At 44.7% G+C, this 72,089-nt stretch overlaps 1 protein-coding gene and 1 pseudogene across 1 annotated transcript; one reads left to right on the top strand and one right to left on the bottom strand.

Annotated features, from left to right (window-relative positions):
* The first annotated feature begins 7,318 nt into the window (after positions 1 to 7,318).
* On the top strand, positions 7,319 to 8,643 carry Pou4f3 (POU class 4 homeobox 3). Its single transcript, XM_004664722.2, has 2 exons — positions 7,319 to 7,438; positions 7,747 to 8,643. Exons 1-2 carry the CDS (start codon positions 7,319 to 7,321, stop codon positions 8,641 to 8,643), a joined length of 1,017 nt encoding a protein of 338 aa, XP_004664779.1.
* Positions 8,644 to 26,153: 17,510 nt separating this feature from the next.
* LOC101610552 lies at positions 26,154 to 34,628 on the bottom strand (annotated as a pseudogene).
* Between the last annotated feature and the right edge of the window lie 37,461 nt (positions 34,629 to 72,089).

The raw sequence follows: 72,089 nt of genomic DNA, 5'->3' as shown, positions 1-72,089 counted from the left end.
CAACTGACCAGTTAGGCAAGATGTGCCAACTGGTGCAACTGCCTCTTATGGGGTAACCAACTGCATTTTGACTGGGTGTGAGGCTTGCTCCACAGTAAGGAATTCACACCTGGTACTGTAAAACCTAATCAAAAAGTTTATGACTATAGCTAGGCGTGGTGGTGTATGCCTTTAATCTCAGCACTCGAGAAGCAGAGGTAGGAGGAATGCCATGAGTTCAAGGCTACCCTGAGACTACATAGTGAATTCCAGGTCAGCCTGGGCTACAGCAAGATCCTACCTCAAAAACAAAACAAACAAACAAACAAAAAGTTTATGACTAGAAAGGTAGCTCCTAGGTGGGAAGCTACTATTGCTATTTGGTTAAATGGATATGTTGTGCCCATAAAATTGACTAAATATTTCTGTTTATGCCATAGATTAGTTCTGCTCTCACTCTGGTCAGAGAAGCTTGTTTTTGCAATTAGAAGTAACTCTTGGTTAGACTCAAAACTCACCAAAGAACTGAGAATAAGTAACTGTTGAGTGTTCAGAGCTAAATGAGGCATCTGAACCATACCCTTCAAGGCTCAGGGACCACTACAAAAGAGGAATTTAAAAAATTGTAAGAGGGCTGGAGAGATGGCTTAGTGGTTAAGATGCTTTCCTGTGAAGCCTAAGGATTCATGTTTGACTCTCCAGTTCCCATGTAAGCCAGATGCACAGCGACACAAGCATGCAAGGTCACACATGTGCACAGCGAGGCACATGAATCTGAAGGATTTGGCATGCCATTTCTCTCTCTCTGCCACACACACGCACACACACACACACACACACACACACACGCACACATGGGGGGGGGGGAGACGTAAGAGCCAGAGAATGGGAAGAAGTGCTTTGGAACACTGTCTTCCTGAGATGAAATAATCATTGCATTCATGACCTTAAAACTACTGTCATTATATGCACAAGACTTGTACAATATTGGGCCCATGAACATTCCATAATGGATGTTAGAAGAGGGCAAAAAACAAAAAAAACAAAACAAAAAAAAAACCTGACAACAAAAATCAGAATCAAAACCAAAGAAGGAAGGTGCTCAGTTGAGGGTACATGGGGAGGGAGGACAAGAGAAGGTCTCTGGAGGGGTTTATGTTCAAAATACAATATGTACAGGTATGAAAACTGTCAATTTAAAAGGGGTCCGGGGAAATGGTTGAGCAGTTAAAGGCACTTGCTTGCAAAGCCTACAGGCCCAGATTCAATTCCGCAGCCATCCACATAAAGCCAGATAGGCATTTGATTGGAATGACAAGATACCCTGTTGCACCCATACACACTTACATGTACATACAAATAAGTAACTATTTTTTAAACAATATGATTTTTATAAAAACTGGGTGTGGTGTTGCATACCTCTAATGCCAGCACTCAGGAGGCAGAGGTAGGAGGATTGCTATGAGTTCAAGGTTGAGGTCAGCCGAGGCTGGAGTGAGACCCTGCCTCAAAAAAAGAAAAAGTTTAAAAAGGTAAGAGGGGTGGAAGCTTGGGACATAATTCTGTGAGGTAATGCACTTACCTAGCAGGAACAGGCCACAGATTCAATATACAGCCCCACCAAAAGAGTGCCTTACTAGTACATTCATACATAAAAATACTCAAGTAGGCTAACACTGCAAAGGTCATTTAACTAAGTAAACATATGGTCAACATAACTAATGTTAAAACTTTGTGGAGGGCTGGAGAGATGGCTTAGCGGTTAAGCGCTTGCCTGTGAAGCCTAAGGACCCTGGTTCGAGGCTCAGTTCCCCAGGTCCCACGTTAGCCAGATGCACAAGGGGGCGCACGCGTCTGGAGTTGGTTTGCAGAGGCTGGAAGCCCTGGCGCGCCCATTCTCTCTCTCTCCCTCTACCTGTCTTTCTCTCTGTGTCTGTCACTCTCAGATAAATAAATAAAAAAATGAACAAAAAAAAATATTAAAAAAAAAACTTTGTGGAGTGTCTGTTATGGGGGAAACCAACTGCTCTCTAACTGGTCTGGAGGCCTGCTCCACATGAGGGGATACATGCCTGATACTGAAAATCCATGACAGAAATCATGAGCCCTAGGGGTGTAACGTCTGCTTGTGTCTGGCTAAATGTATACACTATGCTCACCAAACTGCCTAGTAAGTACTTCTCTTAATGTTCACACCCATATGTTCGTGATACTCTTATTTTTGGTTAGAGAAACTTCTCTTTTCAGACGGCAGTGACCTTGGGATGACTCAGAAGGCACCATGGTACTGAGAAGAAGTGACGGAAGAGTGCTCAATGCTGAAACATCTCTATCACACCTTCCAAAGCTCATGCAGAAAGAATGTAAGAGCCAAAAGAAGGGTAGGACTGCTTACAGTGCATGCCTCCAGACACAAAATGGCCTGGATGTCCATGACCTCACAGTGCCTGGCACTACCTACATAAGATCCTCATAATGGGAGTAAATGATGATGACATCAAAATAAAAAACTGAGAGGTACATTGAGGGAGGGTATATGATGGAGAGTAGAGTTGTGAAGTGGAAAGGGAGGAACCACCATGGTTTATTGTCTATAATTATGGAAATGGTCCAATAAAAAAGAAAAAAAACTTTACATGTGTTTTTGTATTTTATTTTAGTTTTTAAAATTGTTTATTTATTTATTTGAGAGAGAAAGAGGCAGAGAGAGAGACAGAGAGAGAGAATGGGCGTGCCAGGGCTTCCAGTCACTGCAAACGAACTCCAGATGCGTGCGCCCCCTTGTGCATCTGGCCAACGTGGGTCCTGGGGAATAGAGCCTCGAACCTGGGTCCTTAGGCTTCACAGGCAAGATCTTAACCGCTAAGCCATCTCTGCAGCCCGTGTTTCTGTATTTTATTATTGCCTTCATTACTATCTCCATGTTTCAATAGAATTACAAGTTGTTTTTTTTTTTCCAAGATAGGGTCTCACTCTAGCCCAAGGCTGACCTGGAATTCACTATGTAATCTCAAGGTGGCCTCAAACTCACGGTGATCCTCTTACCTCTGCCTCCCGAGTGTGCCACCATGCCCAGCAGAATTATAAGTTTTCATCTAAGAATCACCTCAGTAGTCTAATAGAAGAGAATTACCTTTTTAAAGATGTTTTCTTTCTTTATTTATTTGAGAGAGAATGGGTGCACCAGGGTCCCCAGCCACTGCAAATGAACTCCACGTGCATGTGTCAGCTTGTGCATCAGGCTTACGTGGGTCCTGGGGACTCAAACCTGAGTCATTTGACTTTGCAGACAATTGCCTTCACCACTAAGCAATTTCTCCAGCCCTTTTTGTTTGTTTTTACTTTTGGAGACAGACTCCCATGTATCCCAGATTAGCCTTGGACTCCTGATTCCCCTGTCTCCACTTCCCAAGTGCTGGGTGACAGGTGTATACAGGCAAGCTCAACTCTGAATTGCATTTACATTTCTTATACATAAATTTTCTTCCTTTCTCTCACTGTCTCTTCATTTTTTTTCTTTCTCTGTTTTTCTTCATTTTGTGTGTGTGTGTATTTTGAAATAAGGTCTCATGTAGCTCAGGCTAGTCTTGAACATCCTATTATAGCTGAGGCTGGTCTTGAGGTGCTGGTCTTCCTGACTTTATCTCACAAATGCTGGGATCACTAACATGCACCATCCCACTCATTGTATAGATTAACAATAATTTAAGTTTCTTCCTGATAACAGATTAAAGAAAGATGCATTTCTATCAGTTTATGGAAAACATTTTGTTCTCTTTTCTTTCACATTTCTTCCTTCCATATTAATTTGATACTTGAGCTCCAACTATGTTAATCACAGCACTATGTAAAGGGTTAATATCAAGATGACACAAATATTTGAAAGGACACATGCTTTTAATTTTATAAGGCAGCTGGATGTATACCTTTAATCCCAGGCTAAGATGGAGAATCCAGGTGAGTTTGAGGCCAGCCTGGACTACAGTGAAATCTGCCTGAAACACACACACACACACACTAAATAAAAAATAAAAAAAAACCCTGCTGCTCCTAGGCCTTCTGGGAAGAAAGAATGGGGTAATGTTTTCTGATTTGTGATAAATTATACTAGGTACTGGTGAGGTAAGTCAGCTTTGGAGATGAAGTGGACTGATACTATGTTTCCCCAGTCTCTGCTCCCTTACCTTCAGCCTGGTCAGCATCTCCCCACCTCAGAGGGGACAGACCAGAGAAAGGACAACTGTTGATGGGCTTTTGGCTTAGTACCCAGCTTCCCAGACAACTGGCATACTACTGAGTGACAGCGTGCCACAGGCCCCCATGGGGTGGGAGAGATATATACATTAAGGGCCACTCCCTCCTTTCCATTTTTCCTTTGGACTTCCAGGATTGGGCAGGAAACTAGTTTAAGTAGGTCTAAATGCTAGTGAGAAATAAAATAATGCTGCCTTTGGCTTTGGAGGACTTTAGGGGTCCTGGCATGCTCAAAATGTGTTACAAGTGAACTAGAATGGTAATCTTTTCTTTTTCTTTCTTTCTTTTCTTCTTCTTTTTTTTTTTGGTTTTTCGAGGTAGGGTCTCACTCTAGTCCAGGCTGATCTGGAACTCACTATGTAGTCTCAGGGTGGCCTCGAACTCATGGGGATCCACCTACCTCTGCTTCCCAAGTGCTGGGATTAAAGGCGTGCATCACCATGCCCGGTTTAAGGTAATCTTTTCTTAAAGTTGGAGCCACTGAGCAATCAGCTGGTTCACTGTCTCCTTTTGGGTAAATTGAGACCAAGCCAGGATCACACTGACCCAGTGTCCAAATGCAACCCCAGCCTCAGCCCCAGCCCTCCAGAGGGTGGTCCATCATTCTGATGTGTATTCTACTTTCCTGACATCACCAAGGCTTCTGCATGATCTGCATCCTCCTTGCCACTTTGCCAGGCTCACCATCAGTTACTGCTGTCAGTGCAGACTGGTGACTTCTTGGAAGCAGGGATGGAGTCCCCTTCACATCCAGGCCCTCCCTGTTGTGGCACAAAGAAGCAGCTGAACAGCACAGAGGAAGGAGTCACAGTGTCATAGTTCAAAGGAGGGAAACTATTTTCAGGGAGGGGCCCCAGTTACAACCATTCTCTTTTAAAAATATTGTTATTTATTAATTTGCAAGCAGAGAGAGATAGAAGAAAGACAGACAAATAGAATGGGTACACCAGGGTCTCCAGTCACTGCAAAGGAATTCCAGATGCATGTGCCATTTGTGCATCTGGCCTTACTCGGGTACTGAGAAATCAAGCCAGGGTCCTGAGGCTTTGCAAGCAAGTGCCTTAGCCACTGAGCAATATTTCCAGCCCCCTGCAACCACGTTCTAATGCTGTCTATGTAGGTTGATGGAAAAGAGAGGAACGAGAGTGTGCCAAGTACTTTCCGTGGAGTATTTCTCAGGACAATCATGGGTGAGGGAGAAGCCACTGTGGCTATGGTACAGCCGTGAATACTGCTGAACAGAGGGATGAGTTGTCTCCTCACATCTCAGCCTCTCAACTCCCTGAGGAGCAGAGGTATGATCTGGTCTGAGGACAGCTCGCACTGAGCTTTGCAAAAGTTTCCTGAGCATTAGTTTAGGTGCTCAACCCTTTCTCTACCATTGTCACTTAAAATATCTTCAGAACTCAATAAAAACTATTGGCTTGTTGGAGCGGAGAAAGCCTAGTCTCTGAGAAGCTTAGCCAAAGGACCTGCTTGTACACATCTCACCTTGGTTGAGTCCTTTGTATCTTTCTGCAGCCCAAAGCACCAAAGAATAAGTGGAGAGGAGAGGTCAAGCATGGAGTTAGCGGGATTCCCAGGACTTTTTCCTAGGCCAAGGCAGCCCGTGCTAAGCTCTGGGGAAAGGAGTCGTGCTGCCAGTGGAGTGATGCTGGGAGTGGAGTCGCAGCGGGTGGACTATGCCTCCAAAGCCCGCTGACCCACCAACTGGGAGCCCAGGTCTCTCCTCAGAGGCAGCGTCCCAGTCGACCTCAGTCCCAGGATTCCCCATGCATTATTGACGATGTTTACTGGCTCCTGGGAAAGGAGAGGAAAGAAAGGGGAAGGAAGGGAGAAGGGAGGATAGGGGACTCCGGGGGTGGGGCAGAACTCACCTCAGGACCCTTAAGTCAGGGACGTGGGGAGGGAAGAGAAGGAGACTAAGTGGAATGGAGCACAAAGTCTGACACTCAGGGGGCGGTCAGTCAAGCTTTGTGGGATGAGTAACAATGGGCTCTTGGACTAACTCCCTAATTCCCCTGACTCGGGTTTTCTCCACCCCCACATAGGATAGCAGTGTCTACTATGAAATTGCTGGGAGAGTCCCATAAACTAACTCTGGCATTAGCTCAAAAGTACTCGCTGCTGTCACCGGAATTGGGGCTGGTAAGCCTTGGTGGCTCTTGCAGAAGTGCTTGGGCAGGTGGGCCACCCTCAACTGTTGCTCTTGTAAAGACTCCACATTGCAAGGCTAGGGAAAAGGAGAGTGGGACATGTTATCTTTTCCAAATGAAATCAATGAAGAGAAAGGGTCTAGGAAGCTTCAGGCCAGTGGGCCAGGAAGGCGGTGACTACCTCTGCTGGGACCTGGGCTGGAAGGTCGGGAAGATGGGATCACCCGAAGCTAATTCAGGTGTTTCCAGGCGCCTGATCACTGGGCTGTGGTGCTGGATTCCGGTGAATGGCTCCCGCTTGGAGCCGGGAGCGCCCTGGAAATGGCCCCTTTGGCGGCAGCAGGCCGGCCGACCTCGTGGTGTGTGTGTGTGTGTGTGTGTGTGTGTGTGTGTGTGTGTGTTTTGGAGGGTCAGAGGGTCAGGGTAAGGTCCCTGTCTCTGCTCAGTAGACTGTTCTTCCATCCAAGCAGTTCTTGTTGGGACAGGACCCCGAGGACAGAGGGTTTGGGCCTGTGAGGGCGTTGGGGGGAGTCCAGAAGGAGGAAGAAGAAAGAATCTGTAAAGTCTGGCGGCTGGAGCCAGGCGGGCGGGGCGGGGCCGACGGGAAGAGGCCCGGGCAGGCCGGGGTATAAAGGCTGTGGAGGGGCGGCCGCGCCAGGCTCCGAGAGGCGCGCGGCGAGCTGCGCTCTCGCCTTGCTTCGCGGGCCGCCCCAGCGAGTCCCGGGCGCGTGTGCACGCCTGCGCGTGCCCGGGCCTTTCCTGGCAGGCTGCTTGTAAGATGAGTGAAGGAGCAGGTGGGGGAGAGGGGAGGCAGCCTGAGAGAGAGCGAGGGGAGCGCGAGCGCTGAGCGGCGCTCACTTGGAGCTCGGAGAGCCGGAGAGACAGCCCGGTTCCATGCCCCCCGCTGCCTCCCTGCCAGACTCGCGAAGATGATGGCCATGAACGCCAAGCAGCCTTTCGGGATGCACCCGGTGCTGCAAGAACCCAAATTCTCCAGCCTGCACTCCAGCTCTGAGGCCATGCGCCGAGTTTGTCTCCCGGCCCCGCAGGTACGTAGCGGAGCATAATTACCGCTCTAAGGCACATTTTTTGACAGGCACTGGCTTCATGTTTTTTTCATGCAGCCCAGAACAATCGCCGCTCTCTGAACCCCTCTCCCTGTCTCCCCCGCGCTCTCTCGCGGCGCGCTCTCTCATTCATGTCTCTGATCCACACGTCTGTTCCAGCAGAGCTGCCTCCGTATTAATTTTTATGACCTGGGCTTTGAGGAGAGGCATCTCAGTTGCTTGAAAATGTGTTTTAATCCTGAGTTGACAGTATTCCCCACTGACCGTGCTGTGTGTCTTCTCGCTTGCAGCTGCAGGGTAATATATTTGGAAGCTTTGATGAGAGCCTGCTGGCACGCGCCGAAGCTCTGGCGGCGGTGGACATCGTCTCTCACGGCAAGAACCACCCGTTCAAGCCCGACGCCACCTACCATACCATGAGCAGCGTGCCCTGCACGTCCACTTCGTCCACCGTGCCCATCTCCCACCCGGCGGCGCTCACCTCGCACCCTCACCACGCCGTGCACCAAGGCCTCGAAGGCGATCTCCTGGAACACATCTCGCCCACGTTGAGCGTGAGCGGCCTGGGAGCGCCCGAGCACTCGGTGATGCCCGCACAGATCCACCCGCACCACCTAGGTGCCATGGGCCACTTGCACCAGGCCATGGGCATGAGCCACCCGCACGCCGTAGCACCCCACGGTGCCATGCCCGCGTGCCTCAGCGACGTGGAGTCCGACCCTCGGGAGCTGGAGGCCTTCGCGGAGCGCTTCAAGCAGCGGCGCATCAAGTTGGGGGTGACCCAGGCGGACGTAGGCGCAGCTCTGGCCAACCTCAAGATCCCTGGCGTGGGCTCGCTCAGCCAGAGCACCATCTGCAGGTTCGAGTCCCTCACCCTCTCGCACAACAACATGATCGCGCTCAAGCCGGTGTTGCAGGCCTGGCTGGAGGAGGCGGAGGCCGCCTACCGGGAGAAGAACAGCAAGCCCGAGCTCTTCAACGGCAGCGAGCGGAAGCGCAAACGCACGTCCATCGCCGCGCCGGAGAAGCGCTCGCTCGAGGCCTATTTCGCCATCCAGCCGCGCCCTTCATCCGAGAAGATCGCGGCCATCGCCGAGAAACTGGACCTTAAAAAAAACGTGGTGAGGGTCTGGTTCTGTAACCAGAGACAGAAACAGAAACGAATGAAGTACTCCGCTGTCCACTGACTGCGGCGGGGTGCAGCGTCGGGAGCGAGGAGAGCCCAGGGCGCTTGGCCCCTTCGGATGGGAGGGATGGTTATGGGAAACTCCAAGGTGTTTCCTGGCAGGTCAGGCTCTCTCCCCCAAGTCACAGACTTTCCCCTTTATCCCGCCTAATTGCCTCCAGGCCTTCTCTTCCTTGTTTTTCTCTATTCCCACCACAAAAGTTTTGGAGTTAGGAAAGAAATCAAGGGCCGTCCTGAGTCGACTTGCCCTGTCCGCGGTGCTGAAACTTGCTCTCGCGGGAGGGACAGGGCAGAGCCCCAAAGCCGAGGGTAGGGAATTAGACTGGTGAAAGCGACACTAGGCAAGGGTAAAGGTAAGGAAAGGAAGTGATAAGAGTATGAATCTAGGATATCTAAGTGGAACACAAACATGAAAATTTATTAGACTATTTAAAATACAGTATGTTTCCAAAGGATAGCCTTATACTTCCTTGCTCCTACACCCTATCCATCTTATCCCTTGATTTACAGTCAGTTCTCATTCAGTAGCATGGATTAGGTCCAGGGAATCGTGTGCGGGGGCGATAGGACTTCTCGCCTGTTTGTTATAAGTAGGACTCCATGCAAAGTGGGCTCAGTCCAACGACTAAAAATGCTGGCATCCTTTAGCAGTTCACAGAGGCCGGCATCAGCTCTGTCCATCTTTTTGCTGGAGTTTAAGTGGGGAGGGGGCGTAATTTCCTCCTGGTGGAGAGGCAGCTGGGTGGTGTTCTGAACCAGATGGAAGGGACTGAGGACTCCGCCTCAGCGTGCTGCTCTGGCCCCACTGCCAGACCAGGCCTCCAAAGTGACTGTAACTTCTCCAGTCATATATGCAAGTCCTTCCAACACATCTAACCTCATTGCACTTTTGTTATTTATTTAACTCCACTTTCCCCATTTCCTATATGAGTGTCCCTCAGTGGAGGTTCACTTATAGTTTTGAGCGGGAAAAGGAACAGGGCCACGGAACTAGTGAATCCTCGCCCCAGCCACTCTGGCCCTCTCATATTTTATTTTTCGTTGCTTCATGTAGTTTGTGTGTTGCTGTGTGGTCTTTGGTTTCATTCTCAGAATAGATAAAAATAAAACATTACGTTTTCTTCTCTCAACCCCTTGGATTAACTTCTAAAATAAATGCTTTATTTTTCAACCTGAATTGCAGTGGTTTTCCTTTTGGGTGGTAAAGGGTACTTCTCTAGGGAAAGATTTACAAGTGAACACCCTTAGGGGCTGTGCTGTCAGTGTCTGCTCACCAGCTCCCAGCTGTCTTCTCACACCCCCCCCCCCCACATTTCTCCAGAAGTCTTACCCCTATCACAAAATCTGGCTGCTGCTTTTTAGATGTCAAGTGTTTTGAAAGACACTTTTCTCCATTCTTCCTGGTGCCAATCTATCAGACTTTTTTCTCAACTTGATTCAGTTCTAATTCTTAGAAGCCTGATTCTTCATGGGAGTTCAAGAACCCCCCCCCTTCCCATGCCATCACTCAGTGACCAAATTACCCCGAGACTAGTTCCCTAACTTCCCTAACACTTCCTAGGTAAATTGATTGTTCTATGAATGAAGATCTAATGAAGGTCTAATCTCACATGTTTTGTTTTTTTTTACTTTTGGTCAATACTAGGTAAGATTGTTTATTTAAGGCATCATCTGGTACGTGGTTGCTTGACACTTAATAGGGAACAAGATATTTTAAAAGATTCGAATGGCTGAAAAGATGAAGGGGTAGAGGCAAGAAAAGGGAGAAAAAAGTAACCGTTGGGAAAGAGCGTTGCTTCTTCTTTGGGGTCTCTTCAAAAATTCATTTGAAATTGTTGTCCAGGAGATTATCCGCTAGTTGGTGCATCTTGGTTTTCTGTAGAGAGACTGAGTTCTCCGCTGCAAAGCGCCTATGATAGGACCCTGCACATAGGCGCCCAACGAACACGCCAGCAACCTTCCCTGTTTCCATCCTTCCGTATGAGCGGAAGGAAACGTGTTTTTTTTTTTTATTTATTTGTGAGCCACAGAAACACCTTCATGGTTTAAAAATAAATGCTCCAAGACCAGGAGCGGTCTGCACATTTCCCGGATGTGTTCGCAAAGGGTCCTTTGACTGGGGCTACAAATTCAGAGCCTAGTAGGTTTCCGTTCCGGCAGTGCGACCCCCTCCGCTGCCGCATCTCTCCGCCCCCCACCTCGCTGTAAAAGCTAACTTGTGGGCAGCCCCCGGCTCCCAGGCCTCAGCTCCTCGCACTCGCCGTGCGCAACAGCCCCAGTGATTCCTCCACCTCCCCTCCATCGGGTGTCCTTTAATAATAAATGCCCTTATGCCATTACATTATATTGTGGGTTTTGAAAATTTAAAATACGGCTGATGCAATATTAATTGCCTATAGTGGTATAAAACACAGGGCCGGAGCCCAGGCGGGCTGCAGAGGCGGCGGCCGTGAACGTCCCGCACCAAAGGGAAGAACTCCTGAAGGATGGCGGCTGACTTTCCTGCAGGTAAGAGCCTTCGGATTTTTTCAGGCCAGGGGAAATAACACTTCCATCACTTTTTCGAAAAGTTCTTTGCTGTTATTTAACTTTTAAAATGTTAACAATAGCAGAACTTTGGAAACTTTTGGAGAGGCCAAGAGTAGCTCCTTGGTTGCAGTGCCCTGGGCTAGCGTTCGAACCACCGGCTCCTCTGGTCCAGGCGCGGGACCCGTGGCGCGCACAATATTTTGACCAATTTCTACCTGCAGGAGGGAGCTGCGGCCCTGTCCGCGGAGCGCTCCACCCTCCCGCCGAGGGCGCCCAGCTGGCGCCGCCACCTCTCTCCTAGCTCAGGAAGCCAGGGGAGATGTGGTTTTCCCAGAACCGTACAGTCGCCTCTGACAGTGGTCCAGAGAACACAGACCTTTTTGCGGGGAGAGGGTATCAGCAGGTTTTAGGTTCTCATACGCCTAGATTGCATCCTTAGTGGGCCTTTTCCTAACCATGTGACTGTGAACAAGTCACATCACCTCTCTAAGCCTCTGCTGGCAGAGGTAAAGCTAAAAAAGATTGAAGAGTACTTGTGTACTTGTGTGTTCGTCTGAAGAACATACAGACCAGTTTTTTTTTTCTATTTCAAATCTCACCAACTTTCAACATTCACCATTCAAGACCCAGAGAAATGGTTTTGACCTGTATCAAGAGGAAGTGAGACAAAAGTGCTGAATGACTTTATGAAAAGCTGCTTTGGGCTTCTGCTGTTGGGGCTTTGAGAAACTTTTGGGTACTAAGCCAAAAGGCCTCTAGGCACTTGGCAGGCTTGAAAAGGGCAAACACTTCAACCAAGGCTGAAACTCTGCCTGGCAGAACTCAGAAACAAGAGCCTTAGACTCTGAGCTGTGTGATATCTGGCTAGTAGCTTTCTCTCTGTTTCTAAGAGTGTGCTTTATTCAGTATTTTATGTCCAGAGCCCAAAGTAGTAGACAACAGATATCTGTCAAATGAATGAGTGAATGAAGTCTTGCCTTTGTAAAATCAAAGAGCCCCTGCCAATCACCTGTGCATTCTAGGCCCTGTGGGGGAGAGGTTCTGGGGCTAGGAGTGGAGGTCAGCACCAAGGCAGTGACACTCTTCATCTGTACACACTCCTTTCAAAGGTGGCCAGTTTCCCTCCTGCTGAGATGGGACAGACATGCCTCACTCCGTGGTGATCCTGAGTTTAGAGTGGTGCTTCCATAACAGGGTCAAGGACAAGGACCAACCAGGGAGCGAGCTTTGCCTTACCCTTGGCCTTCTTGTGAGCTGGGGATCTTTTGTTCCTGTGGAGATGGAAAAGGCATGGTTCTGGAGTGACTGATCAGGGACCGAATAACTACTGCTTCAGCTTTTATGAACGTGACTTCCCTGCTCCAATGCTCTGTGCCATAGTCTGGAAAACTCAAAGAAAGATTAAAGGGAAGAAAAGCAAAGAGAACATTTCTCAGGATTGTTCAGGGTTAAATGAGGTCCTATCATACGTGACCAAGTTAGGCATTCAAAACATTCTTCCAACTCAGAAAAGTGAGACAATGTTTGTGTGTGTGTGTGTGTGTGTGTGTGTGTGTGTGTGTGTGGTGGGGGGGGGGTGCAGGCTCAACATTTCCCTTTCAAGAACCACCGAGACATGTATCAAAGGAAGGTAACGGTGTCTTTGAGCTCCCTGTGCACAAAGAACCTGCTTAGCACATGGTGGGAATCCCAGCTGTGGAGAGAAGACATTCCCTCTCTAGGGAAATCTCCAGTCTGTATTTAATTCCCACTAAGAAGCTTGGCCCATGTCTCCCTGAACCCGGACTTCGACTTCTTCTCTAGAGCCATCCCGCACCTATAGTTAGGACTTGTGAAGCAGTGTTCCATGCCCAGTAAAGGACTGGGCATGGGGATGTGTCCCAGGGCCTTTGCCAGAACCCACTGTGACCTCATCCCTGGGCCTGCAGCCCTCATTATTAACTGGTGGCACATTGTTTATTTACTAATCTGTGGGAGAGCGAGACTGTCCGCCTCACTCCTAATTGTCTGAACACAAGACCTTGCACACCGAGAGCGTTCCACAGATGTTTGTTGGATCCTTGAAGAATGATGTCTAAAAGCTATGGAGGGAACTAACTCCTGTGCCCCTGGTACTGTTCTAAGCACCTTGTCAGAGTTGATTGATCAATTCCTATACACTATGAGTAGGTGCTTTATTTTATTTTTGTGGTGCTGAGGCTTACTAGGCAAGTGCCCTCCCCGCCCCCCATCCTCCTCCCCCTCCCCCCCTTCCTCTTTTAAGGCAAGGGAATCACTGTATAGGCCAGGATGGCCTGAAAATTCCTATGTAGACTAGGCTGGCTCTGAACTCACTTTCACCCTCTGCAGCCTCCCAATTATAAGAAATATAAGCGTGCACCATCAGCACAATTTTAAATCCCATTTTACAGATGAGGTCATGGAGGTACAGGGTGGCCAGGACAAGAAATGAATACAATGATTTAGCAGAGCAATTTGGCAAAACTTCTCCTTTTCAGGCCTGGGGTGCAGGCGGATCAGGCGCGTCGGTGTGGCGGCGAGGACCGGGCCTTGCTGGTCCACGGTCTCTTCTCTCCGGGGTCGTGCCGCTTTCGCCCAGCTTCGCCCAGGTCCGCACCGCCTTCGCCCAGCTTGGCTAAGCTTCGCCCAGGCCCGCAGGCGCGGACCTGCGACGCGCCCAGGCAGCATCTGGGTGGACACACGGTCCCCCAGCGGCCGACTAATGCGACTCCCTCCCCTTCCATCGATCTTTCCCGATCAGGTCAGGTTTCCCGCTGGCACGCCTGCCCCTCCGGAGGGGCTTCCCCTTGGCCGCGGGCGGGGACCCCATCCTTCAGCAGAACTGTCTCCGCTGGCCCTGGGCTCTGTCTGCTGGCTCTCCATTCCGCCCCGCCCAGCCCTGCCCGCTCTCTGACGGTGTCCCCCTCCCACATTATTTAATATGTAAAAGATTTTGATTTTCAGGATTTCATACGCAAGAATTCCATCTGTTCATCCGGGGTGGGGGGATACCCAGAACTTTGTTGAATTTCTTTAGGGGTTGGTGTTGTTTTACCTTGACACTCAGGGGGAGTAAGCCCTGAGCCACCACAATTTCACTCGCTGGTGGAATCCCACCCAGCAGCCAACTTTCTCCCCCATTCCGCTTTCCTCCCTCCTTACACTAGCCTCACATCAGCCCTGATCCAAATCACATCTGCCCGAGACCAAGCCCCCAGGGCCCGAGGCTGTGTTCTGCAGCTCACCTCTTGGCAGATATAGTTAATGTCCAGCCCTCATAAATCAAGACCATAAAAAGCTTACTTTCATATGCACTCAATTTCTACCAAACCTAAACTAATTGCATAAATTCCTTTAGGCCACTCAGAGCTGCTCTCTGGGTTGGGATCTGATCAATTAATCATTAGGCACTCCATTAGCTGGGGTTTAAGCTGCCTCATATAAATGTCTCCTGTCAATTTGCTTGTAATTGAATGAATTAAAAAAGGGCACAATTATTATCACAGAAGATCAGAGTGAGGAAAGTTAATTTTATTTAAATATACTAAGAATGTCTTTACCTCATAATAATAACAACAACAACAACAACAATAATAATTAGAAGGCATTTAGACATCAGTCACTCCAAGAGTCCCTGTCCTTTAAGGAGGTCTCTGGATGCAGACACAGTAAGCAACCTGAGTGTTCATCTTGGCAGCAGCACCTTGGCAGTCTATACTCTCCCACCATGCTCCAGGACCTAGTTCCTTTACCTGCAAATGAGTTAGTTGGAAGTGATTTTCTCTTCATTCTTTGTTCTTTCTTTCCTTCCTTCCTTCCTTTCTTCTTTCTTTCTTTAAAAAACTTACTTTAATCTTTTGTCAAAGTAATTAATTCGTGCACATACCTTAAAAGTTGAATAATTCAGACAGGTATCTTAGCCAACATTCACCTTCCACTTATCTGCTAATTTTGGTAGATAATTACATACCTATATATTTTGTTTTGAGTAAAGGTCTCAAGTAATCAAGGCAGGCCTTGAACTTTCTTGGTGGTGAGGGCTGACCTTTAATTTTTTTTAAAAATATTTTTTATTTTATGTATTTTCAAGGATAGATGATGGATACATCAGGGCCTCTAGCTACTGCACATGAACTCCAGATGCATGCACCACTTCGTGTACCTGGCTCTGTGTGGGTACTTGAGAATTGAACCTAGGCTGTGAGGTTTTGCAGGCAAGCACCTTAATCGCTGAGCTGTTTCTCCAGTCCCTTGGATTGTTCTTTAATTTTTTTGAGGGGGGGCGGGGCGGGTGTTTTCCAGGTAGGGTTTCACTCTAGCTCATGTTGACCTGGAATTCACTATGTAGTCTCAGGGTGGCCTCGAACTCAGGGCGATACTCTTACCTCTGCCTCCTGAGTGCTGGGATTAAAGGCGTGCACCACCACGCCCAACTGTTCTTAATTTTTATTTATTTATTACTTATTTGTATGTGGGGTTGGGTGGGTAGCTGTGCCAGGATCTCTAGCTGATGTAAATGATGCTCGTCCTACTTTTTACGGGGTGGCTTGAAAATAGAACCCCAGCCTACAGGTATTGCAAGCAAATGCCTTTAACAACTGAGCCATCTTCTCAGCACCCAGCCTTGAACTGTTGATCTTCCTGCCTCTGCCTTCCAAGTGACAATTACAGGCATGTACCAATACACCTGACAGAAATAAATTTTATTGAGTTTCCTTAAAAATACATTTTCACTCTTTTTGTCTCGTCCAAATGAACCCATTTCTCCTGTAAGATGGGTTTTTCAAAGCTATCCACAGCTATGATGGGACAGGGAAAGCTGCTACTGATATCACTGAATAACATACACAGGGATGGGAGTTGGGCACCCAGTTGCAGAAACTTCAGCTGAGCACCATGCATGAAGGTGTGGAGCTCTTCCAGATGGTGGTCCTAACTTTTGCTGGAAGATATTTAGAGTTCTAGTCTACTTTTTCACTGCTGTGACAAATATTGGGGGAAACCAACTTCAAGAAGGAAAGATTTATTGTAGCTCAGTGTTTGTTCCATGGTTTCTTGGTTTCCTTGCAGTGAGCCTGTGGCATGGAAAAGCATGATGGGGGCTGGAGAGATGGTTTTAGTGGTTAAGTGCTTGCCTGTGAAGCCGAAGGACCCCGGTTCGAGGCTTGACTCCCCAGGACCCACATTAGCCAAATGCACAAGGGGGCGCACAAGTCTGGAGTTCGTTTGCAGTGGCTGGAGGCCCTGGCACGCCCATTCTCTCCGCCCACCGACTCTCTCTCTGCCTCTTTCTCTCTGTCTGTCGCTCTCAAATAAATAATTAAAAAATGAACAAAAAAATTATTTTAAAAAATCAATCAACCAATCAAAGCAAATTTAAAAAAAAAAAGAAGAAAAAGCATGGTGGTGGGGAAGGTGTCACCAAGCAGAGTGAGGTCACCTCTTGGTCTCCAGGATGTCAAGGGAGCCAGGACTAGATATATTCCTACTAGGTCCCACTTCCTAATTTCCATTCCCTCACAATTATGCCAAAAAATTATGAATCCAGCAGTGGATTAATCTATTGATGAGAGCATAGCCTTAACCATCCAGCCACTTTCCCAAATCCTATCAGCTGGGAATCAAGTTTTTAATTCACAAGACTTGGGGGACATTTAGACTCAAACTATAAATGTGCCATTGTTCTTGAGTTTGAATTGGTTTGTACCAAACCCTTTACACTCCATCGATAAATTCCTCTTGGTGTGAAAAGTGGGGGCTGGAAGAAAGTTGGCTAAGAGAAATGCATGTACCGCTAAACAGATCTCATAATATAGTGAGGAAGAGCCTGGGATACGCAGAACGGAAATGTGAGTCCCAAGAGTATACTCTTTCTAACCTGAAAAAGGCTATTCACTCATCAGTACTTCAGTTTCCCCAGCCCTAATTTGAGGAAATTGAACTAGATAGTATTTAATTTTGGTGAAAGTTCATGAGATTCCTTGGGAATTTGAGGAAAACTCTCACCCCAAAGAAAAATGCACCTCTGTGAACTCAGATATTTCCCAGAATTTTGAACTTCAAACCCAGAACCCCTGGACTCATCCCAGGAGCACATTTACCCCAAGTTAGAACTCCCAGAGTGTAGGTGAGCTAGGTCTGTCCTTATATGACTATCCATATTTATGACAAGTACCCTTAATCATGAAAAGCAAATTAGCAAGCTTCACTGACAGCAAAAATGAAGCATCAATTGGACAATGAATGAGCAGCCAATAGAGACTCCAGACAGCAAAATTATTTCTTAGGTCAGTCTCCCAAAACAGCATGGTGGACTGAAGGAAGTACTATCTTGGGGGTGACAACATGGGTTTGCCAACAACTAGAGTTGAGAATTTTTAATGGGGACTTCCTCTGCATTGGCCCCCTCTTTCCTTATTAGGAAAATGAGAGAGTGTGCTGGAGGATCTCTGAAGGAGCCAGTGGTGACATTATGTGAGCTATATAGAGATTGACTTGTCTTGCTTTTCACCTGTATTTTGGTTTATTTTTCTATGCACTGCTTTTTGACATAGGGTTTCTCCTCAATTAGGTAAGACTGGCTGGCCAGCAAGCTCTAAGGATCTGCTCTCAGCTCTTCTTCTGAGTTCTGGGGTTTCAAGTTCACACCACCATGCACAATATTTTTATGTGGATACTAAAGATCAAACCCAGGCCCTCATTCTTATGAGGCAAGCAATTTACCCACCGAGCTATCTTTACAGCTCAAGGAATGTATTTTTAAGTCTTTAAAAAAATGGAGGGCTGGAGAGATGTCTCAGCAGTTAAGGTGTTTGTCTGCAAAGCCAAAGGACCCAGGTTCGATTCCCCAGGATCCACATAAGCCAGATGCACAAGGTGGTGCATGTGTCTGGAGTTCATTTGCAGTGGTTGGAGGCCCTGGCACACCCATTCACTCTCTCTCTCTTTCTCTGTCAAACAAATAAATAGTAAAAATATTTTTAAAAGGGTTGGATAGATGGATTCGTGGCTAAGGGACTTGTTGGCAAAGCCTAAGGACCCAGGTTCAACTCCTCAGAACCCATGTAAGCCAGACACACAAGGTGACACATATGCACAAGCTTGCATACGTGCACAAGATGGTGCACTCATCTGGAGTTCGACTGCAGTGGTTAGAGGCCTTGGTGCAGCAATTCTCTCTCTCTTTCTCTCTCATAAATAAAATAAATATATATATTTTAAAAAGTGGTGGATAGCATTCCTGAGGATGACATTTGAGGTTGTCCTCTGGCTTCCATACACATGTATATACATGCGTGTATATGCACAAACACAAAATCATGCACAAAAAGCAAAACACTGAGCTAGCTGACTGAGCATGAAGGCAGAGCACTTTTGAAGCACCTGAGATAAGAACATACCATAAACGAGCTGGGCATGGTGGCGTACACCTTTAATCGCAGCACTCAGGAGGCAGATGTGGGAGGATCTCCATGAGTTCAAGGCCACCTTGAGACTACATGGTGAATTCCAGGTCAGCCTGAGGTCGAGACCCTACCTCATAAAACCACACACACACACACAAAAGAACAAGAACATACCATAAATTAAAACATAAAAATAGCTGGGCATGGTGGCGCATGCCTTTGGAGATTATTCTCTGTCTCTTTAGCTTCTGACTTTTCTCTCTGATAGTACACCCTCCATGAATTACTGTCACCCCATATGCCCCAAATGGACAAGAGCAAGTGACTAGACTGAAACTATGAACTAAAATGAACTGTCCCTCTGAAAAAAAATTAATTAGCCAAACATGGTGGGGCACACCTTTAATCCCAGCACTTGGGAGGCTGAGGTAGGAGGATTGTTATGAGTTTGAGACCAGCCTGAGACTACATAGTTAATTCCAGGTCAGCCTGGGCTAGAGAAAGACCCTACCTCAAAAAAAAAGGAAAAATTAAATTAAAGTAATAAATGCACAGCTTAGAGTATTCATGATCACTTATTTAATGTTGAGTCAAATGTAGATGTTCAGAAGTCTTAAGTACTAAGTGCCTTATAATAACCTTTCTCCTACTTTTTAATTTTAAAATGCAAAAGCACTACTGTATAAAATACATGAGAGGATTCCAAATTAACTTAGTGTATGACCACTGGGATACTTTATTATTATTATTATTATTTTGGTTTTTCAAGGTAGGGTCTCACTCTAGGCCAGGCTGACCTGGAATTCACTATGGAGCCTCAGGGTGGCCTCGAACTAATGGCGCTCCTCCTACCTCTGCCTCCCAATGCTGGGATTAAAGGCATGCGCCACCATGCTTGGCTAATTAATTTTTTTTAAGAGGGACAGTTTATTTTGGTTCATGGTTTCAGTCTAGTCGCTTGCTCTTGTCCATTTGGGGCATATGGGGTGACAGTAATTCATGGAGGTTGTGCTATCAGAGAGAAAAGTCAGAAGCTAAGGAGACAGAGGATAATCTCCAAAGGCATGTGATTTATCTTAACAGGGGATGGCACTAAGCTATGGAACTTGACTGACCCTTTAAAACATTTTTTTTACTTTATTTGACAGGGAAAGAGAGAAAGAGAGAGAGAGAAAGAATCGGTGCACGTAGGTCTCCAGCCACTGAAAATGAACTCCAGACACATGTGCTGTATCTGGCTAACATGGGTCCTGGAGAATTGAATCTGGGTCCTTTGGCTTTGCAGACAAATGCTCCTCAAACTGTTTTTTTTTTTTGTTTGTTTGTTTTTGTTTTTGTTTTTCGAGGTAGGGTCTCACTCTGGTCCAGGCTGACCTGGAATTAACTCTGTCATCTCAGGGTGGCCTTGAACTCATGGCAGTCCTCCTACCTCTGCCTCCTGAGTGCTGGGATTAAAGGCGTGCGCCACCACGCCCGGCTTCAAACATTTTTTAAATGCATGATTTTTTACTAACAACTACTATATTTACAGACAATAAACCATGATAATTCCCTCCCCTCCTCCACTTTCTCCTTCACAACTCCACTCACCTTCATATCTCCTCTCTGTTAGCTTCTCTTTTATTTTGATGTCATCATCTTTTCCTCCTATTATGAGGGTCTTGGGAAGCTAGACACTGCAAGGTTGTGGATATTGAGGCCAATTTCTGTCTGGACAGTTGCATTATAAGGAGTTGTACCCTTTCTTTGGCTCTTACATTCTTTCTGCCACCTCTTCCACAATGGACCCTGAGCCTTGGAGGGTGTGATAGAAATGTTTCAGTGCTGAATGCTCCTCTGTCATTTCTTCTCAGGATTGTGGTGCCTTTTGGGTCATCCCAGTGGTCACTAGTGGCCATCTGAAAACAGAAGCTTCTCTAACTAAAAGTGAGAGTAACATTAATGTATGAATATGAACATTAAGTGTAGTGCTTAAGGGCAGTTTGGTGAGGAAAATATATGTATTTAGCCAGATAAGAGCAGGCCCAACACCCCTCAGGCTCATGACCCTCCCCACCACAGGCTTTTGATTAGGTTTTCAGTGCCAGGCATGCATTCCCTCCCATACAGTGAGCCTCCAGTACAATTAGAGAACAGTTGGTTTTCCCTAGAACAGACATGACACTATTGCACCCGTTCAGTCATTTGGCTTATATGGCCAAATTTGGGGCTTTCAGTGTCCACTGTTTTCACTGCTTATGACTTCTGTCTCTTGTAGGGCTGCATGCAGTGCAGCTTTTTCCAGCTTTCAGTCATCTGATCTACAGGAAGAAGGTTTTCAGCTCAGCCCCAGCTTGATTTCTCAATGACCTTGCAGCCCAGGCTTGTGGAGTGTTCAGCATTAGGGTCTTACCATCTGTTTCTGGTTGGAAACAGAGGGTCTTGGCAATAGCTTGTAATGTTTTGGGGACTTCCCTGGCCAACAACTCAATGGAAGGCATTGAAAATTTTCTAGTAACAATCTATGGTTTTGGTATGCCATTATCCAAAAGAAGCAGGCTTTCATGTGTCTTATTCACAATATCTTGAATTTTGATTGACCCTCCCCATCCTTCTCTTACCCAATCTCTTCCCTTGGCCTCTCTTAGGCTAGTCCACTCCCTGTAATCTGTTCTTCTACTTACATATATATAATACTATCCCCCTAAATTCTTCCTTTTCCTCCTTCCCTTATAGCCTTTTTTTTTTTTTAAACTTATTGACCTTAGCTTCTGATTTTTGATTCCAGCTGACATACAAGTCTAAACATTTGTAAGTAGGATCCACATGTGAGAGAGAATATGTGATGTTTGGCTTTCTGGTCCTGGCTTACCTCACTTAGTATAATACTTACCAGATCTGTCCATTTCCCTGCAAATTTGATAATTTCATTTTTCTTTACCACTGAATAGAATTCCATTGTGTAAATGTACCACATTGTTATTATCCATTCATCTGTTGAGGGACATCTAGGTTGGTTCCATTTCTTAGGTATTATGCATAGAGCAGCAGTAAACATGTTTGTGCAAGTATCTCTAAGGTAGTGAGAAGAGTCATTAGGATATATGCCCAGGAGTGCTATAGCTGGATCATATGGTAAATCTATTTTTAGCTGTCTCAAGAACCTCCACACTGATTTCTACAATGGCTGTATATCAGATTACATTCCCACCACCAGTGTAGATGGGTTCCCTTTTTTCTCATCTTTGCCTACATTTATTGTCATTTGTTTTCTTGATGATAGCCAGTCTGATAGGAGTGAGATGGAATGTTGCAGTAGTTTTAATTTGCATTTCCCTGATGGCTAGGGATGTAGAACACTTTCTTAGATGTTTGTATGCCATCTGTATTTCTTCTTTTGAAAACTCTCTATTTAGTTCCATAGCCCATTTTCAAATTGGGTTGTTTGATTTTTTTTTGTTTGTTTGTTTAGTCTTTTTAGTTCTTTGGATATTCTGGATGTTAATCCTCTGTCAAATGTATAGCTGGCAAAGATTTTCTCCCATTCTGTAGGTTGTCTCTTTGCCCTATTCACAGTGTCCTTTGCTGTAAAAACAATAACAACAACAACAACAAAACCTTTTTAATTTCATGAGGCCCCAGTGGTTGATTAGTGGTTTTATTTCCTGATTAATTTGGGTTATATTCAGATAGTCATTGCCTATGCTAATATGTTGAAGGGTTTCCCTACTTTTTCCTCCAGCAGTTTCAGAGTTCAGGTCTTATATTAAGGTTACTGATCCATTTGGATTTGCATGGAGAGAGACAAGGATCTATTTTCATCCTTCTACATATCCACTAGATATCCACTTTTCCCAGAACCATGAGTTGAAGAGGCCATCTTTTCTCCAATGAATATTTTTGGCATTTTTGTTGAAAATTAGATGGCTGTAGCTGCCTGGATTAATATTTGGATCCTCTTTTCTGTTCCATTGATCTGCATGTCTGTCTTTGTGCCAGTACCATGCTGTTTTGTTAATGTGGCTTTGTTATATAGCTTAAAATTGGGTGTGGTCTTACCACCAGCCTTATTTTTGTTGCTCAAAATTGTTTTGGATATTCAAGATTTTTTGTCCTTCCATATGAATTTTAGGATTGTTTTTTCTATTTCTGTGAAGATTGCCATTGGAATTTTGATGGGGATTTCATTAAATGTGTGGATTGCTTTTGGTAAGATTGACATTTGCACAATATTGATTCTTCCGATCCAGGAACAAGGGATGTTTTTCCATTTCCTAGTGTCTTTTGCAATTTCTCACTTGAGTGTTTTTAAAGCTTTCATTGTAGAAATCCTTCTCTTCCTTGGTTAGGTTTTTTCCAAGGTACTTTATTTATTTATTTATTTTTTGAGGCAATTGCAAATGGGAGAGATTCCCTGATTTCATTCTTTGCATGTTTGTTATTAATATGTAGGAAAGCTATTGGTTTCTGTGTGTTTATTTTGTAACCTGCTACATTGATAAAAGTGTTTATCAGCTCTAACAGTTTGCTGGTAGAGTCTTTAGGGTCCTTCATGTATAGAATCATATCATCTGCAAATAATGATAATTTTATTTCTTCCTTTTCAATCTGTATCCCTTTTATGAGTGTCTCTTGCCTTATTGCTATGGCTAAGACTTCCAGTACTATATTAAATAAAAGTGGGGACAGTGGAAACCCTTGTCTTGTTCCTGAATTCAGTGGAAAAGCTTCAAGTTTTCCCTCATTTAGTATTATGTTTGCTGTAGGCTTGTCATAAATAGCTTTTATTATGTTGAGAGATGTTCTTTCTATTACCAGTTTCTGTAATACTTTTACCATGAAAGGATGTTGGATTTTGTTGAATGCCTTTTCTGCATCTATTGAGATGATCACGTGATTTTTGTCCTTCAGTCTATGTATATAGTGTATTACATTTATCAATTTGCGTATGTTGAACCATCCCTACATGCTACATCTCCATAAAGCCTACTTGGTTGGGGTGAATGATCTTTCTGATATATTCTTGTATTCTGTTTGCTAATATTTTGTTGAGAATTTTTGCATCCATGTTCATGAGGGATATTGGCCTATAATTTTCTTTCTTTGTGTTGTCTTTGCCTGGTTTTGATATCAGGGTGATGCTGGCTACTTCAAAGGAGTTCGGTAGGATTCCTTCCTTTTCTATTTTATGGAAAAGTTTGAGAAACATTGGTATTAGTTCTTCCATAAGGTCTGTGACTCCATCTGTGCCTGGACTTTTTTTTTTTTTCCCCCATTGGGGGATTTCTTAAAGCATAACTTTTTTTTAAAAAATTATTTATTTATTTATTTGAGAGCGACAGACACAGAGAGAAAGACAGATAGAGGGAGAGAGAGAGAGAATGGGCACGCCAGGGCTTCCAGCCTCTGCAAACGAACTCCAGACACGTGCGCCCCCCTTGTGCATCTGGCTAACGTGGGACCTGGGGAACCGAGCCTCGAACCGGGGTCCTTAGGCTTCACAGGCAAGCGCTTAACCGCTAAGCCATCTCTCCAGCCCCCATTGGGGGATTTCTTATAACTGCCTGGATCTCTGTATTTGTTATAGGTCTATTTAAATCGTAGGTCATATAAATCTGGAAATAATCCATATCTATCAGATTTTCTAACTTAGTAGAGTTATATACTTTTTTGAGTATATATTCTTAAAGCATTTTTGAATTTCTTTTGTATGTGTTGTTGTGGTGCCTTTTTCATCTCTAATTTTATTAATTTGTGTCTCTTTTTTCTTTCTTTTCATCAGGTTTGCCAAGGGTTTGTCAACCTTGTTTACCCTTTCAATGAACCAGCTCTTTGTTTCATTGGTTCTTTGGATTTTTTTTTTTTTTTGGTTAATATTTCATTAATTTCTTCCCTAATCTTTATTATTTCTTTCTGTCTACTGATTTTTGGTTTGCCTTGCTTTTATTTTTCCAAGGATTTTAGGTGAAGCATTAAGTTGTTTACTTGTGACCTTTCTAATTTTTTTAACATAGGCACTTAAAGCTATAAATTTCCCTCTTAGGACTGCCTTCATTGTGTCTCAAAAGTTTTGGTATGTTGTGTTCTCATTATCATTTGATGTTATGAATTTCTTGATTTTCTTTTTGATTTCTTCAATGATGATCATTCAGCAGTGTACTGTTTAGTCTCCATGATTTTGTATATATTCTGTAGCTTTTCCTTGTTGCTGATTTGTAGTTTAATCCCATTGTAATCAGATAAAGTACAAGGAATTATTTTAGTTTCCCTGTGTTTGTTAAGATGTGCTTTGTGTCCAATTATATGGTCTATTTTAGAGAATGTTCCATGTGCTGCTGAGAAAAATATGTATTCTGTAGCATTTGGATGGAATGTTCTGTAGATATCTTTATGTCCATTTGTTCTATGACATCATTTAACCAGATGTCTCTCTGTTTATTTATTTATTTATTTTTGGTCTTTTGAGGTAGGGTCTCACTCTAGCCCAGGCTGACCTGGATTTTACTACAAAGCCTCAGGGTGGCCTCGAACTCACACTGATCATCCTACTTCTGCCTCCCAAGAGCTGTGATTAAAGGCATACACCACCATGCCCGGCTCTCTGTTTATTTTTGTCAGGATGAACTGTTAGTAGATGAGAGTGGGGTATTGATGTCACCCACTACAGTCGTACTTAGTGTTACATGTGACGTTAAGTCTAATAGTGTTTGTTTGATGAAGTTTGTTTGATGCACCCATGTTAGGTGCATATATGTTTAGAATTGCAATGTTTTCCTTTTGAATTTTTCCTTAATGAATATAATGTGACCTTCTTTATCTTTTCTCACTAATGTTGGTTTGAAGTCTATCCTGTCAGATATTAGTTTATGTTTGTTCTTTTTCTTTTTTCAAGGTAGGGTTTCACTCTAGTCCAGCTGACCTGGCATTCACTATGAAGTCTCAGGGTGGCCTTGAACTCACAGTGATCCTCCTTCCTCTGCCTCCCAAGGGCTGGGATTAAAGGCAAATGTTACCACACCCGGCACCTGTCAGATATTAGGATAGCAATACCTGCTTGGTTCCTAGACCCATTTTCTTGGAATACTGTTTTCCATCCTTTCACCTTAAGATAGTGTCTGTTTTTTATGGAGAGATAAGGATTTTGGAGGCAACAAACAAAAGAATCCTGCCTTTTTTTTTTTAAATTTAATTTATTAGTTTTCTTTTCAGTAAATACAGGCAGTTTGGTACCATTATTTAGGCTCATCTGTGATCTACCCCTTCCCATTAGACCCTCCTTGTTAATGAAAATGGGTCGTGCATTGTGGAGTTAGCCCCCAGTTATTGGTATGATAAATGTCTCTGCAAATCATGACCCAACATGTGACTCTGACATTCTTTCCGCCCCCTCTTCCGCAAGATTTTCCTGAGCCATGTTGGGTTCATTTTTGGTCTGCTTCAGTGCTGAGATGTTGGGGGCAGAATCCTGCCTTTTAACCCAATCTGTAAGCCTATGTTTTTTGGTTGGGGCCTTTTACTCATTTTATAGAGAATTTTAGCATATTAAAATACTGATAATTTAATTATATTTCAACCTAATACTTTGGCCCCCACTCCTCTACCCATATTCTGCTGAGTACCCTCCTCTTTCCAAGAAGGCTTTCTTCTGTTTGGATGTCTTGTTGTTGTTGTCTGTGTTAAAGTGTTGACGGACTCCGTGTTGCGCAGGTCTGGGGCAGGAGTAGCGGTGGGACGACGGCCACTGTGCGATGGCGGATGCACTGGTCAGCTCGCGTCCAGGGGACAGCGGCCCAGTGTGCTTCCCACCCTGTGGCTCTCACATGTTCTCAACCTCCTCTTCTGTGATGGTCCCTACCCCTTGCAGAGTGTGATGGAGATGTCTCGTTTAGGGTTGAACTCTCAACAGCCTCTAATTTCAGCTTTGATAAGTTATAAGTCTCCTCAGTGTCTACCACTATCTCCACAGAGAAGCTTTTCTGGCTGGCACTGAGAGCAGCACTCATATTGTTTATTTATTTATTTATTTGACAGCAAAAGAGGGAGGGAAAGCGAGAGAGAGGGAGGGAAGGAGGGAGAGAGAGAGAGAGAGAGAATGGGTGCACTAGGACCTCTAGCCACTGCAAACAAACTCTAGATATGTGTGCCCCCTTGTGCATCTGGCTAACTTTCCATTGGGGGATTTCTTATAACTGCCAGGATCTCTGTATTTGTTATAGGAAATTGAACCTGGGTTCTTTGGTTTTGCAGGCAAATGCCCTAACAGCTAAGCCATCCCTCCAGCCCTCATATGTATGTATGTATGTGTATGTGTGCGTATGTATGTATGTATGTATGTATATATATATATATACATATATATGTGTATATATATACATATATATATAGTGTGTATATATATATGTATATATATATATATATATATATATATATATATATATATATATGAATAATTGACAACTTCCCTAATTGTAAACAATATCCCATGGTAATTCCCTCCCTTCCCCCACTTTCCCCTTTGAAACTCCACTCTCTATCATATCCCCTCCCCCTCTCAATCAGTCTCTCTCTCTTTTTTTTTAAAGTAATGGCATTCTTTTATTTATTTATTTGAGAGCGACAGACACAGAGAGAAAGACAGATAGAGGGAGAGAGAGACAATGGGTGCACCAGGGCTTCCAGCCTCTGCAAACAAACTCCATATGCATGCACCCCCTTGTGCATCTGGCTAATGTGGGACCTGGGGAACCGAGCCTCAAACCGGGGTCCTTAGGCTTCACAGGCAAGCGCTTAACCACTAAGCCATCTCTCCAGCCCTCTCTCTCTTTTTTTAATGTTTTATTTTATTTATTTAATTTAATTTGAGAGAGCAAGAGGCAGAGAGAGAGAAAGAGAATAGGCATGCCATGGCCTCCAGCTACTGCAAATGAACTCAAGACGCATGCATCACTTTGTGCATCTGGCTTACATAGGTCTTGGGAAATTGAACTGAGGTCCTTTGGCTTTGCCAGCAAATGCCTTAACTGCTAAGCCATCTCTCCAGCCCTCAGTCTCTCTTTTATTTTGATGTCATGATCTTTTTCTCCTATTATGATTGTCTTGTGTAGGTAGTGTCAGGCACTGTGAGGTTATGGATATCCAGGCCATTTGGTGTCTGGAGGAGCAAGTTATAAGGAGTCCTACCCTTCCTTTGGTTCTTACATTCTTTCTGCCTGAGCTTTGGAAGGTGCGATAGAGATGTTTCAGTACTGAGCACTCTTCTGTCACTTCTTCTCAGCACCATGGTGCCTTCGTAGTCATCCCAAGGTCACTGCCATCTGAAAAGAGAATCTTCTCTAACCAAAAGTGACAGTAGCATTAATATATTGGTGTGAACATTAAGAGAAGTGCTTCCCGGGCACTCATATTCTTTCTGCCAATTTCTCTGCAATGTTCTCTGAACCCTGGCAGGTGTGGCAGAGATAACTCATCCAGTGTCAAGCACTGGGCTTTCTCTTCTTATCTTGACTTTGATGAGTCTTGGGTTTCACCAATATTCACTGGCATGTGGAAAAAGAAGCTTATCTAAACAAAGGCATAAACATATACAATAGGCATAAACATATACATTTAAAAACCAATTTGAAAGGCTCAACATACTCAGGTAAAGAAGAGTGTTAGCTTCCCTCTAGGGCTTATGTCCTCCCAAGCCATAAGATTTTGACTTGGTTTTCAGTACCAGATGTGAATTTCCTCCCACTAACAGGGCCTCAATCCAATTATAGAGCAGTTTTGACTGATTTTTAAAGAAACAACTGGTGGAAGCTAGCAGTCAACTGACAAGAAAGTTTTGTGGTCCTAGCAACCAAACTATCCCAGTGTATTCATGGCACCTCTTGACTGTTACCCTTGGCACCAGCTGCGTGGATGAAGCCTTCACATGGTCTTCCTTGTGGTGCGAGTGTGAAGACAGGCACGTCTCCTCTGCAGCAGGTCCTTGGCTGGCCTGTAGGTAGCTGGACTCTGCAGAGGTGGGAGTCCAAGAACAGCTGCATTTTCTCAAAGACTGTGGGTTCCATCGCAGGGGGAGAATTTCCACAGCTGTGTTGTAGGATTGTTACTTTCTTGTTGCTGTGAATAAATACCCAACTAGAAGGGGCTCAAGGAAGAGGGGAGGGTTTATTTTCAGCTTAGACTTTTACTTCATGGCGTGACAGGACACTTCATGGCAGGGAGGCAGCATGGCAGCAGCAGGCTGAAGCCGAGCTGAAGACCAGGCTATGAACCTGGCAGCCTCTGAACCGCCGTAAGCTTCCTGGACCTGCCGACTGCCATTTTTACCTTTGTAGGAAACTTGCCTGACCTATGTGAAAGCTTCTGGGATATATTATTTTTGTTTATTCTGCTGAGCAATTTTCAGTGTTGAAACTCACAACCTTGAAGCTGCTAACTTTTCTTGCATGATTTGTTTGTGGTTTTCTGGTTTTTTTTATATAGCTTTATAGTTCTTAAATGCCTGTTACTTTGATGGTAGATCAACTGGATTAATTCATAATTTCCCCGCCCCCCCCCCTCTGTTTTTCGAGGTAGGGTCTCACTCTAGCTCAGGCTGACCTGAAATTCACCACATAGTCCCAGGGTGGCCTTGAACTCACAGTGATCCTCCTACCTCTGCCTCCCGAGTGCTGGGATTAAAGGTGTATACCGCCATGTCTGGCTTCTCCCTTTTTTCAAAATTGAGAATGACCACAACTAATACACCATGACCATAATCTCCTCATGTTACCTGACCTTTTTCCCCTGCCAAATCCTCCTTGCACACAATCCCTTCTTTCTAGTTTCCCTACTATTTTGATGCATCATGTTTTCCTCCTGTTATGCAGTTCTTATTTAGTTAGTGTCAGCCACTGTGAGGTCATGACTATCAAGGCCACTTAGTGTCTGGAAGATAGTATTTTAATCATGCCTTGTCCTCTTTTGGCTCTTACATTCTTTCTGCCACCTGTTAGGCAATGATCCCTGAGCCTTGGAAGGTGTGATAGGCATGTTTCACTTAGTGCTAAACACTCTACTGTTCCTTCTTCTCAGCACTTTGGTGAGTTTTGGGTTACCCCAGTCAGCTTTTCTCGATAATTCCCGACCTTTTTCTTCTTTTTTGTGATATTTTCCTCCATTTTATCTTCCTTCCCCTTTCTTGAGTTTTTGTTGTTGTTTGAGGCAGGGTCTCATTCTTAGCCCAGGCTGACCTGTAACTCACTCTGTTGCCCCAGGTAGGCTTTGAATTCATGGTGATCCTTCTGCTTCAGCCTCCCACGTGCTAAGACTAAAAGCATGTACCACCATGTCTGGCTTTCATTGAGTTTTATTGTTAGTATTCAATTAAAAAAAAATTTAATCATATATATAATTACTACATATGCAAGTATATTACACACACATATATGTATGTATATATATGTACATATATATGTATGTATATATATGTGTATATATATATATATATATATATATATATATATATATATATATATGTATGTCCCCTCACTCCTGCTCTCATTACCCTGGGGGCCCTCCTTAGCAGGGTTATGGTATTCACTATGGGGTCATGAAGGCCTCAGTCAGTCCCTGTGGGGTAGCAGGTGGAGGGAGTGGGGACCATGCCTCAGAGTATTCCTACCCACTCTGTGGCTCTTACAATCTTTCCACCCCCTCTTCTGCCATGTTCCCTAGGCTATGGCAGGCCTATTGGCAGTCTGATTTAGTGTTGAGTTCTCAGTAGCCTCTGGATTTCTGCTTTGATGGGTTTTGATTAATCACAGTGTCTGCCACCATTACCCTAGGCTAGGTCTAACCCTGTTAGGCTAGCAGTGAGAGCAGTAGTATTCATGTCACTACTTCTTCTGCAATTTCTCCTGGGCCCTTGTAGATGTGGTAGAGGTGGCATGTCTCGTGGTGGGTAGTCAGCTATTTTCTTGTCATGTTAGTGGATCTTAGTTCTCCATTTTCTCTGCTATCTGTAAAATAAAACAGATTCTCCAACCAAGAGTGAGAGCAGCTTGGGTTAAAGGAAATATGCAGTTATTTGAGAGACTAAAAAAAAAAAAAAAAAGAAAAGAAAAAAAAAAAAGAAAAACTCCAACAGATGCTTTTGCTCTTTATATTAAGGAAAGAAATTGGCTGGACAAAAAATTAAGTGAAAATAATGAGAAATAGAGAGAGAATGGGTATGCCAGGGCTCTCATCCACTTCAAACAAACTCCAGATGTGTGTGCCACCTTATGTATCTGGCTTACGTGGGTCCTGGGGAATTGAACCTGGGTCCTTTGGCTTTGCAGGCATCTCCTCAGCCCCCCCAGATGTTTTAAATTCAATATGTCTACTTTGGTCTGCTTCTTATATTAGATACCATTTGACTATCTGCTATTATTAGATAAAAATGGTTTTTTTGTGGGCGGGGGGAACTAGGTATAGTGCTTACCAATCAGAGACAGAGGTAAGAGAATTGCAAGTTTGAAGCTGGCCCAAACTCCATAGTGAGACCTTATCAAAGAAAAATAAAGGAAGCTCTGCATACACAAGTTTTTTCTTTTTCTTTTTCTTACTTATGGTGTCTAGTTGTGCCCTTTCCTTGGTGGTTCCCTAAGGAGGTATTTATTTATGTGTTTATTTTTTATTTTTTGGACTGGCTAGATTCCCAGAGAGAATTCAGTTTCCTGCTTGGAGGATCTATGTCTGGCTGCTCACATTCAAGTTGCTGAATGGCAGATGAGGAATGGAATCTTCAATATTTGCAGTGCACAATCTTATTTAAGCCCTTTGTTGTCAAGATGGTTTCCTACCCTTAGCAATAGTTGGTGTTGCAACCATTCAGTTTTGAGTGAATACATTACTAGAATTCTTCCAGTTTGGAGAAAGGTGGTTACCCACTGTACCAAGTGGAGATGGTATACTTGACAAGGGTGGTACCCTAACTCCTTTAAAAGTCTCTGTCTTTTCAGGGCTGAGGAGCAAAGCACTTGCCGTGCAAGCATGAGGATCTGAGTTGACTCCTCAGAACCCATACAAAGCCAGACATGGTGGCACATGTCTATAATTCCAAGGCTCCTGATGGGAAGTGGAGTCAATGGAACCCCTGGATGCTTGTAGGTCAGAGAGCCCAGCACAGGCAGTGGTGAAAATCAGGAGACCCTATCTCAAACACAGCAGAAGGTGAGGACCAACACTCAAAGTTATCTTCTGACATGTGGTGCATGTGCACCTGCATACATGCATACATAGACTCATTATTTTTTTCAAATGAATGAAATAATCAAAAAAGTCCCTCAGGCCTGCAGAGATTTCTCAGCGGTTGAGCCTGCAAAGCCTAACCACCCAACTTCGATTCCCCAGTACCCATGTAAAGCCAGATGCACAATGTGGCACATGCATCTGGAGTTCATTTGCAGTGGCTAGGGGCCCTGGTTCACCTATTCTCTCTCTCCTATCTGCTCACAAATAAATAAATAAAAATTATTTTTAAAAATTTCTCTCAAAAAATCTCAAACAGTTCCTCATTTGCAGCCTTATTTCTGTCTACTACTTCCAGAGGTATATGTCTGCATCACTTCACAAGACTATGAGGGGCTCTGCTGTGCATTTCAGGTTTACTTGTCACCTACAGGACAGAGAGAATAAGAATCATAGGTTTACTCACTCTTTATTGCTTACTTTAAAGTGAGGTTTTAGGAGAGAATGGAGTTGACATATGTGCCTGTGATGGTTTAAATGTAAAATGTATCTGAACTCCGTTTTTATTAGAGACAGAGGACAGAGAGAGGGAGAGAAAAAGAGAGAGAAGGAGAGAGAGAGAGAGGGAGGGAGGAAGGGTGGGTGCACCAGAGCCTCTAGCCACTGCAAAGGAACTCCAGATGCATGTGCCCTTGTGCATCTGTCTTACATGGGATCTGGAGAATTGAACCTGGGTCCTTTAGCTTCACAGAAAAGTACTTTGCTGCTAAGCCATCTCTTCAGCACATAATTAAATTCTTTTTTATTTTTTAATTTCAAGATACTTGTTTTCAAAATGGGTCACAACACTAAGCTTCGGGTCCATTCTGCTGTTGTACCAGCTGCAAACGCTTGCTCAGCAGCTGAGGGGCACACTTTAGTATGCTTGAAAAGTGAACAAAAATCCATATAAAAAATATCCAAATAGTTTTCATAAAGCCAGGCATGGTGGCACACGCCTTTAATCCCAGCACTTGTGAGGCAGAGGTAGGAGGATTGCCATGAGTTTGAGGACACCCTGAGACTAGAGTGAATTCCAGGTCATCCTGGGCTAGAGTGAGACCCTACCTCAAAAAACAAAAACCAAACCAAAACAAAACAAAATCAAAAAAGACAACAAATAGTTTCCATAGGAACACAGGTAAGTGTGACCCCAGTGCCTAGCCCTCCATCCTGCTGCATCTGCGCCAGCCCTGCTCTTACAGAGACATTTCAACACTAGCAGTCTTTAAGTTAAATGGACCCCAAATCCCTTAATTCAAGCTACACTCGCAGTGAAGAGCTACAAGAATGGTACCGGCACGCTGATACTAGGGGAAGCACAGGCTGCTGGGTGACGGTCCATCCCGCTCTCCTGGGCGAAGGCATGAGCAGAGGGCTGACGTCCTGCTCCTCCACTTCACGTGGGAAGCCATGCTTCTGAACTTGCCTCATGAGTTGCCACATTGGTCGTGACATCACATAATAGGCAGTAGGCCTCTGGAATCCCAAGCAGCTGCCACAGTGTATGCGCCCATGTTTTCAAAGAGCATCCAATCACACACATGCATTTCAGGCAGGTTATAGCACTCAGCGATCTGATCCAGGCCATCACATGTTGGTCCCCCAATGCTGGAGGAGTCACACTGTTCATCTGGCTTGGGTCTCTTCTGCAGCAGCGGCTTTGCATGTGCATGATCATAAGGGATGCAACTGAATGATCTATGTACACCATCACTCACATAATACATACAGGTTTGCTCATTCAATTCATCTTCGGAGCCAGTCTGCTCCTTCACCACATTCTTTTTGGCAATGATATTGACTGCAAGTGTGAAAGCTGATGCAATGTTGCATCAGCCTGGCTCAGCTATGATTCTCACTCCATGGTTTGATGGAAAGTACTTGTCCAGTGCTGGGTTGATCACACTGGTGAGCTCTTCGAATTTAAACTTCACATCCTTAGATCCAGGAAAGCCACCACCAATGTTTAGCAGATACATGCTGAAACCAGTCTCAGCTCCTATGTCGTAGACACAGCGGGCTTCAGACACTGCTTGCAGGAAGGTCTCAGGATCCGTACAGCCACTCCCTCTCTACATGGAAGCTGACACCAGTGACATCAATATTTAGCTCTTTTGCCCATCCCAAGAGAAGTCTGCTGGTTTTGAGTGTGGCACCAAATTTAACGCTGAGGTAACAGACTGCTTTGGAATCATCAGTGGTAATTCTCAAAACCAGCTTTACCTTTGGGTGCACTCTGTCGACTTTCATCGACTCAATTTCACTATCAAAAGTCATCATCTTGCTGGGTATGATGGTGCATGCCTTTAATCCCAGCACTCAGGAAGCAGAAGCAGGCGGATCACCATGAGTTCGAGGCCACCCTAAGACTACATAGTGAATTCCAGGTGAGCCTAGGCTAGAGTGAGACCCTGCCTCAAAAAGCCAAAAAAAAAAAAAAAAAAAAAAAAAAAAAAGTCACCATCTGGACTCCACTACTGGCAGCAAACTTAATTTGAGACATTTGTTTACAGGGATTTGCATAGATAATCCTCCCTGGAGGTACCCCAAAACTCTGCACCAACTGTCTTTCAGTCTTGCTTGCATAGTCGAATCCTGTTCTGATGGCAGCTAGATCATTACATTTGACTGCATAAAAGGGAGTAACATGAGGAAGAGCGCTTAGCCACCTTAGATGGTTCTTTAGAATGTCTTCAAGGTCCATAACATAAAAAGCACCCTTATCATCATCAGAAGAAACTGTATTAATTTTTTGTTCCAGAATGTCCTTGGTAGTAAAGCCTTCAAGGACATGGCAGTCATTCTCTTCCTTATTAAAGTTGTTCATGGTTTCTCAATGTGCCTATGGAACTAGGAGATGGAAATAAAGAAATTATCTCTACCTTCTCAAAGGCAATTACCAAGGAATTTCAAATTGTGTGTCCTTGGAGCAGCAGTGGAACCCTTCTCACAGGCCCCGTTCTGCAGGGTGGCCTCGTTGACACACCACCTCTGCTGGAGCCCCAGCAGAGCTGGTACCGGAGCCAGAGCCCGAGCCGGAGCAGTGCTACGCCACTGCCTGCCAGCAGCCTTGCTCCTGGCTGCTGCGCACTGTGGCCTGCCTGACGGCAGCTGGCTGAGTGGCTGAGAGCGGTGGTGATGGTAGTGATGGACCCCATATTTAAATTCTTAATCCCCAGCTGGTGAGACTCTTTGGGAAGGTTGTAGAACCCTTAGGAGACAGAGTCTTGCTAAAGGAAGTGTGTCACTGGGGCAGACCTTGAGGTTTTACAGCTTAGCTCTGCTTACTCTCACTACTACCTCCATGCTGATGTGAAGATGTGTTCCCGGATGGCTGTTCCTGCCATGTCTTCTTCACCATGATCAAATCTGTAAACCAGAGGGTGGAGAGATGGCTTAGTGGTTAAGGTGTTTGCCTGCAAAGCATAAGGACCCAGATTTGATTCTCCAGTACTCATGTAAGCCAGAAACACATGATGGCACATGTGTCTGGAGTTTGTTTGTAGTGGTTAGAGGTCCTGGTGTGCCCATTCTCTCCCTCCCTTTCTCTCTCTCTTTCATCAATAAATAAATAAAATATTTTTAAAAACCTATAAGCCAGAATAAACCCTTTCCTCCTTAAGCTGTTTCTGATTAGGTATTTTGTTCTAGCAATGAGAAGGTCACTGATAGGTGTCTAATCTTGAACTGCAGCTGAAGTGTCCAGAGCAGGGACTTTGACCAAAAGTCTGAGGACTCCTGGAAAAGTCAGCAATGAGGGTTTCTGTACCTTCTATACTGCAGGCAAAATCATGTTTCTATGTGTATTCTCACTTAGACCAAGTCTACAGCTTGTATCAGATTCCCAGGGGTCTCTTCCACAACTAAGTACCATTTCCCCAGAGGCCACATCGGCTGCTGCACTATTTCTAGCATGCTCAAGGATGATGGCCCTGGTAACAGGGCCCACATAACCCTTGAAAACCAGGTCCTAATCATGCTCTCCACACCACTGATGGCTCAGTCAGTACATTTCTATATGTAAGATAAGGCTGTGAAACTTGCAAGGAAGTTTCATTATTGTTGCTAATGGTTTTGAGAGCAGAAGTTTCAGTATTTTATAAATTAGAATGAAAGAAGAATATAGAATGGAGCAATCCTCAAACATGCTTAAGCAAAGCACGGCCCCTTCTCCCCTTTCTCTTAATGGCCACCACCATTTTGAGGAGTCTGTTTTTTCTCAGAACCCAGTTTGGGAAACAATGTGACAAAACTTTCTTTTCTGAGCCAAGTAGTAACTATTTGAGGCTTTTTGGCGTAGCATCTGGTACAGCTATGTGTCTGTCCATCACAGTGCAGAAGTAGCCAGAAACAGCAGCAAACAAGCAGCAGGAAGCTGGTCTGATCGACAGGGGCCCACGGGCCTCTGTGGATCCTGCATTTGGCTGTCTCCCAGGGTTCCTCCACATCCTTTCTGGGTCTATTTTATTTCCAATCTCTTCCCAGCTTACATGGCTGTGGTGGTTTGATTCATGTGTCCTCCATAAACTTAGGTGTTCTGAATGCTAGGTTCCCCAGCTGATTGCAATTGGAAATTAAAGCCTTCTGGAGGTGGTATATTGTTGGGGGCAGGCTTATGGGTGTTATAGCCAGCTTCCCCATGCCAGTGTTTGGCACACTCTCCTGTTGCTATTGTCCACCTTATGTTGGCCAGGGGGTGATGTCCACCCTCTGCTCATGCCGTCATTTTCCCCTGCCATCGTGGAGCTTACTGTTGAGCCTGTAAGCCAAAATAAACCTCTTTTCCCAGAAGCTGCTCTTGGTTGGGTGATTTCTACCAGCAACGCAAACCTGATTGCAACAATGGCCCACAGCTTTTCTGGGGCTTTGCCCATTGCTTTTTGAGTTATGTATGCATGTGGGTGACTGTTGTAGTTGTCGTCTCATTCCGGGGTAAAACACGCAACCAGACACAGTTTATGAGAAGGAAGGGTTTATTTCAGGCTTACTGATTCCAGGGGTAGCTTCATCATGGCTCACTTCATCCATAATAGAGAGAGCAAGAGAACAGCCAGTGTTCAAGCTTAGGACTAGACTCAGTATCTGTCCTCAGTGACACAGTCCAGCAAAGCTCTGTCTGATTTAAGTTGGAAGGTTAATCTAAGCAAAAAAAAAATTCATTCAAATATCATTATGTTCTTATATATGAGGAGTGGGACAGAATACTCTGGGTGACTGAGAAATCCCATTTGTAGCCCAGTCTATCTTTTGGAAAACTGCAGAACTGTGTTAAACTTCGCAGAAGTCCATTCTATCAGACTTAGCCTGGAGCAGAGCAGAGCTGGAACCTCCCTGTCACTCCTGGCAGTTCTCCTTAACAACAAGGTGCTCCACTGGAGCTGTCCGGAGCCGGGTAGGGAAAGTAGTAGGGGCTCTGGGCGGCTTCTGGGCCTGGAAGGTGGAGGAGTCCATTCTCTCCAGGATTGATGACTGGGTGAGAAGCACCTGTGAGAGGCAGGCCCGCCCTCAGCTGCCATGGAGCGCTCACCATGAGGAGACTAGGACTAGAAAGGGCCTGGAGAGAGCACGGCACAGTCCCAGTGTTCACAGCCCTCACTCTGGCTTTGACCTCATGTCAATATCAAACTGAGAAGAGAGGGGAAATCGGCTTTGGTGTCAGGAGACATGGTCCACCTGCTAAGTGAAGTGCCCTGGCCTCACTGCCCCTCTCTGGAAAATGAGAATGGTGGAGACATAAATCATAGTTACTGAGGGTCCCCAGTCGTCCATGTGTGTGTGCTGAGCTAGGATTCAGAAACAGACCCCCCAAGGTACCACAGCTCTTACCAGGCAGTAAGCACAAGGAGTGTAGTGAAACAGACAGAAGGAAGAAGTGGAGGATGGATGAGAGAAAGCAAACACAATAGTCGGAAGAGCTCACTTTGTTAGAGAAAAGGGGACCAGCTGTGGAAATGACATTTCAGCTGAGGCATGAAGGAATAAAGAAGCCACGTAGCCTTTACTAAGTTCTTATCATGGGCTAGTCACCTAGTCTTAAATGTAGGACCTTAGTTGAGGTAAGCACTAACGTGGCAAAGCCCAGGCTGGCAGGTTAAATAGCCTATTCAGGGTTACACAGCTTGGGAGGGGCCAAATAGGGACTTCAGTCAGAACTTTCTTTTTAAAAAAGCTTTCTTTTTCCAACTTACATTTTTTATTCTTAAAAATATTTTATTTATTTATTGGCAAGCAGAGAGACAGAGGGAGAAAGAGAGACAGAGAGAGGGAAGGAGGGAGAATGGCATGCTGGGGCCTCTAGCCACTGCAAATGAACTCCAGATGCATGCGCCACCTTGTACATCTGACTTTATGTGGGTACTCGAACCTGGGCCATTAGGCTTTGTAGGCAATTACCTTAACCACTGAGCAATCTCTCCAATCCTTTTAAAACCTTTTTTTATTGACAGCTTTCATAAATATAAACAATATACTAGGATCATAAATCCCCTCCTACCAATCTCCCTTTCCCCTCTCATATCTTCCCTCCATTGAATCTCTTCTTTCCAACTAGTCTCTTCTATGTCATTTTTTCTTTCTTACTAAGCAGGTCTTGTGTAGGTAGCATCAGCCACTGTGAGGGCAAGAATATCAATTGCCAGGACTTTCTGATACCAAATCCCTCGTACTTTGTTTATGATGGTGCAACTTACCTCCCAACTTGTATAGTTGTGCAAGTAAGAATACATGCAGGGCTGGAGAGATGGCTTAGCGGTTAAGCGCTTGCCTGTGAAGCCTAAGGACCCCGGTTTGAGGCTCGGTTCTCCAGGTCCCACGTTAGCCAGATGCACAAGGGGGCGCACGCGTCTGGAGTTCGTTTGCAGAGGCTGGAAGCCCTGGCGCGCCCATTCTCTCTCTCCCTCTATCTGTCTTTCTCTCTGTGTCTATCGCTCTCAAATAAAAAAACAACAACAACAACAACAAAAACATGTTCTCTCTGAGATGCGGGTCTTAGGGTGTAGCATTTATAGGTATGTATATATAGGGAGGCAAATGGGAATTAGACCTGTAAAGATAGACAAGTAACTAAAAGTGAATATAAAAGTACGACGGAAGAGGAGGGGGCGGAGGGCAAGCGGACACACGTGATACAGGGGAGGGGACTTGTGGGGAAGTAAGAGGTAGAGGAGGGTAGAAGAGGTAGAGGAAGGTAGAAGAGGGAAAGGGAATAAAAAATTGTACTTGAGAATGCCAGAATGAATGATAACGCAATTTGTATGCTAATTGAAATAACAATAATAATGTGAGTTGCTGAGGGTCAGAAGCTTATATAGAGTAGGCTGTTAGCCCCGCCCTTAGTTCTCCGCCCCCATAGGTGACCCTTCAGGAGGACTCCCTAGGCCCCAGAGAGCCTTGCCTTCGGGCCTGAGGCCTGGAGAAGTGCGTGTGCATGGAACGGGGCCCTCCCGCGGGGACTCCTCCTCGCAGCCGGCGAGTGGGCGGGGACGCCGGGGCGCGGACGTTGGCTGCTCGGGACCCGAGCGTCTCGGCCTTCCAGGCAGCAAGCAAAGCTGCCGGGACCAAACGTCACCCCACTGGAGAAGTCTCTGGGGGAAGTGTTTGAGCCCGTAGACGCCTTCCCTTCTCTCCCCGCCCCTTCCCCTTCTGGCGTACTTCCTAGGATCCTGCCCCGATTCTCCCCAAGAACCCGGAGCCTTGGAGATGAAAGCTAAGAAAACGCAACAAGCCACCGGCGGCGCTCACTCGATTGATTTTTACACAAAATTTGCCTTCATGCACGAAGGATGGAAAAATGATCCCATAAATAATGGATAACAAAAACAAATGCAGGGAAGAAATCGATAGTCACGCACTTGATCCTGCAGGGAGAGGGGAGTGTGTGTGGGGAGGGGGACACGGAGCCTGTTCCAGCCAAATGGCACCCTAGGGAACCCCTTCTAGCACTTCCTGCTGGGGAGGGAGCGGCTCCGCCGGCCCAGCGGGCTCAGGAGCCGGCGAGGAGCGAGCTCCAGGGCAGGGGCTGGGCTCCGGGAGCGCCGGGCTTCGGGGCGCTGGGAGGGCTCGTCTGCAGGCCTTCCCGGCTCCAGTCCCTCACGGTCAGCGCCACCTGCAGGGGCGCTCGGATTCCCAGGCAGCGGGCTTCCTTTGGGTTGTCTCTGGCCCCAGGAGCTCCCAGGTTTTCCAGAGCTGCCAAAATCCTCCACGCTTTCTCTCTACTGAATCTTAGCAAATCGCCCCAGAAGTCCACCACTCGGGTTCCACGACAGCTCTTAATTTGGCGTGGGCTATGGGCCTGAACCCGGTTCTGTCGCCTGCCCTGCCTGTGCACTTCACCTCGCTGAGCTTAGCTTGCTTCATCTGTAAAACACAAGCTCTTACGTGGATGGGAAGGATTAAAACATTCAACGTCTGAAAAAATGCTGGCCATATCATACACTAGAGGCTCAAAATTCAATGGGGAACCCCCCCCAATAACTGATACCGGAAATGAGTGTCCTTCCTCTGAGGTTTCTTGCAGATTCAGGCACCACCACCGATGACTAGATCCAAGCAGGAGCCTTGGAATGAGTCCCGTCATCTCTTGTCACCTTCCTCAGGCTTCTTACCTATCACATTTAATATATCCTGGTGCTTGTTCCTAGTTAAGGAATGTTTGTTTTTACAGCTGTCTTGCATTCCATGAATGCACTACTACAAACGTACCACAACTTAATTAACCCGTCAGTGTTGCGGAGATTTTTCCTAGCCTTTTGTGCAAGACGCTGCGATATGTAACCTCACATACATGCGCGTGCGCGTGCCCACACACACACGCGCGCACACACATGTAAAATAAATTCCTAAATGTGTAAATGCCAGGGCAAAAGAGATGTGCATTTTCCCTCATTTTGTGTGTGTATGTATATTCATGTATATGAGTGTCTATCCACACGTGTGCATGTGCGTTGGAGGCCAGAGGTTAATGTTCCAGTGTCTTCTGCAGTCAGTCACTCTCCACGTTACTTTTTAGGCAGGGTCTTGCACTGAGCCTAGAGCTCACTGACATATGTCACCTCCTTGCCAGTGCTGGGATTACAGGTGTGCACCACCACACCCAGCTTTTATGTGGGCGCTGGTGGTGTGAACTCAGGTCCTCAAGCTTGTGCAACAAACACTGTATTCACTGAGTCGGCCCCCCAACCCCAGGACATGTGCATTTTTATGTATGTTTTTGTTTTTTGAAGGTCTCACTCTAGCCCAGACTGGCCTTGAACTTAAAGTGATCTTCCTACCTCAGCCTCTTCAGTGCTGCGATTAAAAGCATAACCCATCCACACCTGGTCCCGACATTTTTACTTTTGATAGATGTCACTGATTAGTGTTCCTCAGAAGTTGTGCCTTGAATGTCCCCACCCATAGCATGGAAGAGTACCCACGCCTCTTCCCCCTTGCCATGGTCCCAGGAAGGCGTCAGCATGCCATTTCCCTGTTGTGTCAGCCCCACTCTACTGCATTTGGCAGGAGTGCTCTGCTCACAATATTCCTAAGCATCGCCACTTCCCTGTTTCACCAGTCTCTGCTGTTGGAACTCATGTTCTGTTCCTCTGCCTGGCAGAGCTCAAGGCCACTCTTGAGTTCAAGGGCCACCTCTGAAGCACTTCCTGTCTAGGCTGAGCTGTCTGTAGCTCCCCCTTCCGCTCCCCCTCAGCTCTGAATACCGGCTGCTCATTGCGCCTACCTCACTTGTGGTACTGTACTCATGCTCACGCCTGCCGTCTGCATCCTCAGAGAGAAGTGCAGACACCAAACCTATCAGATGGATGTGCAAGGTACAGTGCTAAACCCACAGGGGGAGTAATGTTGAAAGAGGCAAGATTCTTGTGCTTAAGGAACTTGTGGGGCTTTTAGAGCTCTTTCGCTGTGGAAGGGAAGAAAACTGCTCATTTTAATAATTTCTGTAGCTTTCGCATAAACCCTGGTATAAACTGTGCACAGTAGTGAGAGAATACCTATGCACACTAGAAACAAAAGATTGCACACAAAACCTATTCTCTCCTTAAATAAGTTTCTTTCTTCTTTTGTGGAGCTGGGGACCGAACCTTGGGCCTTAGGCATACTAAGCAAGTACTTTACCATACATGCCATACATGCCCAGCCTCTTCTTGTCCTTCCCTCCCTTCCTTTTTTCCTTCTCTCTTGGAACAAGTATGGCAGAAAGACTTTGCCAAAGTAAATAGGGGACATGGACATATGAAGTACATAAAAAACTCATCCCATTCTGTTCCCCTGCTCAGGGAATATATTTCCTTATAAGGCTGAATGACGATCAGAGGTCAAGATGTGATGGCAAGTGTAGTTCACAGTTTGAGACCACCCAGGTATAAGAAGGAGAAACAGGGCTGGAGAGATGGCTTAGTGGTTAAGCGCTTTCCTGTGAAGCCTAAGGACCCCGGTTCGAGGCTCGGTTCCCCAGGTCCCACGTTAGCCAGATGCACAAGGGACGCACGCGTCTGGAGTTCGTTTGCAGAGGCTGGAAGCCCTGGCGCGCCCATTCTCTCTCTCTCCCTCTCTCTGTCCTTCTCTCTGTGTCTGTCGCTCTCAAATAAATAAATAAAAATTTAAAAAAAAAAAAAGAAGGAGAAACAGATGAAATGAGAAAGCAGCACGTGCACACCAGGACCAGTCCCTTAAGTGAACGGGAAGTGAGTGTCAGTTTCCCATCCTCTAGACTACCCGATTTGAAACCCCAAACCCAACTGAGGAGCTTGATCCTTAATGTGGATTATTGTTTTATAAATTATTAAGAAGAGCAATATCTCTCCATTTACTGAATGTCATAACAAAAGAGATAGGAGGGAAACCAAGACATTGTCTACCCAAAGAGCCCAGCATTTGGACAGTGTAAAGTCACTAAATAATTCAGCAGCTATTTGAAAGTATAGTGTTTTGTAATTTCAATAGAACCATCTTAGTCTGGCTCTCTGTAGTGCAGAATTTTAAAAAGGTGCTTGCCTTCGTGGAGATCTATTTCTAGGAGAAATGGGATTGAGCAGCAACACTGGTCAGAGGAAGAGGGTTGACTAATTAGAGAGTCTTGTGTTTACTGTAATTTAAAATTTTCATGAGACTGCTGTGGCCTAAACATTTTTGAGTGATATCCTTTATTTCTTTCTCTTTGCCCACATGTCTATGATCTGACTGTACTTATCCATGCCCTTCCTTTTCTGTTCCATTTTTTTCTTGTATGTTGGTGGAAGGGAAATCAAAGTGCACAAGGTGATTCTCACATACTGGCAGACAGGATGAGAAAACAAATGTAGCCCCCAGTGGTGGTAAGGAGACAGGCTGGTCATGTCCAGCTCTGGTTTACTCTGAGCAATCAGATACACTAGCTCCAAATTACCTTAGAGATGGGGAATCTAACCCAGCTGGGGTGACTCAGGACAGAGGGAAGGCCTGACCCGAAAGGAAGCCCCCATTTGTCACTTTTGGCTTCCTTATTTCTATCTCATCTTACTACTGAGATTTCATGTAGTGTACCATAGTATGATAAACAAAACAGAACACTGAGTGTGACTGAAAGTCAATAGAGCATTTGAAGCGAGATGCCCTGGTTTGATACCTGGACTCTATCCTTCTCTGCTGCATGAACTTGGGCAGGTAACTTCATCTGTATGATCAGTTTCCTGCTCCTTAACATGTGGATAATAATTATGCTTCCCTCCCTGGGTCATTGCAAGGATCACACCAAAAAATAATGTAAAATACCCCATATATTGTAAAGTGTTTAGTCTGTGTGGACAATTATTATTTACTTACCCTCAGCTCCTCTGACTCCTAAACTTAGGGTAGGTAGGTAGGTAGCTAATTACAGAAAACAGAACTCTGCGTTTAATGTGGCTCCTGAGTGAGAGCCTTCTGCGACTACTTATTGGCAAGACAGACTCCAGAGAATGAGTTATGTAAGCAGCATCCCAGTGGTCCCAGCATGGATGCAAAGCAATTAAGTTAAGCACTTACCGCAATCACAAGTACAGCTCATAGGTTTAAAAGTGGGAAGAGAGTACATGTGAACTTGGCTTGGTCATACTTTGCTGTGTCAAGTGTATTAGAGATATAGCCTATGAATTCTTCACTCTAGTTCTTCTAAATCCTAGAGCACTTTTTGTTTAACAAAGCATACAATTGCAGATCTACCTTACTCAAAGTGCAACCTCTATTTATGTCCCTTAAGAATCTTATATCCTCATTTATTTAAAAAAAAAAATGGTTCTGTGCTGAAACAGAAATCACCTAGGAATCTTATAGTGCAAAGGGATTAGGTCCTTTATAAAAGTGTTGGAAGGGTTGAGGCATGGACTATCTGTTGGCCATGAAGGAATAATTCCTGTAGCAACTACCTTTGACACAGATGAGGTATTGGCAATTTGTTTTTGAAGCAACTGATCTGTGTGTGTGTGTATAACATTGTTGTTGTTTGTTTTTCAAGGTAGAGTCTCACTCTAATCCAGGCTGTCCTTGAACACACAGCAACCTCTGCTGTGAGTGCTGTGATTAAAGGTGTGCACTACCATGCCTGGCTTGTTCCAATACATATCTTGAAGATGTCACCATGACACTGGCCTACTGAGACCAGAAGCCACTTCCAGTTATAGCTGCTTCTGGAAGCTGCAGATGTGACATTAGTCTCTCAACACTTATTCATAGCAGATGAAACTAGCTTTCCACTCATTTCTGCCTTCTAAACCTTGGCATGCTATTTTTACTTCATGGAATCTATCTCTTTCATGTACTATGTATGCAAGGGAGTGTTGGAATCAATTGGCTTTCCTCCTTCAGGAAAACAGGAAGGTTTCTCTAAGAAGGAAAGATAAGGGCCAATTGATCATATTCATTCCAGAAAACAATAACTGTAATTACCTTACAGAGTTATCATGTGGTTAAGTAAAATAAAAGTGGGCAATCCATGACTTCATTATCTTTACCATCGCAACTGCATTGCAATTCAATGTTTTAGCTTCTAAAGTCACTCACAGAGAGTAATTCTTCAGCTGATTATCTGACTTTGCTTCAAGAGTTGGAGAATTCCACTATGTAGACTCAGGGTGGCCTCGAACTCACGGTGATCCACCTACCTCTGCCTCCCGTGTGATGGGATTAAAGGCATGTGCCACCACACCAAGCTCAACACTGCTTTTAAAAAGGTGAATGTTAAGCCAGGCGTGGTGACGAACACCTCTAATCTCAGCACTTGGAAGTCTGAGGTCAGCCTGGGATTACAGAGAGTTCCAGGTGAGTCTGGGCTAGAGTAAGACTCTACCTCAACAACAACAACCAAAACAACAATAACCAAAACAAAAAAGCAGTGTTGAGCTTGGTGTGATGCCACATGCTTGTAGTCTCAGCACCCAGGAGGCTGAGGCAGGAACATTGCCATGGGTTCAAGAGTAGTCAGGGTTAAAGCAAGTTCCTGTCTCAAATTACATAAGTAAGTAAATAAATAAAAAATAAGGCTGGAGGGATGGCTTAATGGTTAAGGTGTTTGCCTGCAAAGTCAAAGGACCCAGATGCGATTCCCCAGGACCCACGTTAGCCAGATGCACAAGGTGGTACATGCGTTGAGTTGGTTTGCAGCAGCAGGAAGCCCTGGCATGCCCATTCTCTCTGTTTCTCCCAAATAAATAAAATAAAATAAAATAAAAAGAGCTGGAGAATTCTTTGCTTGCCTCATTGTCCCCATGGGCTCAGGGGCTCCTCTCCCATCTAAGAAATGGACCTGTAAAAGCCCTCTATGTACCAGTGCCTTGGGGACATTTCTAGGCCATGTTTCTGTCCTCCACACAAAACTTCCAGCTTCTCGAGTTCTCATCCTGTTGCTTTAGGCTGAATGTCTCACTCTGTATGTGTCCTGTTCGTAGTGATACTTGAGTGGAATGAATTGCTTTGACTCGATTCCCGTTTCATCTCTGTTCTATTTCCACCTCATACCCAGCCCAGGCCGTATGGTCCTTTACTGAAAGTGGAGGCTAAGATTCCTAGTAGAGGAATTTAACAAGGAAACTAAAATTCATTAGCTAGAGGATAGAGGAGAGGATCAGGAACTCCAAGAGAAATCTCTAACAAAGCATGTTGTTCTGAGACAAATACAACTAATCATGGTCGTCTCCCTCATCTTCAGTTAGTTGTTGTCATTGTTGTATTTCATATTTATATCTTGAACTTTTGATCTGGGAACCATAATAGAAATTCACAACCAAACTTACTTATTCTACACATCACTCTTCAGGATCTCACAAAGTGGCCAGTTCAGATTCTCAAGGTTGCATGGGCCTCAGCTCAGCTTAGCTCAACTGAATCAGCATCTCAAGGGCACACGTGAGGTCCAGGCAGCAATACTTGAAGAAGCTGTTCAGGAATAATAATCATGATGTGAGATGCACAGGGAAGGACTGACCTGAGAGCATAACTAGGGTTGACATGTCTATGGGAGCCGATGCCTTAAGGTACTGTCCAACTAGGGTGGTCATGGCTCGATTTTATGAGTACTATGTACAGTATATGTATAGACAATATATAACTCAAAAAGTGGATGCGTGATGGCATGTATTTCCAGGTACCAAGTTAGTATAAAGTAATGGGTAAAGGTTTAAAGTCAGGGAAATATTTTAATATCCTTTGGGTTATAACAAGCAGGTGACTTTTCCACTTATACAGAGATCCAATTCTAGAAATTGATATTTAATTCTTAGTAAAAATATTCTATAAAATGAACTTGTAGCATGTTCTCTATTCTACGTAATTCTGGGCAAATTACTTAAGCTCTTTTAGTTCATACTTTATTTGTTTATTAGAGATACAGATAAAAAAGAAAGAAGGAGACAGGGAGGGAGAACGGGTCCTCCAGTGCCGCTAGTCACTGCAGACGTGCTCCAGACGCATGCACCACCTTGTGCATCGGGCTTTTGTAGGTTCTGGGGAATCAGCCTAGGTCCTTAGGTTTCGCAGACAAATGTCTTAACCAATAAGCCATCTCTCCAGCCCGAGTTCCCACTTTGATTTTTATTTATTTATTTGAGAGAGAGGAACAGGGGGAAAAAGAGAGAATGGGCACGCCAGGGCCTTCAGCTGCTGCAAATGAACTTCAGACACATGCTTTGTGCATCTGGCTTATGTGGGTCCTGGGGAATCTGACCTGGGTTCTTTGGCTTTGCAGGCAAGTGCCTTAACTGCTAAGCCATCTATCCAGCTCCTAGTTCCCACTTTTAATTTAATGGGAAAATAATAGTAGACACCTTGGAGAATTATATTATGAAAATGATATGTAAATTTTTTGCATATTAGAAGTAAATAAATTTGCTATCGAATTATCATGTACTCATTAGCACGATATTTAGGAGCCAGTTGGAGTGTGGGGGAGGTGGCTCAGAGTATAAGGTGCTTACTGTGCAAGCATGAGGCCTGAATTCAGATCCCTGGCACTCAGCAGAACGTGGACATTCATGCCAGTAACTTCAGAACTGGGGAAGAAGAGATAGAAGAATTTGTGAAGTTTTCTGTTTGGTTAGTCTAGCCAAATTGGTGAGCTATAGATTCAGTGTGATGCCCTGTCTCAAAAATTAAGATGGAGGTCTGGAGAGATGGCTTGGCAGTGAAGGTGCTTACTTGTTTGCTTGTTTGCATGACATAAGGACCCAGGTCAAATTCCCCAGTATCAATATAAGCCAGGTGCACAAGGTGACACATTCATCTGGAGTTTGATTGCAGTAGCTAGAGGCCCTGGTGTGTCCATTCTCTCTCTCTCTCTCTCTCTCAAGTAAATAAATGAAAATTAGAAAAATATTTAAAAATGAGATGGAGAGTGATTGAATACTTCTGGACCCCACACACATGCAAACACATACAAGCATACATAAACACATGCATGCACAGTACAAACACATACACATGCAAAATCAAATAACAAGGAAAGTATAGAAGCCAGGTAGAAACTAGGTGATGCCAGTAAGTAAATAAATGACACATTCTTGGGTATGTGATCTGTGGGAGGAAGGAAAGTGTGTTCCCTCGGAAACCCCTGCAGCGCTACTCAGCATGGAATAACCGTGAAGGAAGCTGCCAGCTTGTAAATTGCCCAGTGAATGGAATAGGTAACATGTTCTGAGTCACTTGCCCTACCAATTTTCACTGGTACTAGATGGCCAAGGTTTGTTCCATGAATGAGACAAACATAGATGAAGCAAGAAGGGTGTAGGGAAGCCTAAGATGTCTTAGGTAACCCGAAGTTCATCACAGTATAAATAACGATCTTGTAAACAGGTCACTTGTAAGCACACAAAAATGCCAAATAAGGGACTAGGGAAATGGCTCAGTGGTTAAAGGCACTTGTTTGAAAGTCTGTCAGTCCAAGTTCAACTTCCCAGCACCCATGTAAAGCTGCACATGCATCTGTGATCCCAGTGTACCCATGGCAATGGGAGGCAGAGCCAGAAGAATCTGGAAAGCCATTTGGATTGGCATATACCAAGCAGAAGAAAACAAAATAACAAAGGAGACCCTGTTGTCTCAAGCAGGATGGAGGGAGAGAACAAGCACCCAGAGGTTGTCCCCAGACCTCCACACACATGCTGCGGCATGCACATGCCTATGTATACACATATCACACACACACACACACACACACACACACACACACAAGTTTTAAAATGCTAAAGTAATGGGTGTTTTTGCTCATTAGTTACTGTGCCCAAATGAGCCTGTGTTAATATGTGCTAGGCACTGTGCTGGCGCTACAAGGAAAGAGGTAAAAAGGACCCCTAGGGAGACTAACAGAGAAACATAATAAAATGCCATTGAAAGTGATGGCTTTTGTTTTATAACATTGAAAATTAAGGAGATATTGAATTCAAATGTAGGCTGTAGAGTGGTATGCAGTATAATTCTTTTGACATTGAAATAGAAGAAAAACTGAAAATACAAAAATGCTAGCTAGTAATTTAATTAAAGTGGTAGGATTATAATTAGTTCTCTATTTTTAAAGCTTTTCTTATTTTTTCTAAGGGAGAATTTAAGCATGAAATATTTGAAAAAACCTTTTTTTTTTAATTTTTTTTATTTATTTAATTGAGAGCGACAGACACAGAGAGAAAGACAGATAGAGGGAGAGAGAGAGAATGGGCGCGCCAGGGCTTCCAGCCTCTGCAAACGAACTCCAGACGCATGCGCCCCCTTGTGCATCTGGCTAACGTGGGACCTGGGGAACCAAGCCTCAAACCGGGGTCCTTAGGCTTCACAGGCAAGCGCTTAACCGCTAAGCCATCTCTCCAGCCCTGAAAAAACCTTTTATTGACAATTTCCATACATGTACATCATGTACTTTGATCATAATCCCCTCCCACTATCTTTTAGAAAAACATTTAGTTACTTACTTACTTGAGAAAGAAAAAGAGAGAGGGGAGTGCCCAGGACCTCTTGCCACTGCAAACAAACTCCAGACACATGTGCCACTTTGTGCATCTGGCTTTACATGGCAACTGGGGAATTGAACCCTGGTCATCAGGCTTTGCAACCCAGAGCCTTTAGCTGCTGAGCCATCTCTCCAGCACCTCACTACCTTCTTTTGTCCTCCTTCCACTGAACCCTCTTGCCTTTCTAACTTGTCCTTCTTTTACTTTTACTTTTTTGCCCTTCTCCATCATCCATAATAGAATGTTGATGGGCCCAATATTATGCAGGTCTTGTGCCAGTAATAACAGGTGCTATGGGGTCATGGATGCCAGAAAACAGCATTCCAAAGCACTCCTCTGGTTCTTACAATCTTTCTGCCTGCCCTTTTACGATGTTTGTCAATTTGACTGGATTTAGAATCACCATGGAAATAAATCTCTTGATTTATCTATTAGGAATGGTTTGGATTAGATTGAGTGTGTGGCACTCACCTGACTGTAGAGTGGTACCATTCCCTGTTCTGGGGTTCCTGGACTGTGTAGAAAGGAGAAAGCTAGCTCAGCACCAGCATTTATCAGTCTCTCACCACTTCCCTCCTGTGAATGTGATGCCAACTTCCTGTTCCTGCCTTGCTCTCACATCGTGGTGGACTTCTCCTTAGAACTGTAAGCTAAAACAAACTCTTTCCTTCTTCTTCTTCTTCTTCTTTTTTTTTTTTTCTGATTGGGTGTTTTGTTCCAGCAAAGAAAAAATAATTGATACACCCCTCTTCCACAATGTTCTCTGAGCCTTTGAGTGCATGATAAGATATTTCATTTAGCACTAGCGCTAAACAGTCTCCTATCCTCCACACTTGGATGAGTTTTGAGTCTCCCCAGTATCATACCCAACTGCAGAGAGCTTCTCTAGCCAAAATTGAGAGTGACACTAATCTATGGGCATTAATATAAATATGTAGAGGGCAATTTGATGGGCAGAACATATTTATTTGGCCAAACAACAGTAATAGCTTTTCCTCATAGGGTCTAAAGCATGAAATATTTTTGAAAGGAGTGCTCATTTCTAAAGATGCCCTGCTGTCAAATCTGAAGTTATCCTCCTCTTGTCTCTGCTACCTGAAGCTTTGTATCCACTTCAGTTTAAGTTTCCTGGCAGCAAAGACTGAGACATTAATATGGGTGTGTAGGCATTTTCCTTAGCAGTTGCCTGGGAAGCCTGATTGAAAGACTCAGGAAGGCGAGATGCAGCAAGGAGGAGCTGTGAGCATGGGGATTATCCTTGAGCAGCCATGCCTGGCACTGCTGGTGCCCAGCCTCCCCGAGGACTCTCTGGGGAACATGGAAAGTGTACCTCAGCTGAATTTGCCCTCAGGAAGCTGGGCATTTATCCACTGACTGCTGTGCCTCATGTGCTCATGATTGCTCTTGGCAGCATTACCTCTCCCCGCTTTCCCAGTCTGTGCTATGCCCACAGAGAAAGCTAAGAGCAGACACCAGAGGGGCACTCGGGTGGAAGGCTGATGCTGTACACAGCGCGATCCATGTGCTGAAGTCAGGTTGGACAGGAGACATGAGCAGAGCATGCAAAGTCCTAGCTATATCCAGACATATCTCAATTCAAGGGCTCTGTCCCCATTTCTCCTGGTTGGTGTTTATTGATAACCTTGGAAACTTGGAAGGCAGGATTCTCACACTGGGAGCAGCGTAGAATTGGGAGTGAGAACAAATTTGGTGAGCTCCAAGTTCTGAAAAATCTCAAGAGGTTGGAAAGATTAACAGACTCATGGAGTGAACTTTAAATAGGGAAGGATGCACATATTTCCAAACAATTGCGAAGGTAAAAAAAAGATCAGAGAACATGGCTTGTCAAAAAAAAAAAGTGCTGGGCAAGGTGGCGCACGCCTTTAATCCCAGCACTCGGGAGGCAGAGGTGGGAGGATCTCCGTGAGTTCGAGGCCACCCTGAGACTCCATAGTGAATTCCAGGTCAGCCTGACCTAGAAAAACAAACAAACAAACAAAATGCAGCAATTGGCTTTGAGTTTCTGTTTCCAACAGAAATTTTAGTCCATCTCACATTGCAATCTCTTCACTGAATGAAGAGATTAAAACTCATATAATCAGTGCTCAATTTTTTTTTTTTTTTTTTTTTATCAAGGTAGGGTCTCACTCTAGTCCAGACTGAACTGGAATTCACTCTGTATTCTCAGGGTGGCCTCAAACTCACTGCGATCCTCCTACCTCTACCTCCTGAGTGCTGGGATTAAAGGCGTGTGCCACCATGCCCGTCTTTTGACTATAATTTTTTATCTAAGACAAGAAGACAGTGATCTGAGTTTAATCATTAAAATCCAAAATTGACAGACTGCCTTGGAAGAACAAGGTCTGCACCAAGGGCCAGTCAGAGTGAGCCTCTGACTTTGTTGGTAAAGATGGTCCAAGAGTTCTTCAGTCTTCTACAACTCTGCTGTCCCCAGCCCAGAGTCACAAGGGGTGAGGTTTCTATGGGAACTAGAAGGGGTTCACAATTTTGTATCTAGACCCTTCATCCTAGGGGGGAAAGACAAGCACTGGAGCAATACCCACAGAGTGGTATGCATTTTTAAAAACTGTCTAATTAAATATTAGCTCCAGAGACCAAGATGAATGGCTTTCCTATGAAAACTTTGTGTGTCTCATAACCTTGCAGGAAAGGGCTGAGGTAGAAAGTAACTGGGGGAACTTCAGTCCGTATGTGTACCTTCCTGCTCTGTGCAGTCACTGACCAGCCCCAGGTCACCACCCTCTTGCTGACCAGAGTGGTTTTTCTGCTGGTACTTGTGGTGAGGATTGGCTGGGGGCAAATGGCCTCTTCTATTCTTTCCTGTTTTTAATTCTCACCCTGGGATTCTAAACTACTGGATTCCCTACAAGGGGTGGAGGGAGAGGCAGAAGAAGCAGTGGGGTGGTTTTAGAGTTGGAGAATACACAAAAACATTTAGAGGAAGAACTGGAAATCAGGAGGCATGGGCTTTTGCCTTTGTTTTGTAAAGTTGGACGGGTCTGTTGACTTCTTTGAGCCCAGGTTCATCTTCTAAAGTGGGAAAGGAGAATTTGAGCTATAGCGCACTGATTTCTTAGTGAGCATTTCTGAGGATCTCCTCTGTGTCTAGGGTTCAGGGATGGATAACGTTTTGCCCTTCCCTTGAGGTGCTTACATGAGAACTCTGAGAATCATAATCTGGAGTCTAATGTGTTTCTCAGCAGCCAAGGCGTGTTCTTCTAGCAATCTCTGAAGCCCTTGCATTTGTGCCCCAGGCCTGTGTGTGTTCTTGGAGGGAGGAAATCCCTGTTTTTATTAAGTTCCTAGAGGGCTACAGACCTCTTCAATGGGTGAAGAATCCTGGCCCTCTTGCAGTTTCCCAGGCGCTATCATTTGTGTGCCTTTATCTCCCTTGCCATATCTCCTGAGCGCTGTGTATAATTTGCATGCAAACCATTCCTCCTTTAACAAGTTTGGTGATATATGATATGGGCATGTAAAATACTTTAAAATAAATGAAGACCATGGGTATTTCTTATTAAATAAAAAATGCTAATTAGGACCAGGTGTGGTGGCACAAGACTTTTTATCAGAGCACTCAGGAGGCTGAGGTAGGATGATCTTCATGGGTTAGAGGCCAGCCTGGGCTAGTGAGACCCTACCTCGAAAGAACCAAAAATAAATAAATTAATTAATTAAATAAAGTAAAAAAAGAACAAAAAATCTCATTGCCAGTGGAGGGACAGGGGCCGGTATTAGTCGCTGTCTTTCCCCTTGTTTGACTCTGCGATCAGACACCGTGGGAGGTAGCTGCCACACTGAGAGCTGTGGGGGCACCGAGCGACCCCTCCCTGCAGCGGAGGCTCGCGCGCTGGCCTTGCGGCCGCCTGGCACATTCAGGTGAATGACAGGGGCTGGCAGAAGGCTGGCAGTGAGTGGAAGCATTCCTGACACCCGAGCTGCGTGCCGCGCGCTAATTACACTGATGTGGGGTCTGGGCCGAGTCCTGGGCTCACAGGAAGGATGCGATGCGTGCGCGGGGAGCGAGCGGTGCTACAGAGGAACTGCGGGCGCAGCCGCACCTAGGCGCATCCATAATTTATAAAATGCCAGCAGCAACAAAAGCAAGCAGGGACCAGAACCAGGAGGACAGAATAGCATAAAGCTTTTTAATGGTCTTTTTCTATTAATGTCAGATGGGCGACGAGTTTTCAAGTGAGTGGAAGGGTTCCAAGGCCCCCACGGTTCAGTCACAAAAGCTAAATGCTGCCATTTACGCCCCTCGCCAGCGTTGTGGAAGAGCTCTGCAGTTCTACGAGCCAGATGTAATATTTGAGGTTCGAGTGGGCATCTGATCTTTCTAGAGAGCTGTTTGCTTTTTCAAAGGCGTTTCCAGCGGGAGGGTTGAAACTGCTTGATTCTTCTTCTTTTTTTCTTTTTTCTTCGAGGAAGGGTGCCACTGTAGCCCAGGCTGACCTGGAATTCACTATGTAGCCTCTGGTGGCCTCAAACCCACAGTGATCCTCCTACCTCTGCCTTACCCCCAACCTCCCAAGTACTGGGATTAAAGGTGTGCACCACCACTCCTGGCTCTATTTATTTTTCCTTATTTGAGAGAGAAAGAAGCAGATACAGAGAGAAAGAATGATGTGCCAGGGCCTTCAGCCACTGCAGATGAACTCCATATGTGCCCCCTTGTGCATCTGGCTTATGTGGGTCCTGGAGAATTGAACCTGAGTCCTTAGACTTTGCAGGCAAGCACCTTAACCACTAAGCCACCTCTCCAGCCCCTGCTTGGTTCTTTTGTGATGATAGCATCATGGCAGTGTGGCTCTGTGCTACTCATATCCTGCAGTGTAGTATGACGTCAGACTCTGGCACGACAGTACCAGCAGGGGTCATGTGGAAGCCTACTTCATTTGTCAGCTTCCTTCTGGAAACGGATCTGATAAACTGCCTAAACACTCCTGAGTACGTCCGTGTGCTTGGTGATGGGCTTTGGTCACCTCTTCCTGAGTTGATGCTATGGTTAGAACATGCTATGTCTGGTTTTAACTATCTGGTACCCAGTTTTTGGCATTATTTTGCAGGCTATGGGGCACTTAGGAGATAAGGGCCTGGCTGGCAGAAGTAGGCAACTAGGGATAGGATTTTAGGGGGCATGCCTATCCCTGGTTCCCACTATCTGCTCTGCTTGCTGGCCTGCAGGCACAAGAGGAAGCTGCCACTGACGGAGACACCATGTATGACAGATAACACCTTGTGAAACTACAAGCCACACAAACCCTCCGCTAAGTTCTTTCTGTTAGGTACTTTGATTCCAGTGATCAGAAGAGTGTCCTGCATATGAGATGACATGCATTGGCTACATCACTATGCCATTTTACATAAGACATTTGAGCATCTTTAAAAAAAATTATTTATTTATTTGATGGGCTGGAGAGATGGCTTAGCAGTTAAGCGCTTGCCTGTGAAGCCTAAGGACCCCGGTTCGAGGCTCGGTTCCCCAGGTCCCACGTTAGCCAGATGCACAAGGGGGCGCACGTGTCTGGAGTTCGTTTGCAGAGGCTGGAAGCCCTGGCGCACCCATTCTCTCTCTCTTCCTCTATCTGTCTTTCTCTCTGTGTCTGTCGCTCTCAAATAAATAAATAAATAAATAATTTTTAAAAAATTATTTATTTATTTGAAAGTGACAGAGAAAGAGGCAGAGAGAGAGAGAGAGAGAGAGAGAGAGAGAGAGAGAGAGAATGGGTGTGCCAGGGCTTCCAGCCACTGCAAACGAACTCCAGATGCATGCACCCCCTTGTGCATCTGGCTAACGTGGGTCCTGGGGAATTGAGCCTCGAACCGGGGTCCTTAGGCTTCACAGGCAAGCACTTAACCGCTAAGCCATCTCTCCAGTCCCATTTGAGCATCTTTGAGTGTTGGTATCAGTAGGAGTTCCTGGAACCAATTTGTTTTAAATGTCAAGAGGCAATTATTTACTAAAAAAACACTGAATTTTACATTTACAAGGAACACATATTATGGTATTTAGATTATATGTCAATTAAAAAATTAAGGATTCATTAATACAAAAGAGTTTCCTTAATATATCTCTTGGTACTTTGAACAACAGTACAAAAATGCTATCTATATGCCTATAGGATGAGAATGTGAGGGATGCTACCTCTTAGTGATGGCATTAGAGGAAATATTTTGATCTTTTAAAAAGCAATTTTATATTTTCCAAATTTTCTAGAATATTTTCTAACTTTATAATAACAATCTGCAATAACTCCAGGCATGGTGGTGCATGCCCCTAATCCCAGCCCTCAGGATGCAGAGGTAGGAGGAGTGCTATGAGTTCAGGGCCACCCTGAAACTACATAATGAATTCCAGGTCATCCTGGGCTAGAGCAAGACCTAACCTCAAAAAACCTATGTGTGTGTGTGTATACACATAATCACTTTAAAGGCTGGAAAGATTACTTAGTGGTTAAGGCTTGCCTATGAAGCCTAAAGATCCTGGTTTGATTCCCCAGATCCCATGTAAGTCAAATAAATGTAAATAATGATGCATGCATCTGGAGTCTGTTTGCAGTGGCTAGAGGCCTTGTCATGACCAATCTTTCTCTCTCTCTCTCTCTCTCTCTCTCTCTCTCACACACACACACACACACACACACACTAATAAACACACAAATTGTTTTTTTTTTAGATAGGGTCTCATTCTGGGCCAGGCTGACCTGGAATTCACTACATAGTCACAGGGTAATTAGCCTGAAATCTCCTTTTTTTTTTTTCAAGGTAGGGTTTCACTCTAGCCAAGGCTGACCTAGAAGTCACTATGTAGTTTCAGGGTGGCCTCAAACTCATGGCAATCATTGTACCTCTGCCTCCAGAGTGCTGGGATTAAAGGCGTGCACCACCACGCCTACCCTGAAATCTGCTTTTTATATAGTCCAGGACCCTGCCACAGTTTAAGTGGGTCTTTCCACCTCAATTAACCTGCTGAAGACAACCCCTCACAGTGGTTCTAGATCCTGTCAAGTTGGCAAGCAGTAGACAACATCTGAGGGTGCATGATGCGCAGGTGCATGTGGAGGCCAGAGGTCTTCCTCAATTGCTCACCACTTTATTTTTTTTCTGTTTATTTTTTATTTTCACAATTTTTATTAACATTTTCCATAATTATAAAAAATATCCTATGGTATTACCTCCCCCCCCCCCCGCACTTTCCCCTTTGAAATTCCATTCTCCATCATATTACCTCCCCATCTCAATCATTGTACTTACATGTATACAATATCAACCTATTAAGTACCCTCCTCCATTCCTTTCTCTTCCCTTTATATCACCTTTTTAACTTACTGGACTCTGCTACTAAGTATTTTCCTTCTCATGCAGATGCCCAATCAACTGTAGCTAGGATCCACATATGAGGGAGAACATGTGGCGCTTGGCTTTCTGGGCCTGGGTTACCTCACTTAGTATAATCCTTTCCAGACCCATCCATTTTTCTGCAAATTTCATAACTTCATTTTTCTTTACTGCTGAGTAGAACTCCATTGTATAAATGTGCCACATCTTCATTATCCACTCATCAGTTGAAGGACATCTAGGCTGGTTCCATTTCCCAGCTATTATAAATTGAGCAGCAATAAACATGGTGGAGCATGTACTTCTAAGGAAATGAGATGAGTCCTGAGGATATATGCCTAGGAGTGCTATAGCTGGGTCATATGGTAGATCAATCTTTAGCTGTTTTAGGAACCTCCACACTGATTTCCACAATGGCTGGACCAGATTGCATTCCCACCAGCAGTGTAGAAGGGTTCCTCTTTTTCCACATCCCCACCAACAGTTATGATCATTTGTTTTCATGATGGTTGCCAATCTGACAGGAGTGAGATGGAATCTCAATGTAGTTTTAATCTGTATTTCCCTGATGACTAGTAGAACATCTTTTTAGATGCTTATATGCCATTAGTATTTCTTCCTTTGAGAATGCTCCATTTAGCTCCGTAGCCCATTTTTTTGATTGGCTTGTTTGATTCCTTATTATTTAACTTTTTGAGTTCTTTGTATATCCTAGATATTAATCCTCTATCAGATATATAGCTGGCAAAGATTTTTTCCCATTCTGTAGGTTGCCTCTTTGCTTTTTTCACTGTGTCCTTTGCAGCCCCTTTATTTTTTTTGAGACAGATTCTCTCACTGGATTCAGAGCTCACTGATTCAGCTAGATAAGCTAGCCAGTAAATCTCAGAAATCCTTCTCTCTGCTTCCCCAGTACTAGGATATAGTGTTTAGTGGTTAGAATCAAATGTCCTCCATAAACTCATGAGTTTTGGATCCTTGGTTCCCAGCAGATGGCGGTTTGTGAGGTGGAACCTTGCTGGAGGAGATGCATTGTCGGGGGGTAGGCTTAGGAGTGTTACAGCCATCTTGCCTTGCTAGAGTTTAGCTCACTCTCCTGCTGCTGTTTTCACCTGTTATGGCAGAGGCGATGTCCAGCCTCTGCTCATGTCATGCTTTCCCTACCACCACAGAGCTTCCCCTTAAGACTGTTAAGCCAAAAAAATTACATTGCTCCCATTAGCTGCTTTTTGTTGGGTGCTTTGACCCAGCAGTGAGACGGTACCTGCAGCACAGCCACACACAGCACACCAGCTCAGGTCCTCATGCTTGCAGCTCAGCCACTTCACCGACCGAGCATCTCCCCAGCCTCAACTTCTTTGTGAATCAAATCCTTTTCTCCTACTTTAAGACAGTGCTGACAAATCTGTCCTCTTGCTTCACAAAATCAATTCATTGCTTTCTATGAATGCTATGGTAGGTATCACTATATGTATGCAAACATATATATGAATGAAACATGTATATATACACAAAATATATAGATATAGATATAGATATAGATATAGATATAGATATAGATATAGATATAGATATAGATATAGATATTTTCTGGTCTCCCTTCTTCTCACTATCTACTTCCTCACTTCTTTGACCCTCTCCTCATTAAAACCTATGTTTTCTTCTTCAGTAACTTTACCCTCAGTGTCTCTCGGAACCCACCAATCAAACTGTCCCCATCCTATTTCCCACTAACCTGCACTGCAGTGGTTGGTGTCCAGTCCTTATCATCCTAAACTGGGAAGCAGCACTGTGCAGTGATTGGTTCTCTTACTTTGATGTACTTTTTCAGTTTGCTTGTCAGATGCAAAATGTTCTTGTTTTGCTCTTACCATACTGATTGATCCATCATTCAGTCTCTATAGGCTCCTCTTCTTTTCAAGAGATGTTGAGTGCCCTAGGCTCAGCCCTTTTTCCTCTGCTCCAGCCAACTGAGTCTGTGGGTCATCTCATCCCATCCCTCCTCAAGGATGTTCACTAGTATTTGTGCTGCCAGACTTCCCCTTTCCTGCATTGAGGACACATATATTTAACTACTGTCAACCTTTCACTGAAGTCTAGCTTAATATGTCTCAGCCTGAACTCCTTGTCTCCTCACCAAAGCTGCTCTGGACTCAGCCATCCTTTCCCATCTACTCCAACTCATTGTAAAGCCTGTGAGCTCTCCCTCCCAAACATATCTGCCCACTCATCACCACCTCCAGCAGCATCATAACAAATGGGATCTTCTGATTCCACCTTGCTTCTCTCTCTTTTAAAAAAATATTTATTTGCAAGCAGCAAAAGATAGAAGAGAGACAGACATGGAGAATGGATGTGCCAGAGCCTCTAGCCACTGCAAAAGAACTCCAGATGCATGAGTCACTTTGTGCATCTGGCTTTACATGAGTGGTGGGGACTTGAACCTGGATCCTTAGCCTTTGCAGGCCTTGAGACTATATAATGAAGTCCAGGTCAGCCTGGGCTTCAACAAGATTCTACCTCAAATCCCACCCCCCAAATCTTCATACCTGTGTGGCTTTTCAGGCAAGTGCCTTAACTGTTGAGCCATATCTCCAACACTTACTTTGCTCCTCTTTGCTGACTCTCAAAAAGCAGCAGACAGGTATAAGTCAGGCTGTGCCATATCAATGCTCAAAATCATTCATTTGGAGCAAATACTGAAACTTTTTTTTTTCTGCAACAGGGTCTCCTGTGTTTCTCAGATTAGCCTAAAACTCAGAACCATCCTGCCTCCCAAATGCTGACTTTACAGGTGTACACCTTTACACCCAGTGTTAAATACTAAAGTCTGTCCAGTGTCCTATCTGATTGTACATGATCAAAACCCCTGATTCCTCTCTGACCTCATCTTCCACTCCTCCCTGTGGCTCATGACCCCACACTCTGGTCTCCTTGACATTTTGTGATGCTTCTGGGTTACTCTGCCTTTGGTCTTTGCTGTGGCTGCTCTCTTTGCTTGGAATGCTCTTCATACAGATACACGTTGGCACATGTTTCTCACTTCACTCAAATCTTGGTTCAGATCTCTCCAACTCATCTCTGACCACCCCTGTAATACTCTCCATGACTTTCTTTTGGTTCTTCTACGCTTTTCAACATTGTGGCACTTAAAAAAAATTATACCTATTGCCCTCTAATTTAGTTAATATTTTTACAGTCTACTTTTAATGTCTTATGGGTTTTTTTTTTAATTTTGTTTTGTTTCAAGGTAGGGTTCACTGTAGCCTAGGCTGACTTTGAACTCACTCTTTAGCTCCCAGGCTGGCCTCTAACTGACAGTGATCTTCCTACCTCAGCCTCCTGAGTGCTGGGATTAACAGTGTGTGCCAACATTAATTTTTATATTTATATTCTATGATAGCAGAACTCCTAGAAATAGGATTTTTCGTCCTTTGGTATTTTTGACCTTTGAGCTGCACAATTCTTTGTGGGATGGGTCTGTTCTGTACATTGTAGTACATTTGGTAGCAGCCATACTCTCTACATACTACTTTTCAGTGGCATCCCCCAGTTGTGACATCCAAAAAATGTTTTCAGATATCACCCAATGTCTTCTGTGGATGAAAATAGTACCCGGTGGAGAACAACTGTTGTAGGAAAGTGCCTACCACTAGCAAGCATTCAACAATTATATGCTGGAAGAAAGAAAGTAGGATGAGCCATCCTTAGGTGTATTTACTCATCACGTATTCCCTCAGCATTCATAATTTACTATAGTCGTCAGAAGGACAGCTTTCAACCAAGAAAAAGGCTAAATCACAGGACTAAGTTGGATGCAGTGGTGGTCTCTGCACCTGTTTTCGTGAAAGACACGTTGGGAGAGAGGCATGAAGGTAAGAGCAGTAACATGAAATCAGGCATCAGGCTACACACCTAGAGGCTACAAAGAAAGTCTTTCCTGTAAGGGTTCTGTGGATTTGCTCAAGAACATTTGTAGATCTTGACAACTTTTCTTCCAGATTGCTTCCACTCTGCTGTGCAGCCACCTGGCCCTTCAGCACACCCATGGGTTAGTCTGAAGTTTCCACACTTGGTTCTCTCCAAGGGCAGGAGTAATAAAATAGCAGCAATAATAAGAACAGTATTTCCTGCAGTACTTGGAGAGGTTGAGCAATGGGTCCAAAATAGTACAGTTCATAAACATCCCAGGCAGCACAGCTAGGATAGTGAATGTGTTCAGGAGATTTATTGATAAATATATTTAATATTACATATGTAACAACTCTAGTGTGAGCAATATAGTAAGTGTACCTGGAGATGTAGCTCAGTTAGTAGAGTGCTGCATGAATCCCTGGGTTCAGGCCTCAGCATTATATAACCCAGGCATGTTGGCACAGATCTGTGATCTCAGCACTCTGAAGGTGGTGGCAAGAGGATCAGGATATATTCAAGGATATCCTTGGCTATATAGCAAGTTTGAGGCTAGTCTGGGATATGTGAGACCTTGACTCAAAATATATGTATGTTGTACTAATCACAAGATGTGTAAAAACTAGTCTTGTTAGTTTGAAGCAGTACATACCATCTGAGGCCATCAGAACTTCTGCTCTATAGTCAAAAAATACCTAGCACATAAAATCATATGGAATAATAACTGGGCCTAAGGGTGAAGCTCGGTGGTAGAGCGTTTGCCTAGCAGGTATGAGGCTTTGGCTTCCATCCTTAGGACCATTCTTTCACAAATAATAATTGAACACTACTGACTTTGTTTTTAATTTGAATGCATGGGGCTGGAAAGATGGTTCAGTGGTTAAAGATGCTTGCTTATAAAGCATACTGGCCTGGGTTCAATTCCTAAGCTTTCCATGTAAGCCAGATGCAAAAAGTGATGTATTCATTTGCAGTGGCAAGAGGCACTGGACTTTCCAGACTCACGTGCATGCATGAGCAAATAAGTAAAAATATAATTAAACTTGAATACTCTTTTTATTTTCAAAGGGAAAATGCTCTGTAGTAAATAATGAGGCTGTCATTCTGTTTAGTGAAGACTTAGTGGACATCATTTGAGGGTAAGTAAAGGTATTCCTCACCAAAAGTATTTTTCCTAAAGAATGTATGCATGGCTCAAAATGCAAAAGAAGGTCTGGGGACATGGCTCAGTGGGTAAAGTGCTTGTCATGCAAACCCAAGGACCTGAGTTTGACCCTCTCCCCCACGTCAAAGCAGGCATGGTAACACATGCCTATAATCCCTGTGCTGGGGAGGCAGAGACAGGAGGATCCTCAAAAAAATACTGCTTAGGAAGTCTAGCCAAATTGTTGAGTTCCAGGTACAGTGAGACACCCTGTCTCAAAGAATAAGGGGGTGGGGCTGGAGAGATTGCTTAGTGGTTAAGGCACTTGCCTGTGAAGCCTAAGGACCCAGGATCTATTCTCCAGGTCCCAAGTAAGCCAGATGCACAAGGTGGTGCATGCGTCTGGCCCTGGTGGGCCCATTATCTCTCTCTCTCTTTCCCTCTCTCTGTCTCAAATAAATTAAAAAATGTTAAAAAAAAAAAAAAAGAATAAGGGGGAGAATGATTGAGGAAGACTTTTGATGTTGACCTCTGGCTTTCATGCTCACACTTAATAACATGCATGCATGCATTCACTCACATACACATGCAAATAAAATAAAACAAAACACAAAATTGAGTGACTCTAACATGAAAGCAAGTCTGCCTCACCCTCCCATCTCCCAGCCACCTGGCTTCTCTTTTTGGAGGCACATGCTGCCTAGCTCCACGTGAGTCCTCTCGGGCTGATGTGAGAAGGGGCAGACAGGTGAATTTGGGGCATCAGCGGTGGCAGGGCTTTCTGTTTCCAGGTCATATTGGCATTCCTCTTCTCATCTGACCTAACCATGTATACATCCCAACTGCATGAAAGAAATCTGTAGATCAGCTCCACAGTCTTATTCATCCACAATCCTAACATGTATAAGGATATCTGGCATTTCTCCCACAGTGACCCCTCTCTCCCCAACTACGAAAAAAAACAAAAGATGTCCCATGGACATTTAGTCATAAAACCCAAATAACATGGATAAACACTTGCCGAGGTGGGTTTCTTCTGTTTTTCAAGTAATCATTCTGAATTTCCCTTCATATGTACCCTCTGCCCTCTTCTGCTGGGCTCAGATGCCAGCTGTATGTTGCCATGGTCAGAAGAAGGACTTGTGGGTGTCCCCTGGCAGATGCTGCCACTGTTGTAGCCTGAGGGCCCTGCAGGCAGCCCCTGGCAACATTTTTAATTCAACATCAAACTTCAACTTGAAATTTTAAAAAGAAGGTGGAAATGACAAGATGTCAAAGTCTCAGAACCCAGCAAGTGGGGCTTGTAAATGGACCCAGGCTGGGTTTTTTTGAGCTGGGGGACTTTCTTGTCCTTTTGTGGCCATTGGGAGTGTCTGTGTCTCATCAAAGAGACCCCAAAGATGCTGCAAGAGCTCAAAGGTGATGCTGCATCTTACAGGCAAATCACCAGATCCCACCAGATAGCCTTAAGAAAGAAAAGAAAAAAGGCAGGTGGAAAATGGCTAGTGTTCATTTTTAAAAGCAAAAGGGCAGGCTGGAAACAATGTGTATAAAGGCAGCACAGGGAGTGGGGGTTTGTGTGTGAATACACATCAAACTGTTTCTGTTTGGAAGACCGTAGTCCTAAAGTTTATATTACCTAAAATGTTATGTTTTCTCCATTGCCTGAATTTTTTTTACATGATCATATGTATTGGTTTTATAACTTGAAATTGCTATGTGTATCAAATTGGAAAACCAAAAGGAAACAACCTGGGATTCCTGTCTTCTCAGTACTCAGATACCTAGGACAGAAAGACCAAGCCCTTACCTGCCCTCTTGGGAGCAGATTTCCAGCTGTAGTTTATAGGCTAATTCACATAGCAAAGAGTTCAGCCTAAAGTGGACATTAACGACAGCTCAGAATTTACAGCAGATTAGAACCTCACAGCTTATCGTTGCTTTCATCATGTTTGAACCCCCTACTTTTTGTGTGTAGTATGTGTATGCATGTTCACATTTGTGTATGAGCGCTTATGTTCATGTACATGTGGAGTTCAGAGGCCAACATCAGGTATCTTCCTTAATTACTCTCTACCTTGTTTTTAAAATTTGTATTTATTTATTTGACAAAGAAAGAGGGAGAGAGATAGAGAGAGAATGGGCACAAAAGGGCCTCCAGCCACTGCAAATGCACTCAGACACATGCACCCCCTTGTGCATCTAGCTAATGTGGGTCCTGGGGAATAGAGCCTGGGTCCATTGGCTTTGCAGACAAATGCCTTAACCGCTAAGCCATGCCGCCAGCCCTCCCTTATTTTATTGACTGATTGATTGATTTTGTGAGATAGGGTCTTGCACTGTGCCTGCAGCTCACCGATTCAGCCTTACAAACTAGCCAGCAAGCTGGGATTCTCCTGTCTCTTCCTCACCTACACTGGGACTACAGGTGCACGCTACCATGCCTAGCTTTTTGTTGTTGTTGTTGGTTTTTGTTGTTTTTTGAGGTAGGGTCTCACTCTAGCCCAGGCTGACCTGGAATTCACTATGAAGTCTCAGGGTAGCCTCCAATTTACGGTGATCCTCCTACCTCCACCTCCCGAGTGCTGGGATTAAAGGAGTGTGCCACCATGCCAGGCTTCCATGCTCAACTTTAAAAAAATATATTTAATTTATTTATTTACTTGAGAGACAGGCAGAGGAAGAGACAGAGAAAGAGAGAGAATGGGCGCTCCAGGGCCTCCAGACATTGCAAACAAACTCCAGACACATGCACCCCCTTGTGCATCTCACTAATGTGTGTCCTGGGAACTCGGACCAGGATCTTTAGGTTTCTCAGACAAATGCCTTAACCACTAAGCCATCTCCCCAGGCCACACCCAGCTTTAATGCAGATGTTGGGTATCCTAACCCAGGTTCTTACTTGCATAGTAATCACTTTACTCACTGAGCCATCCATCCAGCCTGTGAAGCCACTGTTTTTGTTCTCAATTTGCATGTAAAGAAGTAGGCTTGGAGAATATAAAAGGTAGGTAGTAGCCTTACACTGAAATCTTGTCTTCAGACTTAAGGTCACAGCATGTACCTCCACATGCATGTAGGTATCTGTGTGCATGCACACATGGCAGGTGACAATTTCCTGATCAAGTACTGCTCATTTGGATTATGGTGAAAAGCTTTCCAAGAAACATGAACATGGACATCATTTGGAATGGATCACCCCGATGGTGGCAAAGTTAAATAAGGGTCTTATTGGTCACTGAATTGTGTTGTTCTACTTGTCCTCCACAAAGGCTTTTCAGGGTCATAAGGTGCTTACTCTTAGTCATTGACTTAGCTCTAGCACCCAGCACAGTGCTTGGTGCAATGGGACTCTTCTTTTACAGTGACTGAAAGAAGTGGGGTCAGAGTTTAGAGAAGGGTGGGGAGGAGGGCTACTCCTCTACCCAGAGCTGCAAGTCTGGCTCTTCCTGTGGCTCACCTCTGACATCCTCAGCTCCTGGTCCCCCACCACACTGACAAACTGCCTACTGATGAGAGTTCTGACTCAGGCAAGAATGGGATGGAGAGTAAAGGAAGGGAACACCCCTAGTGTACAAAAAAGGCATGCTAAGAAGGAGTGGTGGGTAGTGAAAATGTTAAAAAAGAAAGAAAAAGAAAAAGAAAAGAAACCTCAAGCCAGGTGTGGTGGCGCACACCTTTAATCCCAGCACTTCAGAGGCAGAGGTAGGAGGATCACTGTGAGTTCAAGGCCACCCTGAGACTATACAGAGTGAATTCCAGGTCAGCTTGGACTAGAGTGAGACCCTACCTTGAAAAACCAAAAAATAAAAATAAATAAATCTTCTCCCCATCCCCTGGAAAAAGAATACAATTTCCCCTCATTGCTAGCTGCTCTGAACACTGGCTATAAAAATAAAAAATGAGCAGCAGAGTTGGTTGTTGTCATTTCAGATACAAATGGGCATGTACGTTCAGCCTTTATGGCTAGATAACTTCCACTTCCAGTGCTCAGTATTTATTGGCTTTGACTTATTGATAGAACATCCTGGGGCCTGATGTCCTCCTTCCCACAGAGCTAAGACACTATCAGCAACCGCTTTCTCCTCTCGACCCATGAATAATAATGTGGATGATGATGACGGTGTTATTATTATCATTTGGTATGTAGCCAACGTCTTTCCCCGAAGTACTTAAAGCACTTTATAGGCTTTGCCTTATTGTTCCTCACAATACCTCCCTGGAGAGAGGGCAAGAACAGAGATTTGATTTTCACTTCACTTGGGAGGAGATGCTGAGACCAGAGCTACGAAAGGGCTGCTCCAAGGTCACCTGGAGAAACCCTGCTGAGGTTAGGATGAGAACCAAGGGCTGGTAATGGCTGTTTAAGGGCGCCTTCCCACTGGCCACTGGGGAGGATGAGTCATTAGCTCATTCACTGAGTTCTGAGTATAATAGGACATTAAAAGGGAGATTTTGGCAGAGGCATGATCTAAAGGGAGGTACTGGAACAAAATGCAGTTTCAAAGTTGGTGGCTGAGAAACCCCTCATGTGCCTCCAAGGTGTTTTAATAGAGTCAAGAGTTGGAAATGAGAGGGTGTTTACAGAGAAGGGGCGGGGCTCTGCTTCATCCCAAGCTTAAGAAAAAAGACTTCAAGGGAAGTGTTTACAGAGCTTAAGATGAGTCCTTTGGTGTTAGTGACACACAGCAGACAGATGTCAGTTGTGTTTGAAAGCCAAAGAACATGGGGCCAGTTGGAATGGCCTTCTGAATGGGAGCTGAGAAACACCTGCTTTCTAGAGTTTAACAGAGTTAAGGCTCCATGGGGGCTTCTTCCCATGAGATGTGGTTCATAGGTAAGAGAAAGCTTGCATGGCTGGCTCGTGTTTTACCTGAAATGACCATCCTAAGACGCAAGGGGACCTTGGTGGAAAGAAGCCAGAAGTGGAATCTAAGATGCCCACGGATTATGGGTAGAGCCATGAACAGTCAGCCAGGACCACAGCGCACTCGCTTACCTCTGTGAGGGAAACCAAAGTCAGCCATCTGTCTCATGCAGTTTCTCCAAGGAACCCATGAAAGACCCTCAAGAAAAGAGTTAGCTTTGCACCTTTGCCCGGGGCAGACAGCACTGCCCCCACCCCATGGGGTGTGAGCACTTGTCTGTGCCTGTTACTACTGAGCCTAAGAAGAAAAACATTTAATGACATTCAGCATATCCCATTCCCCAGGTCTAAGGGTGAAGGGAAGAGAAAACAAAACATTTAAATAATACGAGCTATATTTATTATTCTATGGCGCTTGGGCATCTTAATTCCCAAACTGAGGTGACAGTTTATGAATTAAAGTGAAAAAAAAAAAACATAAACAGAGAAGCCTTGGGACCTGATTCAGTATTCAACCAGTGGCAGGAGAATTCTCCCCAACAGAAAGAATTAAGTTGTATTTCCCTGAGATGGTTCAACCAGATGGTTAAATAAGCTTTCCTGAGATCAGAGGCTATACAAGCAATTTTGAAATATAAATATATTGCCCACTATTTAGACCCAATTGTATCTAATATAATAGTAGTTACTTTATGCATTCATTCATTTGTTCATTCATTCATTTTTGAGACAATATCTCATATAGCCAAGGTTGGCCTTGAACTCCTCATCCTCCTCCCTCCACCTCCTATGTAGTGGGATTATAGGTGTGTGACTCCATGCTTAGCTGCATGCTACAGTTTTTAAGCAGTCAGGCACTAGGAAACTTCACATACCCCATCTCATTTAATGCAGTAGATATTTCCTCCCATTTTCTACTTAAAGAAACTGAGAGGTTGAATAACTTGCCTTTTAGGCACACAGTTAGAATGTAGCTGAACTAGAGTTCAATGCAGGCACCAAAGCATGCATTTTTTTAAAAAAAATTTAAATTTTAAATTAAAAAATTTTTTTTAATTTAATTTTGTTAAAGTTTATTATTTATTTATTTACTTATGTATTGAAAAGACAGCGACAGAGAGGCAGATAGAGAGGATGGGTGTACTGGGGCCTCGAGCCAGTGAAAACGAACTATAGATGTATGGACTACCTTGTGCATCTAGATTATGTGAGTCCAGGGTAAAACAGGCTTTGCAGGCAAGTGCCTTAACCACTAATCCATGGCCCCAGACCCTAAATTCTATTGGGAACTTTAATATATAAACATAATGCAATGGTTGTATACCAATCCGGTTATTCTCTTTTGTCCTCTCTTCCCCTTTCCCATTCCCCAAAGGCCTTCCTCAGTGGGGTTACTGGTATTCACTGTGGGACCATGAATGTACTACTCAGTTTCTGCGGGAGAGAGGGCAACAATGCCACAGAATGCACCTTCCCATCCTGTGGCTCTCACATCTTTCTGCCTTCCCTTCTTCAACATTCCCTGAACCACGAAGGGCAGTTACAGGTCTCCTTTAGTGTTGAGTTCTCAGTAGCCTCTTATTTTCTGCTTTGGTGAGTCCCCTCTCTGCCTACCATCATCTCCCTGAAGAAGCGTCTCTGGCTAGTAGTGAGAGCAGCACTCATAGTTAATTCACCTCTTCCTCTGTAATGCTTTCTGGACCTTGGTGGGTATGAGAGAGATGACTTTCTCATTCTAGATACTCAGCTTTCTCTTCCTGTCATTCTGGTGAGTCTTGAATCTCCCTGGTACTTGCTGCCATCTGTAAAAAGCAGGTTCTCTAACCATGAGAGAGAGAGAGAGAGAGTAGCATTGATCAAAGAGGATCAACATATACAATTAGAAGACATTTTGATGAGCGCATAACCTCTCCAGTTGGCCAGAGAACAGTGGAAGCTTCCTTCTACCGTCTAAGACAGTCCAAGCCATAGGTTTCTGACTTGGATTTTCGTTCCAAACATGAATTCCCTTCCACTGAGCAGGTGTCATATCCAGTCAGAGAACAGATGATTACCCCCTTAACTTATGTACCACTATTGCACTTGTGGTACACCTTGCCTGGCTGATTGATTTTGTAGCTTGCAGGATCCACTGTCTGTCCACACTGTTGGTGACTTACCCTCCAGTAGCACGCATAGTGCTTCAATCTCGGTTCCAGCTTGATTTCAAAGCATAACTTCTAAATCATGCTGTGTGCTCTCCTTGATATCTTACTATCTGTTTTGTGTCTCCTTCAGTGTTAGGGTACTGGAGGTTGGGGAATGCTCAGGGTAAAACAGGCTTGCTCACCTGGTACAGCCCTCAGCAGTAAAGTAACAAATGGAAAGCAAGGGTCTGTCCTGCTGCCAATGCAAGGACTCTGTGGCCCTCACAAGGACGCAAACATGGTTCCAAGGTGCTTTCCCACTTAGCATAGGACTTGTGTGTTAGATCTCCTGCACCCAGAAGCCAAACCATGACAATTTCCTAAGGAGACTGGTTAAATCAGATAAAAACAAAACAAAACCTGAGATATGAATTTTAAAAAGTGAAGTTTTGACGGGCTGGAGAGATGGCTTAGCGGTTAAGCGCTTGCCTGTGAAGCCTAAGGACCCCGGTTCGAGGCTCGGTTCCCCAGGTCCCACGTTAGCCAGATGCACAAGGGGGCGCACGTGTCTGGAGTTCGTTTGCAGAGGCTGGAAGCCCTGGCGCACCCATTCTCTCTCTCCCTCCACCTGTCTTTCTCTCTGTGTCTGTCGCTCTCAAATAAATAAATAAATTAATTAAAAAAAAAAAAAGTGAAGTTTTGAGGACTGGGGAGATGGATCAGTGGGTAAAGTCTTTGCTGTGGAAGCATAAGGCCTTGAATTTGGATCTCCAGAACTTAAGTAAAGCTTGACTTGGTAGTGCAAGTGTTATAATCTCAATGATGGGGGGTAGAGATGGAAAAATACCCAGGTGCTCACCAGCCAGCTAGTCTGGTATATGCTGCAGCAGCAGCAGTAGTAGCAAACAGCAAAGAGACCTTGTCTCAAATAAGGTGAAGAACAACACTCAAGCTTGTCCTCTGAGCTCCACATGTATGCAAAGCCATGAGTGCACCCACACACACTCACAGACATGTACACACACAGACAACATTTAAAACATCAAGTTTTTCATCTACTTAGCAAAAGTTCAAGGTTGGATCTGCTTGAGGAGGCAAGTCAATGCCATTTTCATTGCACCTCTGAATAAGGTTGACTAAAATTTCAATCCAACTGTCATGGCAATGTTGCTGTGATAAACTTCCAAACCAGACACAGTTTATAGGAGGAAGAGATTTATTGAAGCTCACAGATCCAGGGGAAGTTCCATAATTGTGAAAAAGGGAAAATCCACCACCAAAAGCAAGAGCAAAAACTGGTAGCCAAACAGCAAGGAATCCAGGCAGAACTCAGACTGCTCTGTGCATCCTTCAGATGGAATTCCAGATCCCCCCTCAAAGACACCTTAGGGCTGGACTCCAGGATCTGGCCATAGTGTAGCAGGAGTCTGCCTTCTCCAGGCATAAGGTGCAAGCTCAATTTTAATACCTAAATCTATTAGGGGACACTCAAGCTGCCACCACATCCATATGAGTGCTCTGCCCGAAAGCAGACTGAACTTCTGATGACCCTCAGGGCTTAGCATCCTCTGGGTGGAGCTAAACTCTCTCAACTCACCTCTGACCTGGGACCAGTTCTTAGAACCTATGAAGTTCTTTCCTGGAGGTGTGCCTTTCCTGCCTCCCCTCCCTGGGGCTCCTCAGCCTGCATCCTCACAACTGATTTTCCTATCTCCTCATTTATCTATTTTTATTTTTTGAGGTTGGGTCTCACTCTAGCCCAGACTGACCTGAAACTCACTCTGTAGTCCCACACTGGTTTCGAGTGCTGGGATTAGAGGCAGGCACGACCACACCTGGCCAGAGAAGCTTTTCTTGAAGACCTAATCTAAACTGTTCCATCTCCTTGTCTATTATGGCACTTTATTCCTTTAAAGCAATGATCACAACATGGAATTCCTTTGTTTATTCATTTACATGTTCACTGCTTATCTCTTTACCATGAAGACTCGTTTAATAATAAATGTATGTTGAAGAGTGTGAAGGAGGTGAGAAGGCTCATTAGGGGATCTCTCGGGCATGGATGGTTGAAACCGTTTACTCACTCCATCACAGAGTACACCTTGAAGTTTCATCCCCAGCTACTGCAGATGTGGCTGCTTAACTGGTTCATATACTGTTCCTTTCTTGGGCCAGGAAGATTGTCCCAAGAGCAAGGCATGGCATCAGGTTGACTGATGGGGGAGATGACAACTCTTCTCCTTTACCCAGGCAGGAAAACTTCTGACATTCAGTCTTTGCTGTAGGGACCAGGTCTGAGTCAGGCTTCCTAAACTCTACCTTAACCTAGCTCTATCCTCTGCTCTGTGCTATTTCTCTTCCTGTTCACATCCTTAATCCCCAACTCAGGTTTCTTCTAAAGGCTTTTCTTCAATTACTCACTTGCACACGAATCCCATCTCAGCTCTAAGACTAGAGAACCCAAGACAAATGTCTTGGGCATGCTGGGCATGGGGTATGGAAAAGAGAGCATGGGCTGAAGCTGGGCAGACTTCCTCTGCTCACCCTTGCCACCCTGGCTCAGCTGTGCATATGCCATGGTGTGCTGTGCAGAATGCTGTCAGCTACTGAAGAGGTTCCGGAAAAAAGAAGAGGATGTGACTGAAAATGAAAGAACCCCATAAAACACAGGCAGGTCCTACTGCTTGGAGAGCACTGAAGCCATCGAGCCTGGAGAAGAAAATTCATTTTCTGTCTTGAGAAAGCTTCACATGCTTTGGAGGCTGAAGAAGCCACTTTGACAAGAACAAGAAAGGGTGGGCTAGGCTGATGGTCTGTTTTGTTCCTGTTTTGCTGATTAAGTGGCAAGTGCTATATGTCTGAGATGGCAGAAACTTTCTTTTTGTCAATCTCCCCTGGGGATGTGTTTTTGAGGTAGGGTCTCACTGTGTATCCCAGGCTGGCCTAGCAATCACAATCCTCCTGCCTGTGAGTGCTGGGCTTGCAAGAGCATACCACCGTGCCTGGCTCCCAAGAAGGAAAGGAGTAGGAAGCCAGTCAGACCATCAGTCAGGAAGGCAGCAACCTCCAGAAGCAGGGGGGCCAGGTGAAAGGAAGTCTCTCCCTGCTGCTTGGGTCAGGTAGGAAATGGATGCCTGTGTGTGGTGAGAAAGTCAGTTCCTCCTGAACCACCCTCAGTTGTCAAGGGTCTACAAATGAAGGAAGAGCAGTAAATTCTGGTCAAATGTAAAATCAAAACCTAGAGCCTCTCTCTTTCTCTCTCTCTCCTACCCCTCTTCCTCCTTGTCCTTTTAGGTACTAGGAACTGCACTCAGGACCTTGCACATGCTAAGCAAGCACCCTACCACTGCCCAACACCCCTCAGCTACCTTTTTTACTTTTTATTTAGGGATAAGCCAGTCTTGAACTTGCTCTGTAGCCCAGGCAGGCCTTGATT

Source organism: Jaculus jaculus, chromosome 13 (genome assembly GCF_020740685.1).
Source record: "Jaculus jaculus isolate mJacJac1 chromosome 13, mJacJac1.mat.Y.cur, whole genome shotgun sequence".
NCBI lineage: Eukaryota > Metazoa > Chordata > Mammalia > Rodentia > Dipodidae > Jaculus > Jaculus jaculus.
This window is presented reverse-complemented; position numbering and strand designations above follow the sequence as displayed.

Bases quoted from the DNA above. Each gene is read 5' to 3' on its own strand.
- Pou4f3 (XM_004664722.2), top strand. From the start codon at position 7,319: ATGATGGCCATGAACGCCAAGCAGCCTTTCGGGATGCACCCGGTGCTG. The intron at 7,439-7,746 runs GTACGTAGCGGA...TCTCGCTTGCAG, and splicing joins TTTGTCTCCCGGCCCCGCAG to CTGCAGGGTAATATATTTGG.